Consider the following 72089-nt stretch of genomic DNA (forward strand, 5'->3'; position numbering starts at 1 on the left):
AGCGCGTGTCTAGTTTCTATGGCAACCAGTGAGGGACAAACCGCGCTTTACATTTTCTCCCATTTTTATACTAATATAAATAAACCGTTTAATCTTAAAGTTTTAGTGGTCAGATTCAGACTCGACGCAGAGCAGAGAGCACAGAGATGATAGCGTAAGCGGCCATGGCACTGAAGAAGCGTTCGTTATTATAGTTCAAAAGGGCAAACAGTCGAAGTTATTATGCGAGTTAACTCGAGTCAGAATGTACATGTGCACAGTTGCATTTGTCATCCGTCACCGTGACATCAAGTGGAACTTTGAAGCTGAAATAATGAGTGGATTAAGCTTGGACTTGGAATAACGAGCGGAATAACATGGATAACTTTCTTGTCTGAGGATTATAATGCATCACAGGCAGTCAGGTACAAGGACGAGAGACTACGGCTCCTTAAATTAAGATATAGGTTTTTTTTCTCGCAAAATGTTTATTGACTTGTAATAGCAATTTAAAGTGGAATATGTGACGATCGGGTCCAGTCGGGTCTGTGTCTTCACGACGGGTTCGGGTCCAGCTTTCAAATAATATACGGGTCCGGGTCGGGTCCAGGTTGGCATTTCTCGGATCTACACGGGTCCGGGTCCAGCTTTTGAAATATTAGACGAGTCCGGGTCGGTGTAGTACATTACAGGTCTCTTTCGGGTTCGGGCACGAATTTTTGGACCCGTGAAGACCTCTACCTCACTGTTTAAACCACGGACTCGAATGACATATTCAATTTCATCAATAAACTCATCTACAGTTTGGTTATCTTTACAACAGTCACCTCTGAAAGGAACAATTTGACGCTCACGTGGAATGTATACATAAGATCTGGTGTTAGCATTACTCATGTTGGCAAGAGCAGACAGTACTTGGTCATGTTTTTGACCCAGCTCCAAAATCTGTGACTGGAGCTGTGCCACCGGGTTACCTGCATCACCATAGTCCACAGACTCTGCCCTATCCACATTGTGGCTAGGTCCAGCTTGAGCGTTGAGCACACTTTGGTCCTCGTCCTGGTCCATGTTCCGATGCAGTCTCTGACTCAGATCGCACCACTGTCACACACAACAGTAAAAGTTTGCACACAGGTTCACTTGAAGTTATCTGCCTTGCGTCGACCTCTTCACCCTCTATGACAGCGTGAGCGCCCTCCTGCCTCAGAACACCAATGCCTTGCTCCTTCAACGTCTCTCCAGACACGCCACGCCACTCATTGTAGACACTCTTGGTGATGGCTCTGAACTACTCTTCACCACTACCGTTGTATATAAGTATGCCACAAACCCAAATAAAACCCCAAATGCTAACAAGGAGACCCCAGTCCTGGTACCAAAAAGTGTTGCCAGCTGACCGCTTACTTTCAAAGGAATGAAAGCTCCAAAACTCAGGCAAACTTAAATTTAGGGGTCTTTTATTTCCGACTGTGACCATAGGGACACAGCATTAACAATAGCTTTGGCTTTTTAGAGTTGAAAATGTTTTAGAAACCAGAGCAGGACAAAAATAAATGTAAAAGAAAAAAGAAAACGTCTCTAGGTTACGTATGTAACCCTAGTTCCTCGAGGGAACGAGACGCTGCGTCGAAAGCGCTTTGGGGAACACGTTCAGCGTACGCGACTCTGAATATCGTGTGTAATCAGTCCAATGGAAGGGCGTGACGTGACATCGAGATGTCGTTCTCGCACATATGGGGGAGCTGGGTTTGAGACTGAACGCCAAGAAGAGTGTACTTTCTCCGGTTCAGAGAACCACCTATCTAGGCGTAGTATGGGATTCGACTGCGATGCAGGCACGGTTGTCCCCTGCTCGTATCGAGTCGATCCTCATCTCAGTCAAGAGAGTCAGAGAAGGCCAGTCACTCACTGTCAAACAATTTCAGAGATTGTTGGGTCTGATGGCAGCTGCGTCCAACGTGATACCTCTTGGCCTGCTGTACATGAGACCCCTACAGTGGTGGCTCAAGACCAAGGGATTTTCCCCGAGGGGCAATCCGCTTCGCACTATCAAGGTCACGCGGCGCTGCCTCCGTGCCTTAGACATGTGGAAGAAACCTTGGTTCTTGAATCAGGGCCCGGTGCTGGGAGCTCCTTGTCGCCGTGTGACACTAGCGACGGACGCGTCCCTCACCGGCTGGGGTGCGGTCATGAGTGGCCACCCTGCCTGTGGTCTGTGGAGCGATCGCCATCTAACATGGCATATCAATTGTCTAGAAATGATAGCAGTTTATCGTGCACTGAAGCACTTCCTCCCAGACCTGAGAGGTCACCATGTGTTGGTGCGCACCGACAACACATCAGTGGTCTCTTACATCAACCACCAGGGAGGTCTGCGTTCGCGCCCTTTGTACAAGCTGGCGCACCAGATCCTGGTGTGGTCCCAGAGCAAACTCCTCTCATTAAGAGCAGTATATATTCCTGGGAAGTTAAATATGGGAGCAGACATACTGTCGAGGCAGGGGCCGAGGCCCGGGGAATGGAGACTTCACCCACGGGTGGTAGATCAGATATGGAGAGTGTTTGGCAGGGCTCAAGTAGACCTTTTTGCGACTCAGGAGTCGTCACAATGTCCCCTCTGGTTCTCTCTAGTTCATCCAGCTCCTCTGGGACTGGACGCTATGGTACAGACCTGGCCGAGGCTTCGTCTGTACTCTTTTCCCCCTATCGCTCTGCTCCCGGGAGTTCTGGCGAGAGTACGCCGGGACGGGGCCCGTCTGTTATTAGTAGCCCCGTTCTGGCCGGGCCGAGTATGGTTCTCAGATCTAGTCTCGCTCCTCGACGGCTCTCCTTGGGAGATACCGATCAGGACAGACTTACTCTCACAGGCGCAGGGCACGATAGTTCACCCTCGCCCGGAGCTGTGGAAGCTGTGGGTGTGGCCCCTGAGGGGGCACAACTGTTAGCAGCCGGTCTCTCAACTGAGGTTGTTGAGACCCTTCTCCAATCCAGAGCTCCCTCTACGAGAAAACTGTACGCCCTGAAGTGGAAGCTCTTCACTTCATGGTGCAGAGACCGCCAGCTAGACCCAGCTAACTGCCCAGTTGGTACAGTTCTGGAGTTTCTACAGGCTAGGCTCTCTGCAGGTTTGACCCACTCTACTCTGAAGGTCTACGTGGCGGCCATTGCGGCCTACCACGCCCTTCTCGACGGTCAGTCTCTGGGAAGACACCCCCTAGTTACACGTTTCCTCCGCGGTGCACTGAGGCTGAGACCTCCAGTACGGTCCCGTATTCCCCCGTGGGACTTGGTTGTGGTGTTAGAGGCAATGTGCAAACCCCCGTTTGAACCTATTCAAGATTTCTCACACGGACATCTCACACTTAAAACCTCTTTTCTGTTGGCTATTACCTCTCTGCGGAGAGTAGGAGATCTTCAGGCCCTCTCTGTGGCCCCTTCTTATCTTGAGTTTGCACCAGGCATGACTAAAGCGTTCATATACCCTCGAGCGGGATATGTTCCCAAGGTTCCCTCTGTTACACCACGACCTGTAGTGCTGCAGGCCTTCTGTCCTCCTCCCTTCCGGGAGCCCGACCAGGCGAAGCTAAATTGTATGTGTCCGGTTCGAGCACTGGACGCATACGTCCACAGAGCTGCTGCGTCGAAAGCGCTTTGGGGAACGCGTTCAGCGTACGCGACTCTGAATATCGTGTGTAATCAGTCCAATGGAAGGGCGTGACGTCACCGACGTGGTGACGTAAGCGACCAGGAAGCTATAAAAGCACGTGCCACGCAGCTGGCGTCAGCTTCGAGTACCAGCAAGCGCCGGCAGGGGTGCCGGGGGTATGGCTCCGAGACGCAGCGTCTCGTTCCCTCGAGGAACTTGGGTTACATACGTAACCTAGAGACGTTCCTCTTCAGGAACTCGAGCTGCGTCGAAAGCGCTTTGGGGAACGAGTCCTAACGCCGCCAGACTACCAAACCCCTGCCTGGTGTGTATCCGAAGAGCACAGCTCAGGACAGGAGGACAGAAGCGCCTGGAGTGACTGGCATATCTAGGCCATAGAACCTAACAAATGTAGAGGGCGTGGAACACCCCGCAGCGTTGCAGATGTCCAGCATGGATACACCTGCTAAGAAGGCCTTAGAGGCCGCCATACCCCGAGTAGAGTGAGCCTTGGCTCCCGACAGCGGGGGACGACCAGAGGACTCGTAGGTAACGTTGATAGCCTCGACTATCCAATGACTAATAGTCTGCTTAGAAGCAGGAGAACCCCTCTTGGGGGGACCGTAGCACACAAGCAATTGGTCAGTTTTTCTCCAGAGGGCAGCTCTGTGGACGTATGCGTCCAGTGCTCGAACCGGACACATACAATTTAGCTTCGCCTGGTCGGGCTCCCGAAAGGGAGGAGGACAGAAGGCCTGCAGCACTACAGGTCGTGGTGTAACAGAGGTAACCTTGGGAACATATCCCGCTCGAGGGTATAGGAACGCTTTAGTCATGCCTGGTGCAAACTCAAGATAAGAAGGGGCCACAGAGAGGGCCTGAAGATCTCCTACTCTCCGCAGAGAGGTAATAGCCAACAGAAAAGAGGTTTTAAGTGTGAGATGTCTGTCTGAGATATCTTGAATAGGTTCAAACGGGGGTTTTCACATTGCCTCTAACACCACAACCAAGTCCCACGGGGGAATACGGGACCGTACTGGAGGTCTCAGCCTCAGTGCACAGCGGAGGAAATGTGTAACTAGGAGGTGTCTTCCCAGAGACTGACCGTCGAGAAGGGCGGGGTAGGCTGCAATGGCCGCCACGTAGACCTTCAGAGTAGAGTGGGTCAACCCTGCAGAGAGCCTAGCCTGTAGAAACTCCAGAAATGTACCAACTGGGCAGTTAGCTAGGTCTAGCTGGCGGTCTCTGCACCATGAAGTGAAGAGCTTCCACTTCAGGGCGTACAGTTTCCTCGTCAATGTCTATGTCAATGTCACCTTTATTTATATAGCGCTTTAAACAAAATACATTGATTCAAAGCAACTGAACAACATTCATTAGGAAAACAGTGTCAATAATGCAAAAATGATAGTTAAAGGCAGTTCATCATTGGATTCAGTTATGTCATCTCTGTTCAGTTAAATAGTGTCTGTGCATTTATTTGCAATCAAGTCAACGATATCGCTGTAGATGAAGTGTCCCCAACTAAGCAATACAAAGGCGACAGCGGCAAGGAACCGAAACTCCATCGGTGACAGAATGGAGAAAAAAACCTTGGGAGAAACCAAGCTCAGTTGGGGGGCCAGTTCTCCTCTGACCAGACGAAACCAGTAGTTCAATTCCAGGCTGCAGCAAAGTCAGATTGTGCAGAAGAATCATCTGTTTCCTGTGGTCTTGTCCTGGTGCTCCTCTGAGACAAGGTCTTTACAGGGGATCTGTATCTGGGGCTCTAGTTGTCCTGGTCTCCACTGTCTTTCAGGGATGTAGAGGTCCTTTCTAGGTGCTGATCCAGCATCTGGTCTGGATACGTACTGGATCCGGGTGACTGCAGTGACCCTCTGATCTGGACACAGACTGGATCTGGTGGCCACGTTGACCTCGGAACAAGAGAGAAACAGACAAATATTAGCGTAGATGCCATTCTTCTAATGATGTAGCAAGTACATAGGGTGTTATGGGAAGTGTTTCCGGTTCCGGTTTACCTAATTAATGCAGCCTAAAAATCCTTTAACGGATTTGGATAATAAAAGCATATTAGTATGTTATGTGTATGCCAGGTTAAAGAGATGGGTCTTTAATCTAGATTTAAACTGCAAGAGTGTGTCTGCCTCCCGAACAATGTTAGGTAGGTTATTCCAGAGTTTTGGCGCCAAATAGGAAAAGGATCTGCCGCCTGCAGTTGATTTTGATATTCTAGGTATTATCAAATTGCCTGAGTTTTGAGAACGTAGCGGACGTAGAGGATTATAATGTAAAAGGAGCTTATTCAAATACTGAGGTGCTAAACCATTCAGGGCTTTATAAGTAATAAGCAATATTTTAAAATCTATGCGATGCTTGATAGGGAGCCAGTGCAGTGTTGACAGGACCGGGCTAATTTGGTCATACTTCCTGGTTCTAGTAAGAACTCTTGCTGCTGCATTTTGGACTAGCTGTAGTTTGTTTACTAAGCGTGCAGAACAACCACCCAATAAAGCATTACAATAATCTAACCTTGAGGTCATAAATGCATGGATTAACATTTCTGCATTTGACATTGAGAGCATAGGCCGTAATTTAGATATATTTTTGAGATGGAAAAATGCAGTTTTACAAATGCTAGAAACGTGGCTTTCTAAGGAAAGATTGCGATCAAATAGCACACCTAGGTTCCTAACTGACGAAGAATTGACAGAGCAAAGGGAGGGAGCTCTGGATTGGAGAAGGGTCTCAACAACCTCAGTTGAGAGACCGGCTGCTAACAGTTGTGCCCCCTCAGGGGCCACACCCACAGCTTCCACAGCTCCGGGCGAGGGTGAACTATCGTGCCCTGCGCCTGTGAGAGTAAGTCTGTCCTGATCGGTATCTCCCACGGAGAGCCGTCGAGGAGCGAGACTAAATCTGAGAACCATACTCGGCCCGGCCAGAACGGGGCTACTAATAGCAGACGGGCCCCGTCCCGGCGTACTCTCGCCAGAACTCCCGGGAGCAGAGCGATAGGGGGAAAAGCGTACAGACGAAGCCTCGGCCAGGTCTGTACCATAGCGTCCAGTCCCAGAGGAGCTGGATGAACTATAGAGAACCAGAGGGGACATTGTGATGTCTCCTGAGTCGCAAAAAGGTCTACTTGAGCCCTGCCAAACACTCTCCATATCTGATCTACCACCCGTGGGTGAAGTCTCCATTACCCGGGCCTCGGCCCCTGCCTCGACAGTATGTCTGCTCCCATATTTAACTTCCCAGGAATATATACTGCTCTTAATGAGAGGAGTTTGCTCTGGGACCACACCAGGATCTGGTGCGCCAGCTTGTACAAAGGGCGTGAACGCAGACCTCCCTGGTGGTTGATGTAAGAGACCACTGATTTGTTGTCGGTGCGCACCAACACATGGTGACCTCTCAGGTCTGGGAGGAAGTGCTTCAGTGCACGATAAACTGCTAGCATTTCTAGACAATTGATATGCCATGTTAGATGGCGATCGCTCCACAGACGACGGGCAGGGTGGCCACTCATGACCGCACCCCAGCCGGTGAGGGACGCGCCCGTCGCTAGTGTCACACGGCGACAAGGAGCTCCCAGCACCGGGCCCTGATTCAAGAACCAAGGTTTCTTCCACATGTCTAAGGCACGGAGGCAGCGCCGCGTGACCTTGATAGTGCGAAGCGGATTGCCCCTCGGGGAAAATCCCTTGGTCTTGAGCCACCACTGTAGGGGTCTCATGTACAGCAGGCCAAGAGGTATCACGTTGAACGCAGCTGCCATCAGACCCAACAATCTCTGAAATTGTTTGACAGTGAGTGACTGGCCTTCTCTGACTCTCTTGACTGAGATGAGGATCGACTCGATACGAGCAGGGGACAACCGTGCCTGCATCGCGGTCGAATCCCATACTACGCCTAGATAGGTGGTTCTCTGAACCGGAGAAAGTACACTCTTTTTGGCGTTCAGTCTCAAACCCAGCTCCCCCATATGTGCGAGAACGACATCTCGATGTCGAACCGCAATCTGCTCTGACTGAGCTAAGATCAACCAATCGTCGATATAATTGAGAATGCGGATGCCCTGCATGCGCAGGGGGGCCAGAGCCGCATCTACACACTTTGTGAACGTGCGGGGTGAGAGTGCGAGGCCAAAGGGAAGTACTCGATATTGGTAGGCTTCGCCCCCGAAAGTGAACCTCAGAAACTTCCTGTGTTGTGGAAGGATGGAGATATGAAAATATGCGTCTTTGAGATCTATCGTGACAAACCAGTCCTCGGACCTGATCTGAGCTACAACATGCTTGATTGTGAGCATTCTGAAATTCAGTCTCATAACTGAACGATTTAAGACCCTCAAGTCTATAATCGGACGCAGCCCCCCATCCTTCTTTGGAACTATGAAATACCGGCTGTAAAATCCGGACTCCCTGTCCTGAGGAGGGACCACCTCGATGGCCCCCTTCTCTAATAGGGTTTTCACTTCCTGTTCCATAACCAGACCCTGCCTGGGGCCCACTATCATGTGAACGACCCCGTTGAATATAGGCGGCACGGAGCCGAACTGAATGCGGTAGCCTTTTTCTACTATATGCAGGACCCAACGAGATACATTTGGCATTAGTTTCCACGCTGCTAAATAATCTACTAAGGGAATCAGTCTCTCGAGACTGACCTCTGGTGTAAGAGACCCCCGCAGGGGCGGCGAGCATCCCAGCCCCGCTACACGCACGGGCAGAGGATACTGAGAGCGATGCTCGCCTGGGGCCGCTGCGCCCTGGAGCACTGGCAGGGTTGGCAGGACGACCCCCAGAGAGCACTGAGGTGGGACGGGCACCGTGGACTGCGGTGTGTGCCGTTCTACCCCAGCGGAGGCTGCCCTCTGAATCCCCGGGCCCTTGGCGTCAGGGTTTCTTGGCCAAGGACTTAGCTTCGATAACTGCCCTTAGATCTAATTTGGGCTTAGAAGACCTCGGCCTGGAGCGTCGCTGAAACTCTCGTTCCCGACGCGGAGGAGCACGAGAGGCGACGCTCTGTTTCTGGGCCTCGCGTGGTGAGGAGCTAGGGTGCGGCTGGGGCATCTCCTTCCCAGATGCCCCAAGGGAGCGACGAGGGAGGAACTTATGGAACGCCGCCGCCTGTTTGCGGGCCTCCTGGAACCTGTCAACGACAGAATTAACTGCGTCGCCGAACAGGCCAGTCGGCTGGATCGGGGCGTCTATGAGGCAGACCCTGTCCCGCTCTTTCATATCGGACAGGGTCAACCATAAGTGCTACTCCACGGCCACCATAGCTGCCATGGACCGCCCAATTGCTCGGGCGGTCTCCTTGGTGGCGCGGAGGGAGAGATCAGCGGTCCTTCTTAACTATATCATGGGACTTGATCTCCTCTCCCTCGTCTAGCTCCTTAAGCAGGTCGGCTTGGTACGCCTGTAACACCGCCATGGTGTGCAGACACGCACCAGCCTGACCTGCAGCCGCATACCCTTTGCCCACCAAAGCCGAAGTTGTTCTTAGTGGCTTTGAGGGCAATGCCGGGGCCTTTAGAGACGATGCCGCGCCAGGGGACAGATAGCTCGCGAGCGTCTGTTCCACCCGGGGCATCGCTCTATAACCGTGCTCTCCCATCCCCACTACATTTCCGTAATCAGACGAGGGGATGTAGAGGCGGGCCGAGAATGGACGTTTCCACGACCTGGCGATCTCATCATGCAGGTCGGGAAAGAATGGAAGGCCCCGGCTGGGAGGTGGCTGACTCGCGCGCTGGAAGCGTTCATCCAGCTTGCTTCTCTGCGGTTCAGTTGACTTTTCGGCGGGCCAATCGATGCTTAATTTGGCCACCGTGCGAGTAACCACCTCTAAGAGCTCCTCATACTGTAGTGAGTGGGGTGGCGAATCCCTATCGAGCGACTCCACATCGACCTCCTCGGAGGAAGAGAGGCGGAACGTCGATCCCTCACCCTGAGTGGAAGGAACCGCTGTGCGTGCTTCCGACTCTAGGGATTGGGTGCTGGATCTGGCAGAAGTGGAAGGAGATAGGGACTGGCCCGTCTCCATTCCCTCCACCAGATCGACTTGTGAACCCCACGAGTGCAGCCGCCGTTCTGCCTCGGCAGAAGCGGGACCAGCACCGCGAGGAACGCTGGCGAAGGCCCCCTTCTCGAAGAGGGCCCTCCGGGAACGCAGCAGCCGCACCGACATCCGCTCGCAGTGCGGGCAGTCGGCCCCCTCGAGAGCCGACTCAGCGTGCTTCGAACCCAGGCAAACCACGCACAGGTTGTGTGTATCCCCACCCGTTATATATCTCGGGCAGGGAGGAACACACAGCCTATAACGCGATTTGGAATCGCCATCAGAGTGCTTAACTTTTGCCTTGCTTTTTGGCATGTCTAGGAGCTCTTTTAACTGGACAGACAACAGTAAATAAGACTCACAAGACGGACAAATGACATTCACACACAGAGCGCTTGCTGAAAGACGCGAAGCTGACGCCAGCTGCGTGGCACGTGCTTTTATAGCTTCCTGGTCGCTTACGTCACCACGTCGGTGACGTCACGCCCTTCCATTGGACTAATTACACACGATATTCAGAGTCGCGTACGCTGAACGCGTTCCCCAAAGCGCTTTCGACGCAGCTCGAGTTCCTGAAGAGGAACTGGAATTAGCTTCCACTGTTAAATCTATGAATTTTGCAATAGCACAAAAACAAAGCAAAAAACATAAATGTGGCTTTTTTAGGATAATAAAAAAACAACGGTAGTGGACTTTAGACTCTCTGAAAATACAAACGATACACAATTCAACATGCATGTCAAAGTTACATATTTCACAATACTTGCATGAAATGTAAAGAAAACTTCCATATCAAAGAAATAATAAACTCACTCTGTACTGATGAACACAATTTGGACCTCACAGAGGGCCTATAAAGCACTTTTTCTCCCCTCTGTATTTAACAAGAAATATATCACTTAACTGTTACACAATAAACAATTAGACACATATTACTCATTACAGAACAGGTAAGTAAATAAAACAAACTTACGTTTTATGATTAGTCAGCAAATCGTGTTTTTGACACGAGGAGAAACACTTCACATGGATCACGATCAGTTGTCATCAATCGTCATACATCACAACTCAATCACATCGAAGCACTTCTCACCAAGTCAATATTGGGCTAATACAACTGAATATTTTCCACCCTTTTGGTGTTTTATCCAAATATTAGTTGTATATTTCCAAAGCACAGATGATGCAATACACACTCTGTTAACCGCACTACTTCAGCTCTAACTCTCGCGAGACTGACTCCCAGACGAGATCTTACCTACCGAAATCTTAAAGGGCCAGCGTCATAATTTAACAGAATTTAACAGGTATCTGTATACATCATTTACACATTACTAGTACTGTATGACATTGATCCCAATTACACATTTAGATGTAAGATATTTTCCTTCCCCTGGTGTGTGTGTGTGTACAATGTACTTATTTTGTTAATACTGTAATGCAAAACACATTTTCTGCTTCTGAGATGGAATACGGGTAAATGTAAGAACTAGGGTTGGTGGTATGGGTAGGATTAAGGGTGGGTTAAGGTGTAGGGGATAGCTCAACAGTGTTATTGTGTAAGTAAAAAAATTAATTTATTACATATGTAATTACATGCAGGTATTTTTTTTTTCATATATTAGTACAATGTAAAAACATGTATGTAAACAATAATTCCATTGTAAGTAGTAGTTAAGGCCACCTAATATAATATAAAGTTGGACCAAATCCTCTAATTCATTTTTGGTATCATAGAGTAAAAAATAATAACAGGACATTCCTGCTATCAGAACAAGCTTTAGAAGATGAACTTGCATTGAACATGTAGAGTACAATTATGGACATTTTGTCCCAAATTATTATTAGCTACAGATTGAGAATAAAAGGGGTCCCAGCACTGAACCTTGGGGAATGCAAATCTTGCTTAATTTGCAACAAACCCTTATTAAACTATTCAAAAATGGAATTACCAAAATCAGTCAGTCAAACTGCACTTAGCATGTTATTACAAATGTAATAAAATATATCCTCTTCTTGTGGCACTCAGACTTGTTTAATAAAGAATATGTTCATTCGATGATTTGTCACTGACAGTCTTCTTTTACTCCGTTATTCAAGGTAACCAAGTAGACCTCACAGGTTCTGTATAGGTTAAAGAGTGCCTAAAGACTGTGCTGTTCTCTGGAGTTCTGCCAGTGAGACGCCTCTGGCTGCTAGTCAGTCGCCGGAGCTGACGATAATGTTGATGGTCAATGGGTGGTGTAACTGCAAAAAAAGAAGCTTCCTCACAGAGGCAGTGACCTAAAATGATTGCACAAGGATTATGTGGACACTTCTAGCCAACATCTACATCTACAGAACTCTTATTGTCATTTCCAGGGTATTGCATAAGAAAATTAATGCATAATTAATTTCAAAAGCTTATGTTAATGTGTATTAACCTCTGAGCTCTAATCTAGGCATTTTGTTGGACTCTATAAAATCTAATGAACCTATTTGAGCAGCTGCAGTGGAGGCCATCCACAGGAGGCCACATATATTACATACTCTGAAGATGAGTGGTTTGTTACCTAGCAACCCATCCACAAAAAATTCAAATGTAGTGTCTACTTTTCTGTGGCTGTTTGTTAGCTAGTTTATACTCTTTATCGGTATTAAATAAGAATGCATAAAGTTAAATCATTATAAGACAATGTTTTGGATTGAAAAAATACAACTAATCTGTGTGGCATAATATAATATAATATAATATAATATAATATAATATAATATAATATAATATAATATAATATAATATAATATAATATAATATAATAAATATAATATAATATACAAATGTTTAAAAAATATCAGGAAAGAGCAACATTTTTCCCGGCTGCTGTGCTTGTTTCCCTTCATCAAGCTGTAAGGTGGTGGATGTGGGGCAGATCTGGAAAAGTCATTAACTCCTGATATTCGCCTTGACTGGTGAATTTATTTCTGCCCACTTCCATTACCCCGAAAAGAGCAACCAGATAAGACTCACCTAAGGGAAGCTCTGTGTCAACCAATCTAACGTGCAGATGCATTCTGGAAAAAAACAAAAAAAAACAACAACAACAAATACAGCATAGCAGACAGACGTTTTATGTTTTACAAAACATCAGTGGCATGATATTTAAATGCATATATTTGAAAGTAAATACAGCTGGATGCAATGTGAACCATTGGATCAGTAGGCTTATAAAGTATACTTGTACTAACATCACCTTAAAAATGAAGAATAAATCAAGATTTCTTTCTGAAGGAAGCAGTTGTATTAGAAATGCTCACTTCTCAAATTGCTCAGAATAGTACAGGTTAGACAAGAAGGGCAGAGATTATCATTACACTGTATTACAACCCGAATTCCGGAAAAGTTGGGACGTTTTTTAAATTTTAATAAAATGAAAACTAAAAGACTTTCAAATCACATGAGCCAATATTTTATTCACAATAGAACATAGATAACATAGCAAATGTTTAAACTGAGAAAGTTTACAATTTTATGCACAAAATGAGCTCATTTCAATTTAGATTTCTGCTACAGGTCTCAAAATAGTTGGGACGGGGCATGTTTACCATGGTGTAGCATCTCCTTTTCTTTTCAAAACAGTTTGGAGACGTCTGGGCATTGAGGCTATGAGTTGCTGGAGTTTTGCTGTTGGAATTTGGTCCCATTCTTGCCTTATATAGATTTCCAGCTGCTGAAGAGTTCGTGGTCGTCTTTGACGTATTTTTCGTTTAATGATGCGCCAAATGTTCTCTATAGGTGAAAGATCTGGACTGCAGGCAGGCCAGGTTAGCACCCGGACTCTTCTACGACGAAGCCATGCTGTTGTTATAGCTGCAGTATGTGGTTTTGCATTGTCCTGCTGAAATAAACAAGGCCTTCCCTGAAATAGACGTTGTTTGGAGGGAAGCATATGTTGCTCTAAAACCTTTATATACCTTTCAGCATTCACAGAGCCTTCCAAAACATGCAAGCTGCCCATACCGTATGCACTTATGCACCCCCATACCATCAGAGATGCTGGCTTTTGAACTGAACGCTAATAACATGCTGGAAGGTCTCCCTCCTCTTTAGCCCGGAGGACACGGCGTCCGTGATTTCCAACAAGAATGTCAAATTTGGACTCGTCTGACCATAAAACACTATTCCACTTTGAAATAGTCCATTTTAAATGAGCCTTGGCCCACAGGACACGACGGCGCTTCTGGACCATGTTCACATATGGCTTCCTTTTTGCATGATAGAGCTTTAGTTGGCATCTGCTGATGGCACGGCGGATTGTGTTTACCGACAGTGGTTTCTGAAAGTATTCCTGGGCCCATTTAGTAATGTCATTGACACAATCATGCCGATGAGTGATGCAGTGTGGTCTAAGAGCCCGAAGACCACGGGCATCCAATAAAGGTCTCCGGCCTTGTCCCTTACGCACAGAGATTTCTCCAGTTTCTCTGAATCTTTTGATGATGTTATGCACTGTAGATGATGAGATTTGCAAAGCCTTTGCAATTTGACGTTGAGGAACATTGTTTTTAAAGTTTTCCACAATTTTTTTACGCAGTCTTTCACAGATTGGAGAGCCTCTGCCCATCTTTACTTCTGAGAGACTCTGCTTCTCTAAGACAAAGCTTTTATAGCTAATCATGTTACAGACCTGATATCAATTAACTTAATTAATCACTAGATGTTCTCCCAGCTGAATCTTTTCAAAACTGCTTGCTTTTTTAGCCATTTGTTGCCCCCGTGCCAACTTTTTTGAGACCTGTAGCAGGCATTAAATTTTAAATGAGCTAATTAAGTGGATAAAAGTGTAAAATTTCTCAGTTTAAACATTTGCTACGTTATCTATGTTCTATTGTGAATAAAATATTGGCTCATGTGATTTGAAATTTCTTTAGTTTTCATTTTATTAAAATTAAAAAAACGTCCCAACTTTTCCGGAATTCGGGTTGTATGAAAAAATATTCAGTATATTTACAGATGTCAAATGTTCATGGAAGAAAGGATGTTCAGCAGAAGTGGTAAGATCATTGCAGTAGTGAGAAACAGTACAATGAAAGTTAAGGACAATCCTTGTATGTTTAATTATACAGAGCCCATAAAGGGACATGCCTAAAATGCCTAATGTAAAACATTAGAGACCAAATTCAGTACACACCTATCTAATAAATCATACAGACAAGCCCAGAATATGAATGTAACCTGCTACATTACATGTTAAGTGTTCTATCCCGCATATAAGAAAACACTTAATTAATGAACTAAGAAAGTGGTATAAAAAGGCCAAATATGGTGTACAGTTTATTAATAAATTATACATATAGGAAAGCAGATAAGACCAGAATATGAACTGAAAACATTGCTTTCTGAAGACAAAATAGGCTATAAAAATGATTGAAAATATTCTGTGTACATGCAAGCAGTTGAGCCGAGAATATGAGCTGAATTCCATGACAAGGATTTTTTTCCACAGAAAACTGCACTTAGCATGGATTAATATAAGAAAATAGTTATATAAAAAGCACAAATTTTATATTTTATTAAAAATATACACTATGTACAAGCAAGCAATTAAGATTTTATAATGATTTTCTACGGGGGAGAAAACACGTGACACTTGCCTGTTCCATTCATATTCTGGGCTCATCTGCTTTATTGTGCATAGTACTGTATATTTTATTAATAAACTGTGTACCAGATTTGGTCTTTTTATATTATCATCTTCATCTATTTGCCTACCTTAAGTGTTGTTTATAATGGCTTTCAATCTGAGAGAAAAAGCTTAATGTGCATTAGCATTTTGGTTCATGGGTATTTTGCTTTATTGATAGTAATATTGGTTATTAATATTTAAATTGTTATAAGTATTAAAAGTAGTAATTAATACTGAATTTGGGCCTCGAGTGTCACTGTTTTAGTAAATTAAGCCACATCATTTTAGAATGTCCTAAAACCATGCCTTGAATGAAGCACTGACTGTATTTCATAGTTCATAATAAAACTATATGAAATGCTACATTGTGAATGCATGGAGCTGCATGAACCACTGCAAGCTGTAAAGTAAATAAGAAGAGTTATTCCAAACTTAACTGGTTTTGCAAGGGAACACAAAGTTTCTCAAGGAAATGCTAAAGTTTTGCGAGAGAACTCCAAAAAATTGAAAAATATTTTTTCGTCCCAATCTAATTTTTTTCCACCACCGTGTCCTTTAGGGGCACCATATGATTGTACCAGCAGGCATTTGTTCCTGGCTAAATATATAGGTTGTATTGCATTGGTGGAAGCAATCTTTGGTAGACTGAGTTGAAGATAGTGTTCTTTCACTAAGATCTGTGTAGCTACTGTGAGAAAACATCATTGGTGCTTGAAAAGTTTGTGTGCATTCATTTGGCCTGTATGAAGGCCAGACCTAATAAACACTTATTGAGGAATCTGGAACAATCAGCATATTCTGTTTAGCAGATTACGGATCATACAACGGCTGAATTACAGTTAGTAATGTTTATAGATTAACTATTATCCCAATAAATCTTTGCAAAACTTAAACTAAACTTGAAGTTACACATTCAAAAAATAAATAAAAAACAACACCCTGCATGCCACTTTTGCAGTGGTGATAATGTCAAAAGAAACTCCTCTTTTAAACAAATTTACCATCGCGCTCATATTCCCTTTACTGCATTGTGGGAAGAGGTTTCTGTTTGTTTTGTGCCCATTCCCAGATTTCCTTCTCTCTCTCTCTCTCTATTGAACAGGCCCCTGACCACCTTGTTGATCACCCAGCAACAGACACGCCAGTCTGTCCCTAGTCTTTCAGCCAGAGCGGAAACCCAGCACTGAGCCTCTTCTGCAGGACTCCATGCAGCCTACCTGACTGCCCTACCAATGAAGAGAGCCCACATTCTGGGGCCTGGGTCACGCATAAAGAGATGTGACATCTCAAGCCTTGTTTTCTCTGCCTGAATGGGTGAAAGAAGTAATGCTTTCTGGATCTAGTCCAATTGCAAACTCCCCAAATTGTGTATGACCAGATGGAAACAGAAAAAGGGCAAATTTAATGTATCATTGTTCCCTCAATGGTTCATTTTCTGATTCCTTTTATCAGTTGGCCTAAACCATCTTGCCAGACTTCTTTCTGTGGATTACAGACTTGTCTTGCAGGCAAATTAATAAAATCAAATTGTAGAAACACTTCCATTATTGTGATGTTATGCATCTCGCATCTGTTTTATAAGAACATGAGAACAGTCTGAATGAATCTGTCTTTTCTTACTGAGAATCTCAGATCATGCACAGCACACAGAAATTAAAGTATTTTTTGTGGTTTTGAAGTTTTTAGGACCTTAATGTCTCATCAAATCTTCTTTTCTAATGTTCCCATGTCTAACTCTGGGTTACTGAGCCAGTGAACCCGTAAACAGATCAAGCATTTGATAACAGATAACATAATTACAGGGGGCTAATTGCTGAACCTAACTGTATACAGTAGAAAGCATGAAGCATTTACTGATATAGAATGAATTGGTCCACAATGTAGAGGGATAGATATCCTGGACCAGAAGGTGGAAATTACTGCCACCCTTTGCTGTTATGAGATTCATTGCACAGTTGAGTAACCATGTGTGCCACCAACAATTGCCAGACTCTCTGATTCTCACTACAGGTCCAAAAAAGTGTGGCTATGTCTGAGCTCTCCATCCCCAGAGGGTGAATAAAGCAGATGGGTTCTAAATGCAAAATTTCATTTTGTATCATTAGTAGGTTAGTTCACCCCTCATTGGCTCACCATCTGCCATCAGCTCAGGCTTTTCAACCCTCCACAACGCTGCAGTTGAGTATGAAAAGCAGAAGTTTGATCTTTGATGCCTCTCAAAGACACCACCGGTTTTTGCAACAGTATTGCTGCATGCTTATTGCATTGATATGGCGTTCTACTAGAAATAACTGGTGAACAGTTTACACGTTCATTGTTAATCATAAATTACATTTACAATAGCTACATCTTTTTCTTTTTTTTTCATCTCATTTGGACTGGCCCCTGTGGTATGTAGGAAATTGAATTCATGAATTAGCATAATTCTGAACATTTCTTCAGTACCAATGTTAATAGTTTTGTTGCCTGAATAGACTGGCGTGATTTTTTCCAACCTTTCTGATTAGTATATCTTGACTTTATTATTAAATAATTTGTATAAATGTATTTGACTAGCACCAGGTGGATAAAACAATGTGTATGTCTATTTTATCTCATTCTTGTCCTGGGCTGTGTTTCCTAAAAGCATTGTAACCAATGACACAAATGATCTCAACCACCTTTGTAGGCTTACAATGTTTTTGGGAAATGCACCCTAGGTCGGTGTCGAGCTTCACTATCTGACTCTAAGGACCGGGATCTAAACTCCTCTACATGACATGAAGTTACATGGATTGAAGATCAGTTTTGGCTAATTGTTAATTCATCAGACTAATTTCTGTGTTGCATTACCAAACAAAACTACAAAAATGATCGTTTTCAAACATGCTTCCTGAAAATGAAGGCTATTCTGATCATTCAAGATCATTCTGAAAGTGACATTCATATTTTTTTGTCATTATCGTTATAGCTGTAGTGTGGACTTCCCTAATTCACAGAATTAAATTAATGATTAAAACTCTATAATTCACGTTTACAGTTATCATCCTTTGGGCTTTTAGACCTCTCTGCAGAATCAATCTGTAGTCTTATAAAGAGTCATGTCAGTACAATGCACCTTGATAATGTAATTCTTTTTAAGCAGACTATAAAGTCAGAAGCTCTAGACAGATGTTTCTTACTACCACCATTCTGATTTGATTTCATACACTATGAAGCATCAAAGATGGATGACGTGAACATCAGCAGTGCTGGAGATGACAGCTCCTGTTGCAGTTGGACCTACTTCTGAATATTTTCATTGTCATTCTTAATCAATGATAATCATCTTGTCTGAAGACTTCTTGATCTGTGAGTGCTTTAACATCTAATTACAGACTACTAAATTATCGTTGTATAGGAGCTAACTTCTGTGCAGAGCGTTTCTTTAGGTTTCCCCGCAAGGGTATTTTATTTTGGGAGACAGTCGGCTAAGAAGATTATAAGACCAGTTTTCAATTTATCTCCCACCCCCAGACTCTACTCATTGACTGACTTCCTTATCACTGTTTACCAGAATCCAGAGAATGACTGGCATCGTCATCCCAATCTGACACTTTGGAAACCGCTGTTTTTTTTTCTGAGAGTAAATTAGTTCAGGCCTTTTTCAACCCAAAACACGTTTGCTGTTGTGCATTGTTTTAGCATAGTTCTATCCAGTTCTGAAAAATAAAAATGTTTGAAGAGAAGTCATTCCTGGTGAGCGATGTTTTGTGGGCAAAATTACTCTTAGATATTCACATGCTTATAAAAACTTATTACTGGTGTGCATAATTACATCATTAAATGATGATCACACACACACACACACACACACACACACACACACACACATTTTTGCACAATTAAAACAGATAAATGATTTGTGAAAAGTAATACAAGTGAGAGTGTCAGTCATCTGATGAAACACATGATCCCTCACACACATGCAAAATAAAAATAAAAAGAATAATAAAAAATGGATGAGCGTTATATAAATGCTACTGATGTCATTTTGTTGTATTTATTTATTTATTTATTCAGTCACCCTAATATCCAGATAGCAGAGTGTCCAGTGACTGATTGAATGTCAGTATCTCATAATTAAATGAAAGCAAATGTGCTGAGATTTCTGCAAACGTTGCTAAAAAAAATAATTTTACACCATAGTAACTCTTTAAAAACAAAAATTAAAAGCAAACAATTATAAAATTCAATTAAAAACAAAAATCCTGTCTATGCATTGGTAAGTGCTGATGATCTAAAAATGCATCAACCTGGCCAATAGATCAGCCTAATGTGAAAAGCACAGAGTTATTTTATCCAGCAAATTCATTTAATATCAAGAGACTGTGCTTTAAAATTGTAACATCCTGCAACATACTGCAAGGTAAACCTACTTGTATTTTGGTGTACTTTGGTCTGCAATTCCACATTTACAGACTTATTAAAACAAAATAGATTACAAATAAAATAGATGAATGAATAAATGATTTGCAAAAAGTAATTAAAGTGAGTGAGCAGTGTCAGTCATCTGATAAAACACATGATCTGTGTCACGCAAAGACCAATTGAATGAAAAAAAAAAAAACACATATACAAAGCATATAAAAAGCGTGGAGAAGAGAAGGTGCCCAGTGTCTTGGATCTCAGTGGTGGAGATGTTGTGTTCGGGGAGGGTCGACTTTGAGCTGACATTGAGAGTGACGGTCTGTGCTTCTTGTAACATCTCTGGACGCTCATGGTAGACGGAGCTGCTCGTGTCTCTGGCTCTTTCCCCCTGTCCTTCAGCACCACTGAATTGGACAGCACCAGGCAACCAGACCCTCATTCACTTTACCCCTCAGGATAGCTGTTTGCGTCACTTGACTTTATGGAAACATTTTGCATGGGTTTGGACGAGTAAAAGTCTGATTTGGAGAGGAACCAACGGATACGCGCCGCCACAACCAAACTGGCAGGAAAACTGTTCCAGTGTAAGTAGATCACATTTGACTGATATAAAACAAAAATGCGTTTGTGTTCGTAGTTTTAATATGCAAAGCTGTTTGAAAGTTAAACATATAAAACGAACTGTTTTAACGCTGCATTTCATTGAAACGCGATGTTTGTGCGCGCTTATCAGACTTTATTTGTTTTGCGTTTTTATCGATATGTTAGTCTCGCACTCGTCAAGCATTCATTTATCCTGCTCAAAAGCCTTGTAATAAAATGCTAGTTGACAGTTTCGCACGACTTTTTGATCACACATTTCTCACTGACGGCGCGCGCAAAGGCTTCGAGCGCGCGGATCTTTGCTTATTTTACCTGTATGTAAACAATAAGTAATAACCTGAGGAGATTATTCGAACTGCATGACATATCCACAATGAGATCTATTATTTGGATTCGAGAGAAAATTATCAAAACTTTAGCCGTTAAATAATTTAAACAGAGTATGAAATGCAAATGATTTGCCATGCAGCAAACTATTCTGCAATAAACAACAGGCAAAGTTAAAGTTTTAGATAACAGAAATGTACAAAATCGGTTCTTTCAGCCATTTCAAATAAAGAGATGTGGACAGACGCGTTTTGTCTGAGCTTTTTATGCCGCGCGCCCGTCAGACGTGCGCCAGTTGGTATTTTATTTTGTTGGATATTTGTATCTTGCTTTGTTTAATCCTTTTTGTCACGTTATTATTGTGTTGACGAATTGACATTGAATGCATTTCGACGAACACCAAGCACTGGTGAAATAATGTGTGTATCTAAACTCGCTGTGTCTCAATGGTTTTCAGGTCAGTGTCAAGCTTCTTTAGCGTTTTTTGACTCTAGTCGTGGGTTAACCGAACCGCGAAGCTGCTGTCTACGTGGACCGGTGCTGAACTCTTCCGTCCGACTGCCAGGACCAAACCCAGAGACATGGCCACGAACGGCACGAAAGCATCCGATGGACACGTTTTAACAGAGCTGAACGAAGCGCCCACCGCCAACGACAAACCAAAAACTCTGGTGGTGAAAGTTCAGAAGAAAAAGGAACTTCCCGACAGAGAAACATGGCAGGGAAAATTTGACTTTCTTCTGTCTTGTGTTGGCTATGCCATTGGACTTGGCAATGTCTGGAGATTTCCCTATCTATGTGGAAAAAACGGAGGAGGTAAAGAAAAATCCTGGTTGTTTTTACCATGCATTTCCGCCCTCTTAACAAAAGGACTAAACACATAAATAAATGAATAATACCTAAATAAATGGGATTTCTTAATGAACGAAAATCACTCAAATAAGCTACAAAGTAGGCTACGCTTTTTGTCCAGCATATACGCGCAATCATTGGAAGCGCAGTGGATGCGTGGATTTAAAAATCGGATGCATATTTGAATTTGTCTCATTATGTTACTCTTTCTTTCTGTATAGGGGCGTTCTTGATTCCTTACTTTTTGACCCTCATATTTGCTGGGGTCCCGTTGTTTCTTCTGGAAACTTCCCTCGGTCAGTTCACGTCCATTGGTGGTCTTGGAGTGTGGAAACTGGCCCCTATGTTCAAAGGTAATCAAGAACCACAAATAACTCTCAGATTAATTACTCCATGCTTTTTTTAGAAGCGAGTAAATGATGGTGCCACTGCACTATAGCGCAGTCGTACTGTGTCCTTGCCAAAAATGATCTGAAATACACAATTATTTGAGAGCACATGTCTCCGTAGGTGTTGGCCTGGCAGCAGCAGTCCTGTCGTTCTGGCTCAACATTTACTACATAGTCATAATCGCTTGGGCAATTTACTACCTGTATAACTCATTCACCACAGTAAGTACATGTTTTCCACTTAAGTTATCAAATGTGAAAATGGCAGTGACTGTTGTCTTGAAGTGCTGTCTCAGGGATTTTCCTGTTTGAAATTGAAATGTCCTTTTTCAGGATCTCCCCTGGAAATCGTGTGACAACCCTTGGAATACAGAAAAATGCTTCTCAAACTACAGCATGGCAAACACTGCCAATATGACGAGCGCCGTCGTGGAGTTCTGGGAGTAAGGGCTGATTGTTTTTTGTTTTTCTGGAATTTCGTATTCTAGCAACATACAAACACTTTCCTTTTGTCCTCAGCTGTGCAAACGAACCACTGTTGTTTTACAAAAATGTGGCTATTGTGCTATTTCTGGCAAACATCCCTAGCTGAATGTTTTGCATCGGCAATTAGACAGGCTCTATTTCAAACTGTTAGTGAGTTAAATGGGCTGACAGATATAAATTCTACATCTACGTTCTCTAATAATGTTTGTTCCCCTTTCTCGCTCAGACGTAACATGCATCAACTGACTGATGGTTTGGAAAAGCCGGGAGAGATAAGACTGCCACTAGCAATAACACTGGCCATTGCCTGGGTTCTGGTCTATTTTTGTATCTGGAAGGGAGTAGGCTGGACTGGAAAGGTAAGAATGCCCTTACACATCACAATATGACATTCGACCATGCTGTTTGTTTTTAACAAATTCAGAAATTAAATATAGCTTTGAATATTCAAAATCAAGGATTTGGGATCAGAATCTCCGAAATAATGAAAGTCTGTCATGCTTTCAAAGAGCTTCCCAATTGTCGTTTTCCGTCTGATAGAATCACGGCGCAGCGTCGCATAATATCAAAGCAGACATGCTTTTTTTTTCTTTTCTTAAGGCTGTTGATATGTCTTTCAGGTGGTATATTTTTCAGCAACATACCCATACTTCATGCTGTTTATTCTGTTCATCCGTGGAGTGACGCTGCCTGGAGCGAAAGAAGGCATTTTGTTCTATATCACGCCTGAGTTCAGCAAGCTGAAAGAATCCGAGGTAGAGCGCTTTGTAATTATCATACGGTAATAGACGTGTGTTCACAGGCGTATATAATTTGGTGAATTTCGACCATGTCTCGTCTTTTGTCTTAGGTGTGGCTCGATGCAGCCACTCAGATCTTCTTCTCTTACGGTCTGGGCCTGGGCTCTCTGATCGCCCTTGGGAGCTACAACCCTTTCAACAATAATGTTTACAAGTATGCAGCAACTGTAAGATTTATTAAAGGGCGTTTAAATGTTATCCTTAAAATGCATCTTTAATCAGTCACACGTATGACAATTTTGTATTTCAAAACAGCCAAGCGTTTTTGCCTACAAAAAAAAAAGGCTTCCTCGTTACTCCCAATACAACACATTGATAATAGGATGAATTATTATTTAGGATTACTAAACAATTACATGCTCTCGTCTGCTTCTCAGAGATTCTATCATCGTCTGCTGCATCAATTCCTTCACCAGTATGTTCGCTGGATTCGTCATTTTCTCTATCGTAGGTTTCATGGCCCACATCACAAAGCGGCCCATAGCAGACGTGGCTGCATCAGGTAATTATGATGGAATTCATTAGGATCATACTATACTATACTTTATGCGATCTCTTAAATTTGTGACACAGAGAGGTGGCTACATCAAACATCAAAGCTGCTACCACAGCAATTATTAAAAAAAATCATACAAAATATTATTTACCTACATACAGGTATACATCTTGCTTATTTTAACAGGGTTGCTAATATTACAAATCCCGGATAACATAAATTGTAATCAAAACAACTATATCATGATATTTGATTTACAATTTGTGCTATGCATAGAAGTGACCAAAACTGACATTGGAGGTGTATTGTTCAAACAGCATATAACATGTATTTGTGTCTATGCCATAATACAGATACTCTAAAGCTAAGTAAACCTGTTCTGATCTCAGGGCCAGGGCTGGCGTTCTTAGCCTACCCAGAGGCGGTCACACAGCTGCCCGTCTCACCGCTCTGGGCAATCCTATTTTTCTCCATGTTGCTTATGCTTGGCATTGACAGTCAGGTAAAGAGCATGTTTCAAACGTGCATGCATGTGTCTTCTGGCATCCATATCTGTGTAGTAATTGTACGTCAAATCAGGTATGAAATATTGACTGAATTCAGAATAGCTTATACAGTGGCATGCTATTCCAAATTCAGCCAGTATTTCTGACTTGAATACAACAAGGTCATTTAGATATCCTTTCAGTGTTTTTCTTTTAATTATCATATATATATATATATATATATCTTTTGGAATAAATGCTTTTTATGCTGTGTAGTTCTGTACGGTGGAGGGATTCATCACTGCTCTCATTGATGAGTTCCCCCGCTCTCTACGAGGAAGACGAGAGATCTTTATCGCTGTTGTCTGCTTCGTGTCTTATTTGATTGGCCTGTCAAACATCACACAGGTAAATGCACACATACTCCTCATCTTTCTATGGATTTTACATCACCTTATGAAAAGAGATGGAGGCTGATCACGATTTTATTCTAAAGCTTTGTATGTAATGGAATATATGGTAAAGATACATACAGAGAGTGGAATAAGAGCTCTTGAAGTTGCATAAAGTAGGATCACCTCAGAGGACAGAAACGTTTGAGTGGTTTTACTGGGATATGTAATGACTATGAAGTGTTCAACCACTATAGAACCTCACAGTGTTATATAAATGCTAGAGAAGACTGCAGGAGAACAAATAACAGATAATACACTAAAGAAATAAAAATAAAAATATATAGACTAGATTACACACAGAAAATTGATGGAATGAGATGTTTCGGTGTGTCTTGGGTGAGACCGTGTATATGGTATGATTGTATACCATTCATTAGTGCATCTTACAGTCACTTGACCCTTTTCATGAACCAATTAATTTGTATTTGATTTTTTTTTCTTTCTGTGCAAGCAGTTTACCTTAGAAATATTTCACATTACAGAAGTAAAACATCTTTTCATCTTGACCTTAATAAAGAGCACGAGCGCTTGTGTTAATACAGCAAATCACGGAGATGCTCACAAACATTTGAGCCATTGGATGTGCAATTATGTATAATCCTAACCCAAATACTCTATACTTTTCAGGGCAATCTTGTGACTCACAGCAGGGAAGAGAAAGCTAGTTTTGTTAATGCTCATTGCTGCTACCATGCCTTTAAACCCAAACACAGATAACGATATGAAAGAGCTGGTTTTCGAAACCCATATAAATGAACCACATCTCTCGCTAATCATGGCAATTCATTTCTCAACAGGGTGGCCTGTATGTGTTCAAACTTTTCGACTATTATTCTGCCAGTGGAATGTGTCTGCTGTTCCTGGTGTTCTTCGAATGCATCTCCATATCCTGGTTCTATGGTAAATATTCAACTTTGTCTAATAATTCAGTAAATTTGTGCCGTGACATTTAGCATGCCTTTCAAACTAAATAAATCTATATATATAAATGCATGCCATATTTATATTAATTAAATGAATACATGGAACATTTTTGTTTTGTTTTGTATTAATTCATCTGCTTTTATTCTTCACATCCAGACATAACGCATAACGCATGCTAATTATTATCAAAGATCTTTATAATTCATGCTAATCTCACTGCCAGACTCATTTTCACACTCAGTTGATCTGAATGAATATGTACCTGTGGAATTTTAATTGTTGTGCACGGCAGGCTTGATTATGCAAACTACTGCATGATTTTCTATTTGCATTTATGAAGGGGGCGCACATATAGCAGGCTTCCACCCGGCAATAATCCTCAGCAAACCGCTCGTGCGTTGTTTTGCAGTAACGTATGACCATCCACGTGATTTTTATTCTGTGCCTACTGCAGGTGTCAATAAATTCTACGGCAACATTGAGGAGATGATTGGATACAAGCCCTGCATTTGGTGGAAGCTGTGCTGGGTCGCATTCACCCCTCTGATTGTGGCGGTAGGTGGTTTTATGCTGTCTTTATGTACTAGAAGCACTCCTAAGGTGGAAACACAGGCTGACTGTTTGTTCCTTCTGTCGTAGGGTGTGTTCCTCTTCAGTGCCGTTCAGATGGTCCCGCTTACAATGAACAATTATGTGTTCCCAAAGTGGGGGCAAGGTGTAGGCTGGTGCATGGCTCTGTCATCCATGATTCTTATCCCAGGATACATGGGCTACTTGTTCCTCACCCTGAAGGGCTCATATAAAGAGGTAACGCTTGCATTTTCCTCACAGCCACAGGTGCATCTGTCAGGGAACATGAAAGTATCTCAGCTGACGACAGAGTAATTGATTTAGATTGCATGCATTATTAATGTAGATGTTTTAGCATGGGGTGAAGCATGCACTGTTTCTATTTCGTGGCCATTGGATTCATTCTAATTGCATCAATTAATCTTCAGTTCTTGCCATTTGAGCATGCAATCGGTGACTTGGACTGACTGAAACGAATTAGACATGAGTTTTGTTTTGTCTTTTTTCACAAGAGTGTTTTTCGCCGCATGAAGCGTACCTCTCTATCTCTGAATCATGTTTCTGAGACTAGTCATTAGGAACAAAGAGCCCCAGTCCCAAGTCAGCATGAGTATCATGGATGAAGCTTGTAATAATCCCTGACACACTTGAATCTCAGGTTCCCACCAGGGATGTAAAAGTTTGGATTTGGCTTTGATTGCATCTTGATTTCCTAATTGTACCAATCAAGGGCAGTGATTTGTGCTTTTATAGTTTCTTTGCTCAGCAGGAATAGTTTGTGTGACCTGGAATGGCAGCTGATGATTTTCCTTCCCTTTTGCAGCGCCTTCGGATCATGACTCAGCCCACGGTGGTGGTTCGGACTCAAGAGAATGGACCAGAACAGCAACCTGAAAACCCCACTCCAGCCAATGACGAGGCCTACATCTAGACCGCCCTCCCCCCGCTTCACCACCAATTATCAAAGGTCAACGTTCAGAGAGAGAATAAAAGAGTAATCATGGTTGATCACAACCAAGGACTTCCATGTCTAGAGTATATTCACCTACCTCCGAGGGAAAACCAACCTGATTACAGTTTGAATTGTTTTGCTACATATATACAGTACATAGGGTCCAAAATATCTGTCCAGCGATGTTCTAGGGTTAATCTATATTTCATATGCAAGATATTAGTCTTTCTAAAAAAGAAAAAGAAGAAAGGGTCACAGTGTAACCAGAGGATTTAATTTAAGTGATAATTCAAGATTTGGCATCCCAATGTAATTTCAACACCACCGTGTTAATTTGATATTACATGTAATTAATGTATTAAAAATACAGTTGTAGGTTAGAATTGAATTGTATCTGATTGTATCTGAAAAAAAAAAATATATATATATATATATATATATATATATACACATTTATATATCTAGAATAAAGCAGGGAGCGAGAATATGGGAGCGTGCAACGGGGCAAGATGAACCTTGGATGTCAAGGTTGCGTAGCCAGACGACACTTTTCAAGACGCTACAGTTTCAAATAGCCCTTCTCCCGTTTAGCCCTCGGGCAAACCCTGAAAGCACAAGACCAGTATGGATTTGGTTTACAAACGTCCCAGGCAGTGATGAATTACCAGCTGCAGGGGCCAATTGACATCAAAAAAGACTGTTACTATTTTTTTTTCCTTTTTTTATTTTCTAAGACAAAATAACTTTGTATGTGTTTTTTAGGATCATTTTAGTACGTTTTCTATGTAAGAGTAAGAAGGACCAAATTCATGTTTATGCTACTGACAGATCTGAAAAACTGTTTTACGTCGCACCGTATCACTACACAGGGTCCGAAAATTCATTTTTGGGGGCAGACGTACCCCGTGAAACCACTGTTAATCCTGCTCACCACATTTGCATGCCACTCCTCAGGAAAAATGGCGAAAGTGACCAAAATTTGCTTTCCTGGATCAAAAACGATTATAGCTGTGAGGAGCCTTCAGCAAATAATCACTTCTGAGCAAAAGCTATAGTCTGTTGCCATGGTTTCTAGGGTCATTTTGTCAGACATCATTGACAAACCAGCACTCTGTGTCAAAAACTGACAGAGCCGTTGTTCCAATGAAAATATGTCAAGGAGAAATTATGATGTTTTCTTTTTAAATCTACAGACTAGATGGGCAATAAATAATCTACATGAAATCATATAAAGGGATATACAGTATATGTGTGTGTGTGTGTGTGTGTGTGTGTGTGTGAGAGAGAGAGAAAGAGAGAGACCGAGAAAAATGACTGTTTTATTTCCACTGTTTTATTTTTTAAAACGCCACTGGTGAAAAGCACAGAGCTTTAAGTTGACAAGCCACAAAGGTATCCGAAAAAGAGCACTGTTAGTTTGCTTCGATGGCAGCTACACGTGACAGAGATCTGGATTAATTAGTCGATTTATTCTCTGCAAGATGTCTGATGAAAAAAAAAAAGTGCAATCAATAAGAGTTTTTCGTGAAATTGTATAAATTTACCATTCATCAGATTTCTCTCTGAAACAATGTTGTAAAACTGTACCGTGTAAAAGTAACTGTGAATGTCCGTTTTGAGGTTTTTGTCTTGTTGATGAACCTTATATTATTTGCTGTTTACTGCAATAATGCATCGATCTCAGAAACTATATAAAGCACATATCTTTCTGAAATGTAAAAAAAGATTAGTAATAATAACAAATGAATAACAATTATGGAAGATTATAAGAAAATAGATAATATGTCTAGTCAAAGAAAATATTGTTTTGTATATTTCTAACTGTTTGGGCCTAATGTAAAATATTGATATGTAAAAAAAAAAGAAAAAAAATTCTATATATATATAATAAATGTCTTTAGATGGTGTTATATAAAAGCATGATTGCCATGTGTTATCTGATTAAAATAAAATAAAAATTAAGTACTATAGATTATAATGTGTGCCTATTTGTGTCCATAATTATTTGGTGCTTGTCCAAACGATATTACATTTTGGCATAATAAAGGTGCGCTTAAACCTCAGACTGTGCGTTTAAATACAGACATATTACTAGATTAAAAATAAATAACTAAAAAAAAAACCCCACTCTGATAGACATTTAAGTGTGGGGAGGGGGGTATTATTAAAATTCAGCTGTTTATTATTATTATTATTATTATTATTATGTAATGTAGTATAACATTGCTCACATTTCACAGTCTGGGAGATTATGCACATGAGACAGGACGCTTTCCTAATGCTTTCCTTTGACCTAATCTTGGATTAATAGATGCCCTGATGGATTCTGTCCAAAGTGGATAATTAATCTCCTTCAGCATTACAGTCCCAATGGAGCGCCATCATTAAACTAGTTCTGATTGTCAAATCGAACAAATAAACACATGATTAATTTACCGTCTCTGATGATGCAACTAAATTATTAAAAGCACGCTTATAGAAAAAAATAATAATAATAATAATTCTACATAACCTTTTTTTATCATTCATTTATTTTTTTTATAGCAATCACAAATGTAATTTAATTGGAAAGCTGTTCCTCAATTATTTGATATCTAACTGATATCCATATGATCAAGCCCAGAGGTTACATTGCAGAATTCCATATTCTGACGTTCCCTGTGGCCCAAATGTACCACCGCTGTGAGATAATAGCTTGTGCTCGTGGATCCAATCGGCATGTTAAAACTAGTCTGGGTGGGGGGTTGATCAGGGACGAGACATTTGGAGGAGGATTCATGTCAGAGTCTCTCCCTGGAGTCTTCAGTCCTGAACCAATGACAGATGTGTTGGAAATAATTTACTTCAGGCAGCATGCAAACTATAATTGTAAATCTGTTTTTCACAAAGAGCCAACTCTAAAAGCCGAAAAGCAAAGGCTCAAAATTCAACACTGACACTTTTAAAAAATCATAATCCTTATTATTATTATTATTATTATTGAAGCTCTTTATCACAAAATGTATAGTTATAGTTATGTATGTGTCTACAATATATTTGTCAAATCTGTATCACATTTTAAGCAGCAATACTGTCAGCCATTGCCGTCATCAGTCCTTAATGCTGTGTAGATAATGAACTGGGTCTGTCCAAACACACACACACACACACACACTGGATGTATGCTCTTATCAGTGTTTTGCACATGGTAGGCCAGGATATTCACTGTTAGCTAAGGCATTAATTCAAATTATTTCAATTGTATCTTGATGTTACACACATGCCACATAAAACTGTAAAACTGACAGCTGCCGAATGTCTAATCTTTACTCTGTTGGTTTCGCTGATGTACAGACTGCTTCATGATGGCACTACAGAGGACAAATGAGGGATAAAAGGATGATAATTTAGTATCAATACTGCCAGAGAGTGTTTTTTTTTTTGCCATGTCACATTTCTGCAAGTACCCTTTTCATTAATTAGTAATTTTAAATGGGTCTTTCTCTTTATTCTGCCCTCGTAAAAGAGTTCCCCTTCTTCAACTAGACAGATAGATGACTCCTTCCACAAGACAGTTGAACTGAAGCATGGATTTATTGACACCACCACTTCAAATGCAAGTGGAACAGAGTAAAACTGAAATACAGAAAAAAGGAAAAAGTAGTTTTCCAAAGACTGTACATTAATAATTGTAACAGTTCGCTTAAGGTATAACTGAACATAATATATAACGTTACAATAATAATCTAGATGCATGTAACATCGTACTGAAAAGTCTCTATTAATATCAGTTTCATCCTTAAATTACTGGCACTAATTCCAACAAAAGATGAAAAAACAAGCTTCTAATAAACACATTAATACTTACAGACAAAGCTTCTATAAATGTTTGCAAGGATGATGAAGAGATTGAGCTGCTTTAACCGTGTGATTATCAGAATCAACTGAGTAAAACAAGATGACTGCAATTAAGGTCAGAGGTTACTCTCTCTGACAACATCAATAAACATAAATGGACTAGCACCATCTAGTGGCTCTAAAAATAAACTACACTAAGAACAGTACACTCCCCGTCTGGTATCTGTAAGATGCCATCATTAAACATAATTAAGCTTGTCTATTCAGTCTCAGGAGACAACAGTAAGACAACATCTGATATAGGTCGCAGAAACACCTTAGATGATCCCTCTTTGACCACCTTGACCTCAACTTTCCTCACTCGCCCATCTCTCCCAGGAAATGTCTTCAATACCATTCCCATGGGCCAGTCATTCCTTTTGGCTTGACTGTTTTTCAATAGCACAACGTCTCCCACTTGAAGATTGCCGCTCTCATTCTGCCATTTTCTTCGGCCTTGTAAGGTTGCAAGATATTCCTTTCTCCAGCGATGCCAGAATGTAGTGGCCAAGCCTTGGACTTGCCTCCACTGACGACTGAAGAGGTCCTTTTCTCCAAATTCACCTGATGGAGAAGGTACTACAGAAGTCTTTTGAGTGAGTAGAGTTGCTGGGGACAGAATAAATGGAGCGTCTGGATCTGTGGATACAGGTACCAGGGGACGAGCATTTACTATGGCTGTGACTTCAGCCATGAAGGTTGTCAAAACCTCATGGGACAACTTTGATGGTCCAAGACCTTGTAGTATGGATTCAAGGATCCGCCTTGAGACTCCGATCATACGTTCCCAACTTCCACCCATGTGAGATGAGTGGGGAGGGTTGAACACCCAAGTACATCCAATGTCACTCAGATACTCTTGTACCCTTCTGTCTTCTGTGACTGACTCCATCTTCAACTCCTTGCATGCTCCAACAAAGTTGGTGCCACAGTCCGACCGCAACTGCTTTGCTGGACCTCGAACAGCGAAGAATCTGCGGAGAGCATTTATAAAGCTGGAGCTATCCATCGACTCTATGACTTCGATATGTATGGCCCTAGTGCTCATACATGTAAACAGCACTGCCCAGCGTTTGGAGTTCGCTTGTCCTCCTCTAGTTCGACGTGAGGTGACCATCCAAGGCCCGAAAACATCCAACCCTACAAAGGAGAATGGAGGGTCCATACTGAGCCGTTCAGGAGGTAGGTCAGACATCTTCTGAATCAAAATCTTTCCCCGCAGTCTGCGACACTGAACACATTGAAAGATCATACTACTGATGCGTCTCTTACCACCTATGATCCAGAAACCAGCCTCTCTCACTGCACCCTCAGTGAAGACGCGTCCCTGATGTTCGACCTGTTTATGATAATGTTGAATGAGCAGTGATGTGATGTGACAACGACCAGGGAGAATTAGAGGACACACTTCATCTCTTCTAAGGTTTGCTTCTGAAAGGCGTCCGCCAACCCTGAGTACGCCAAAACTGTCAATGTAGGGGGATAGTTTAAAGAGAGGGCTTTGATTGGAAATCGCTGTGCCTGTTTGAAGGCATTTCAATTCCTCAGAGAAGGCTTCTGTTTGCACGCTGTGGATGATAACAGACTTGGCCTTTTCTAGATCTTGAACTGAGCAGGGTTTGTCACATATATGCCAGCCCCTGCAAGTACTCTTGTTACTATCCTGCTTGAAGGAGTGAGTTATGTGCACAAGTCTTGCTATTGCATGAGTCAGTGATCGCCAGCTTGAGAATCTTTCGAACCGTTTGGGGTTTAACTCCTTTCTTGAAGTATGTGTAGCGCAAGAAGTGACTTGAGGACGTACTTCAATGTCTACTTCTGGGTCGATCATACTGAAGAGACCCATGTGAGTTTCAGGCTGTGTTGATTTAGTCAAGAATGTTGGACCAGTCAGCCACATGCTACGGGGAAGGTCAGCTGCCTTAACTGATCTTGTGGCATGGTCGGCAGGGTTTTGATCGGTAGGTACGTATTTCCACTGTTCAGGTCGTGTAGATTTCCGTATCCTTTGCACTCTATTGTTGACATACACATAGAATTTCCTGGATTCATTACAAATGTAGCCTAAGACGACCTTACTGTCAGAATAGAATGTTACAGCATCCAGCTTGGTGTCAATCTCATCTTCAATGGTTTCAGCTATTTCCACAGCTAGAACAGCTGCACACAGCTCAAGTCTGGGGACAGAGATCTCAAGTAGGGGAGCTAGTTTAGCCTTACCAAAGATGAAGCCAACTTCTACATTTCCGCTCATATCGGTAACCCTGATGTAAGCAACAGCTGCAATAGCATTTGTGGATGCATCACAGAAGACGCACATCTCTTTGCCTTGTGTTTGACTGAGAGAGATAGTGGCATATGTGCGGGGAATTTTGACACACTCAAGCTCCTTTAATGAATCTCTCCAAACCTTCCATTCCTTATATTTCTCATCAGGCAGAGGTGCATCCCAGTCACAAGACCCTGTGGTAAGCGCTCTGAGCAGGAGTCTTCCCTGAAGGACGACAGGTGCAGCAAACCCAAGTGGGTCAAACAAACTGTTAATCGTAGACAGAACCCCACGTCTGGTGTAAGGTTTCACCTGGTCTGCAACCTGGAAAATGAACATATCCTCAGACAAATTCCAGCTCACCCCCAAACTTCTGTGAACTGGAGGGAGGCCAGTGCTCAGATCCAGATTCTTAATCTCCTTTGCAAGGTCCTCTGCAGGAAATGCTTTCATGACCTCCACTTTGTTGGAGGCAATCTTGTGAAGATGAAGATTAGACAGAGCCAGCATTTCCTGGGTGGCTTTGAGCAGCTTGATGGCTTTCTCTTCTGTGGGGAGGGAAGTAAGTCCATCATCCACATAAAAGTTCCTTTCCACAAAGTGTCTTGCCTCTGGTCCATAGTCTTTTTCACCTGAGAGGGCAGCTCTCCTGAGCCCATATATGGCAACTGCTGGTGACGGGCTATTACCAAAAACATGAACTCGCATCTGGTACTCCAATACCTTGTTGTTTAAGTCATTGTTGTCATACCAAAGGAAGCGTAGAAAGTTCCGATGCTCTTTTGTGACCACAAAGGAATGGAACATTTGCTGGATATCAGCCATCACTGCCACACGTTCCTTCCTGAACCGCAGTAGAACTCCCAAAAGACTATTGTTTACATTAGGGCCAGTAAGGAGGACATCATTTAATGATACACCTTCATGTCGAGCACTAGAGTCGAACACTACTCTTATCTGGCCAGGCTTCTTTGGATGGTACACCCCGAACATTGGCAGATACCAGCACTCTTCATCATTCTGTAATCGTGGTGCCAACTCTGCATGCCCATTCTCAAGTATCTTTTGCATAAAATCAACAAAGTGCTCCTTTACCTCAGGGTGTTTTTCAAGCTTACGAGTCAGAAAAGTGAGCCGTTTGCTGGCCTGAATCTTGTTATTAGGGAGGTGTTGCCGTGGGCTACGGAACGGAAGTGGGGCAACCCAGCTATTTGACTCATCCTGATGGAACTCTCTTTCCATAATGTTCAGGAAGGCAAGGTCATCCATAGAGGGAGCTGGTTTGTCGTCATTCTTAGTGTTGCAGAAAACTGATTCGCCTATGGGACATTCATCATGTATGGGCAAGCTTCTCTGTTTAAGGTTCAGGGCAGAGGATATCTGAGGCTCATTATGACGGTTGAAATGGTCTTTCACATGCATACTGTTTGGACATGGACTCATGTAGCTGGGACGCCCATTTCCTAGTATATGAGTTTTGAAAACATCCACTGACGAAGGCTTGTGAGCTCCATTGAGGCATACATCTCCAACTATCACCCACCCAAGGGCCAACCTCTGAGCGAAGGGAGCATGTTGTGGTCCGTTGCATTGTTCCAGCACCTTGTGCGCCTGAATGAGGTCTCTTCCGAGAAGAAGCAGAATTTTGGCCTTGGGATCTAGACATGGAATTTTGGAGGCTACTGATCTTAGGTGGTTGTGGTATTGTGCTGCGTCTGGAGTAGGAATCTCTGCTCTGTTATTTGGGATGAGGTTGCATTCAATGAGGGATGGAAGAGCAAGGCATGTCTTTCCATCAAAGGACTCCACCATAAATCCTTCCGCTCTACGCCCTTCAGCCTCCGTGACACCGGCACACGTCCTGAGTGTGTAAGGTGATGCATTGTCTGCAACATTAAACATCTCAAAGAAGGCAGATCTCGCCAGGGATCGATTACTCTGATCATCTATGATTGCATAAACCCTTTGTTTGTTCTGAGGCTCACCTTCCAGGTACACATTTACCAGGCAGATCTTTGAGCAGGACTTTCCACTGTTGTGATCTCCACACACTTCTGTGCAGGTGGATGTAGCGATTGGGGAGGGAGGCAACTCTTCTTGCTCCCCGCCATAGCTTGTAGAGGGGCTGTTATCTTCCTTTTTTGACCAGGGGGCTGGGCCATAGTGAAGTGCAGCTATATGCTTGTCGCTATTGCATTCAGAGCACTGGATTAACACTGTACAGTCCTTTGCCTGGTGTGTAGTTGAGGAGCAGCATCTAAAGCATATGGAATTCTCTCGGAGGTAAGCTTTCCGTTCCTGCAAGGTCTTTTCCCTAAAACCTCTACACTTTCTGAGGGGATGTGGCTTTTTATGTATAGGACATTGTCTGTTGAGGTTGTCACTTGTCTTGTTAAATTCGTCCTTTTGTGTGGCATTGTCTATTTCTGTCTTGTGAACTGTAACAGGAGCTCTGATTGTCTTTGAGAAGAATCTCTCACCTTTAGATGGTGCAACAGTGTGCATACTCATGTTAAAGCTATGATCATTCCTCATGCGGGCCTCACAATGAATAAAATCGCAGAAGAATGAAAAAGGGGGAAAGCTGACACCATTCTCTTGTTTATAACGAGTTCCCTGCAACATCCATTTCTCTTGTAGGCTATATGGGAGTTTTTCTAATATGGAGCTGAGGCCACGTGCCGTATCCAGGAAGGTCAAGCCATGTAGATAACCTTCTGCTTTTGCTGCCTGCAGCTCAAGAAGTAGGTCCCCTAACTCTCTGAGACGTTGAGGGTCCTTGGTAGACAGCTTTGGGAAATGCTCAAGTTTGTTAAAGAGCGCTGCCTCCATGGCTTCGGCAGAGCCGTAACATTCCTCTAGCCGTTTCCAGACCATGCTGAGGCCAACGTCTGGATAATTGATGTGAACCGACCTGATGCGTCTTGCATGCTCAGTAGAATCAGGGCCAAGCCACTTTATGAGCAGGTCGAGTTCTTCACTAGGCTTAAGATCGAGCCCTTCAATAGCATTGCAAAAGCTAGACTTCCATGCCCAATAGTTCTCAGGCTTATCATTAAACCTTGAGAGTCCACCTGTCAAAAGATCACGGCGAGCCAGGAACTTTGCGAGTTCAAATACATTTGAGTGAGCAGTATGGGACTCATTGTGATTTGAGGGTGAGTGGCTTGTCAATTTAATGTTGTGTCTTGGAGCTGAAGCATCATGCAATGTGGATTTAAACTGTGATGTGATCTCGCCTGCATGCTTGACTGATTCAGCTTGAGTATGCATGGGGTGGCAGCTGAGGAGTGTCTCAGAGTGAGTGAGAACACGAGCAGAACGTTGTCTCTCCGGCAAGTCCTGAAAAGGACTATTCTGATTGAAGGAAACAGTCTGTGGCTGATCAACACAGAATGGAGCTAGCGGCTTGTGTACAGTATTAGGAACAGAGTTCTCTGGAAGCCTTGGTATCTGCATCTCTTTATTATATCTATGCTGATCTTCTACATATTTCTTAGTCCTTTCCAATGACTCATGTGAAGAATGGGGCTCTTTGCTTTCAGATTGCTGTTCTATTTCCCCGGTATCTGCAGCTGCCTCAAACACTAATGCCTCAGCTGCAGCAGCTTCCGCTTCGCTTTCATGATGGAGAGCATTCAGTGTAGCATCTAAACGAGTCTCCTCTACTTTAAGCTGAGCTTGCACTTGAGCTTGCTTCACTCTCACTTCTATCTCCTTTTGTGCATATGTGGCTCTAGTCAGTGCTGCTTCTGCCTTTGCACGAGCCTCTAATGCAGCCACGCTTGCTGCTGACTTGCTTGAATGTCTTGATGATCGTGAAGTCACTGATCTGGTTTTCAGACTATGTTTCTCTTTCGATGACATTCTGATATGAAAGCAGGGCTTGAAATCTCAATCACTGATGCAGCAATCACCGTTAAGTGTCTTTTTACTATTCTGCCCTCGTAAAAGAGTTCCCCTTCTTCAACTAGACAGATAGATGACTCCTTCCACAAGACAGTTGAACTGAAGCATGGATTTATTGACACCACCACTTCAAATGCAAGTGGAACAGAGTAAAACTGAAATACAGAAAAAAGGAAAAAGTAGTTTTCCAAAGACTGTACATTAATAATTGTAACAGTTCGCTTAAGGTATAACTGAACATAATATATAACGTTACAATAATAATCTAGATGCATGTAACATCGTACTGAAAAGTCTCTATTAATATCAGTTTCATCCTTAAATTACTGGCACTAATTCCAACAAAAGATGAAAAAACAAGCTTCTAATAAACACATTAATACTTACAGACAAAGCTTCTATAAATGTTTGCAAGGATGATGAAGAGATTGAGCTGCTTTAACCGTGTGATTATCAGAATCAACTGAGTAAAACAAGATGACTGCAATTAAGGTCAGAGGTTACTCTCTCTGACAACATCAATAAACATAAATGGACTAGCACCATCTAGTGGCTCTAAAAATAAACTACACTAAGAACAGTACACTCTTTTATTTTTCCAGATAGTTTATTTGTTTCAGACACTATGGATTCCCTGTCATATTTTTTTTCCCTTTTATTTGACAAATCAATTTCCCTGCTTTTCACAGTCAGTGCTGTAAAAGCTAGGATGAAGTAATTTCCTTTACTGGGGGAGAAGATGGTACGGTCAAAAAACTGATATTTCTGGTTAGTTGCTCATGTGTTGTTCTGTTTTAACAGACAATTACCTCACATTATGACAGAGGCAATGACGGCCAACCAGAACCATCCCAATCTTTTGTTTATTATTAAAATCAAATGAACAAAGCACTTGAGGATATATCAAAAAATTGGGCATGAGAAGAGAACTATTTGTTGTGTGAACACTTAACAGAATTAACTTTACAAAAATATGTGCTGCACCATGGTGTGTTACATGACAAAACTATGGCTCATTTTTAAACTGCTAATTTAAAGTACATGTTAGCCAGATTTTAACTGAGCAATTAACTTGTGTGCAGTACTTGTGTGTCAATGTCAATGTCACCTTTATTTATATAGCGCTTTAAACAAAATACATTGCGTCAAAGCAACTGAACAACATTGATTAGGAAAACAGTGTCAATAATGCAAAAATGATAGTTAAAGGCAGTTCATCATTGGATTCAGTTATGTCATCTCTGTTCAGTTAAATAGTGTCTGTGCATTTATTTGCAATCAAGTCAACGATATCGCTGTAGATGAAGTGTCCCCAACTAAGCAAGCCAGAGGCGACAGCGGCAAGGAACCGAAACTCCATCGGTGACAGAATGGAGAAAAAAAACCTTGGGAGAAACCAGGCTCAGTTGGGGGGCCAGTTCTCCTCTGACCAGACGAAACCAGTAGTTCAGTTCCAGGCTGCAGCAAAGTCAGATTGTGCAGAAGAATCATCTGTTTCCTGTGGTCTTGTCCTGGTGCTCCTCTGAGACAAGGTCTTTACAGGGGATCTGTATCTGGGGCTCTAGTTGTCCTGGTCTCCACTGTCTTTCAGGGATGTAGAGGTCCTTTCTAGGTGCTGATCCACCATCTGGTCTGGATACGTACTGGATCCGGGTGACTGCAGTGACCCTCTGATCTGGACACAGACTGGATCTGGTGGCCACGGTGACCTCGGAACAAGAGAGAAACAGACAAATATTAGCGTAGATGCCATTCTTCTAATGATGTAGCAAGTACATAGGTTGTTATGGGAAGTGTTTCCGGTTCCGGTTTACCTAATTAATGCAGCCTAAAAATCCTTTAACGGATTTGGATAATAAAAGCATATTAGTATGTTATGTGTATGCCAGGTTAAAGAGATGGGTCTTTAATCTAGATTTAAACTGCAAGAGTGTGTCTGCCTCCCGAACAATGTTAGGTAGGTTATTCCAGAGTTTAGGCGCCAAATAGGAAAAGGATCTGCCGCCTGCAGTTGATTTTGATATTCTAGGTATTATCAAATTGCCTGAGTTTTGAGAACGTAGCGGACGTAGAGGATTATAATGTAAAAGGAGCTCATTCAAATACTGAGGTGCTAAACCATTTAGGGCTTTATAAGTAATAAGCAATATTTTAAAATCTATGCGATGCTTGATAGGGAGCCAGTGCAGTGTTGACAGGACCGGGCTAATATGGTCATACTTCCTGGTTCTAGTAAGAACTCTTGCTGCTGCATTTTGGACTAGCTGTAGTTTGTTTACTAAGCGTGCAGAACAACCACCCAATAAAGCATTACAATAATCTAACCTTGAGGTCATAAATGCATGGATTAACATTTCTGCATTTGACATTGAGAGCATAGGCCGTAATTTAGATATATTTTTGAGATGGAAAAATGCAGTTTTACAAATGCTAGAAACGTGGCTTTCTAAGGAAAGATTGCGATCAAGTAGCACACCTAGGTTCCTAACTGATGATGAAGAATTGACAGAGCAACCATCAAGTCTTAGACAGTGTTCCAGGTTATTACAAGCAGAGTTTTTAGGTCCTATAATTAACACCTCTGATTTTTCAGAATTTAGCAGTAAGAAATTACTCGTCATCCAGTTTTTTATATCGACTATGCAATCCATTAGTTTTTCAAATTGGTGTGTTTCACCGGGCTGCGAAGAAATATAGAGCTGAGTATCATCACCATAACAGTGAAAGCTAACACCATGTTTCCTGATGATATCTCCCAAGGGTAACATATAAAGCGTGAAGAGTAGCGGCCCTAGTACTGAGCCTTGAGGTACTCCATACTGCACTTGTGATCGATAGGATACATCTTCATTCACTGCTACGAACTGATGGCGGTCATATAAGTACGATTTAAACCATGCTAATGCACTTCCACTGATGCCAACAAAGTATTCAAGTCTATGCAAAAGAATGTTGTGGTCAATTGTGTCAAACGCAGCACTAAGATCCAATAAAACTAATAGAGAGATACACCCACGATCAGATGATAAGAGCAGATCATTTGTAACTCTAAGAAGAGCAGTCTCAGTACTATGATACGGTCTAAATCCTGACTGGAAATCCTCACATATACCATTTTTCTCTAAGAAGGAATATAATTGTGTGGATACCACCTTTTCTAGTATCTTGGACAGAAAAGGAAGATTCGAGATTGGTCTATAATTAACTAGTTCTTTGTGGTCAAGTTGTGGTTTTTTGATGAGAGGCTTAATAACAGCCAGTTTGAAGGTTTTGGGGACATGTCCTAATGACAATGAAGAATTAATAATAGTCAGAAGAGGATCTATGACTTCTGGAAGCACCTCTTTCAGGAGCTTAGATGGTATAGGGTCTAACATACATGTTGTTGGTTTAGATGATTTAACAAGTTTATACAATTCTTCCTCTCCTATAGTAGAGAATGAGTGGAACTGTTCCTCAGGGGATCTATAGTGCACTGTCTGATGTGATACTGTAGCTGACGGCTGAATGGTTGCAATTTTATCTCTAATAGTATTGATTTTAGAAGTCATTACTGCTGTGGTGTTGGGAAATGTCAACACTTGTTGAGGCTTTATTTTTTGTTAATTTAGCCACTGTATTGAATAAATACCTGGGGTTATGTTTGTTTTCTTCTAAAAGAGAAGAAAAGTAATCGGATCTAGCAGTTTTTAATGCTTTTCTGTAGGATATGTTACTTTCCCGCCAAGCAATACGAAATACCTCTAGTTTTGTTTTCCTCCAGCTGCGCTCCATTTTTCGGGCTGCTTTCTTTAGGGTGCGAGTATGCTCATTATACCATGGTGTCAAACTGTTTTCCTTAACCTTCCTTAAGCGTAAAGGAGCAACTTTATTTAAAGTGCTAGAAAAGAGAGAGTCCATAGTTTCTGTTACATCATCAAGTTGTTCTGAGGTTTTGGATATGCTAAGGAATTTGGATACATCAGGAAGATAACTTAAAAAGCAGTCTTTTGTGTTAGAAGTGATGGTTCTTCCATACTTGTAACAAGAAGTAGAATTTACAATTTTGGCTATATGAATTTTGCAAAGAACTAAATAATGATCTGAGATATCATCACTTGGCTGAATAATTTCAACACCATCAACATCAATTCCATGTGACAGTATTAAATCTAGAGTATGATTTCGACAATGAGTAGGTCCTGAAACGTGTTGTCTAACACCAATAGAGTTCAGAATGTCTAAAAATGCTGATCCCAATGCATCGTTTTCATTATCAACATGGATATTAAAATCACCAACTATTAAAACTTTATCTGCAGCAAGAACTAACTCGGATGTAAAATCACCAAACTCATTTTGGTGTGGTCATTTGGCACCCCAGGAGACACCAGCCCCCTCCAGCGATGTTATTCCACACTGTCGCTCGCTAGCATCAGAAGCACAAAATAGCAGTAACATGGCTTAAAAGAGAAATTAGTTACACTGGCCTAGTTAACTGATTTGGCTGTTCTTAAATTGCAAATTGATTATAAAGTAACTCAGATAAGGGTCAGGTAAACTGAATTAGCTTTTGCAGTTGCTTTATTTTTTTTATTTTTATTTTTTTTGGCGGGTTCCCTGCATGGGAATCTGGTGTTCTGGTTGGCCTGATTGTGGTGTGTTGGTAAAAAAAAAAACACAGAAAGTGCAACCAGTGTACCAGTGCAGTTTCTAAATTTACTTTAAATCATAGTTTCACTGGACTTATTGTTTTTTTTTTATATAACAGTTACCACACAATATATGTATTAAAGGCAAAATATATGCATTACAGTTTTTTTCAATTGCTTAAGAGCAATTTTGAAAATGGCCCGGTTTTTCAAACCCCTTCACACAATTAGCACAACACAACACCAAAGTAGCACAACACCTCAGATCATTTGCAAAATGAAACACTTTTGTCAAAACTTTACAATGTCTTATAAAACCCTTATTTTGTTGTCATAACATAAACCCAACCATCATATGGTCTGACTCTGTTTGAATCAGTTAAACACTCCTGTGCTCAACCTAAAACACTTTTAGCATTTACACAGAAAGCAGACTGACACCAGTTGTGCAGACTGATGAAAATATTAATTTATTTTCATCTACTCAAGTCAGTCAATACTGAAGATTTCAACAAAACATTCATAAAACATTTTCCAGTTTTCATATATTACAGTATTACTGAACGTACCATTGTACTCTAAGCTTGCAGTAATACTGTAACATAAATTACATATCCAGTTCAGTACCGAATAAAAAAAAAAAAAACGAAACATCTCTCCGCCTAGCTGGATCTGGCCACAGGGCCTCGTCTATATTTTCATTTGCAAGGCAACGTGGGAAGAATCTTTTCGAGTGAGGAATCCACCCTTGTATAGATGCTGGTTCAGTTTGATCACATGCTTCCTCCATAGCTTGAATGAGGGGCATCTGGACATAGGGCCGGAGATCATAAACCTTCCACCGCCATGTTGAGAAGAACTCCTCGATGGGGTTCAGGAAGGGGGAGTATGGCGGTAGGTATTGAACTGTAAATTGTGGGTGTTGTTGAAACAAGTTTTGGACCAGAGCAGAACGATGGAAAACTACATTGTCCCAGACGACGATGTATTGCATCTGGTCCCTTTGGTTTGCTGCTGTGATGATATTGTTTAATCTGTATAAAAATGTAAGAATGAGTTCAGTGTTGTAAGGACCCAGGTTGGCATGGCGGTGGAGGACCCCATTCTGTGTAATGGCAGCACAAAGGGTAATGTTACCCCCACGTTGCCCTGGGACATTGACAATAGCCCTGTGGCCGGTGATGTTTCTTCCCCTTCTTCGTACTGTTGTCAGGTTAAATCCAGCCTCATCAATGTAAATACAGTTTTTTTCAATTGTATACATGCAATTTTGAAAACAGAGTTCTTTTTGTCAAAATAATCACAATTATCCAAACACCACAATCAATTAGCAAAATTCCTAGATTGTTTGCAAAATGACACACTTCAGTCAAAACATATACACATATTTGTGAAAATGCTATTTGTTTTCATTTAACCAACACCGTCATCAATGATCATACACTATTGCAGCCAGTTTCACACTGCTGTGATAAATAAAAAACACATTTGTAAAAAAAAAAAAAAAAAAATAGATTTTTGGTCAGACATTCTTACTGTATGTAAGAGATAATTTAGGTGACAAAAATAGTGAGAAACTCACAACATTATTCATGATTTGTTTTGAGATATAAGGAAAATGTAGACAAATACTGTAGGCCTACTATAACCTTACCAAGCACTGCACAACACTTGATGCTGCAGACTGAATATTTCAAGTATTTATTTCAATACTTACAGTATTTACCATAATCAGTTACAGTAATCAACCAACAATGATATCAATTACTGTAAACAAATAAAATCTATAGACAAATAAAAATTACTGCATGAATTACAGTACATACACTTTGACTCTGAAGAGAAGTAAAGTAAAAGTAAACAGAAATGAAAGAAAACTACTGTAAAAGCAACAAGAATACTGTAACTATCCGTCTCTCCGTCTGGCTGGATCAGGCCATAAGATTTCATCCACATCACAGGCTATGTCTTCATTGGCAAGGCACCGTTGGAAGAATCGCCTTGTGTGACGAATCCACCCCTGCACTGAAGCTGCTTCAATAAGATCACATGCCTGTTCCATGGCCTGAATGAGGGGCAAACGCTCATAAGGCCGCAGGTCATATACCTTCCACCACCACGCTGAAAAATAATTATTCTATAGGATTCAGGAAGGGGGAGTATGGGGGAAGGTATAAAACTTCAAAATCAGGGTGATCATGGAACCAGTTCTGGACCAGAGCAGCCCGATGAAATGAGACATTGTCCCAAACGACAATGTACCGCATCTGGTCCACTTGGTGTAATGCTGTGACAATCTCATGCAATCGGTCAAGAAATGCAAGTATCAGATTTGCATTATAGGGTCCCAGATTTGCATGGTGGTGGAGGACCCCATTTTGTGTGATAGCAGTGCAAAGGGTGATGTTACCCCCTCGCTGCCCTGGCACATTGGTGATTGCCCTGTGCCCAATTACATTTCTCCCTCTTCTTGTTTTTGCAAGGTTAAATCCAGCCTCATCCACATATATAAATTCATGTTGAATTTCAGCAGCATCCATTTGCAAGACTCTCTGAAACACATTAAAGAAAATAGGATGCTATTCAATATCTATAGCACAGTATTTGTTTTGTGACCGAACATTATGAGCAGTGCATGATACCACACCATAGTCAGATGAACAATGCATACCTCCACATACTCATTGCGCAGATGTTTCACTATCTCTGAATTTCTGTCAAATGGTACCCAATACAGTTGCTTCATGTATATTTGATTTTTCTTTAGGATTCGACCTAATGTTGACAGAGAGACTCGTTGGATGTTATTGAAAATATTGTCATCATTGATGATATTGGCTTGGATTTCTCGTAGCCTGATACAATTATTGGCCAAAAAAAAAGATATATATATATATATATATATATATATATATATATATGCAGCCTACTGTCAAATGTCACAGTAAACAATATTGATTATACAAGCTTCAGTTTCAATGTATACTGTGTGGTTAGCTTACATGTTTTCTCGATGAAATGTCCGAATTACTGACGCAACAGTGTCAGTCCATGGTTGATAACATGGCACGGATTTCTCGAGTCAAATTTGGTCCTCGTCTTCTTTGTTCAGGTTCTATCACCTCTTCAAGTCCTTCTCTACCTCTTCCTCTACCTAAGTGTCTTCCTCTACCTCCTTCTCCTCTTCCTCTACCTTCTTCTCTTCTACCTACGCCTCTTCCTCTACCTCCTTCTCCTCTTCCTCTAACTCTACCGCCTTCATCTCCTCTTTGAGCTCCCCCTCTCATTCTCACTCTTCTTCTTCTTCTAACTCCTTCCATTTTTGTTGAAGACAGGTGAACTCACCTGCTGCCTTTTATAGCACACCTGAGTGCTGCGTTTTCAAATTAACACATGTGTGCTTCCACACCTGGTAGATGTGTTTATCCAATTCATTCATTAGTGTGGTAATTGGCAATCCGGTGCTTTGTAATTACAAGGAAGTAACCTCACCATCCTTATCTGTGTCTAAGGTGTGAAAATGTGTGTAGAGTTTTACAAATCACTGTGTGTAATGTTTTGCAAAAAGGGTGAAGCAGACATTGTGTGTAATGTTGTGCAAATCTGTGGAGGTGTTTTGCTCATTGGAGTAAAATTTTGCTAATTGTGTGGAAATTTTAATTTTAGTGTGTAAACAATCGTAAAAAACTGTGAACTCATTCGGGACTTCCTCCGCATCCATTTGCAAAACTCTCTGAAATACAGCAGAAGATCACATTGTTTAGATCAGTATACTGTAGGTCTGCTATACAGTAAAATTACATGTACAGTAAAAAGGTAATGTGTGCAGTACACAATACTACAGTCAGTGAACAAAACGTACCACCACATATTCACGCCGCAGGACTTTCACCCTGTCTGAATTTCTTTCAAATGGCACTTTATACAGTTGTTCATCAGAACTTGATGTTTTTTAAGGATATGGGCTATTGTTGACAGAGACCTGTTGGACATTATTGAAAATTAGGTGATCATTGACAATATGGGCTTGAATTTCTCGAAGTCTGATTGCATTATTGGCCAAATCGAGGTTTATGATCTCTCTCTCTTGCTCAAGTGGGGCCCCTCCCTCCTTGGTGTTCACGACGTTCAATCCTATGTTGGCCAAACAAAATACACAGCTTACTGTAAAATGATACATACAGGAATATATACAGTACCAAAATATAGAGTACATATACAGTACTGTTGATATAGTACATGCAGTAAGCAATGGATTTTCTGTTGACTGAAGAGAAGTTTCTCACCTGTGCTCTTGACGAAATGTCCGAACTATTGATGCCACCGTGTACCTGCTTAGGTTAGGCTGTACTCTCAATCCAGCCTCCCTCAGTGTTAGTCCATGTTTTTTTACATGGTCCACAATTGTAGCACGAATTTCGTTACACAGATTTGGTTGTCTTCTTCTTTGTGCATGTCCTACCCCTCCTCCAGGTCTTCCTCTCCCTCTTCCTCTTCCTCCACCTGGTACTCTCTGGATTCCCCCTCTCATCCGCACTCTCCCTCTTCCTCTGACACCATCCATTTTTGTTGAAGACAGGTGAACTTACCTGTTGCCTTTTTATAGTGCTTTAACCTGATTGGTGTGTCTACAATTAAGCACCAGTGTGTGTGCACACCTGGTGCCTGTGTTTAACCATTTGGTTCATGGGTGTGCTCATTTGAAAGCCTTTGCTTTGAAATTGCAAGGAAATTACATCATGATAAATTTCTGTGTCAAATGCATACAAGTGTGTTTAGTGTTTTGCAAATCACTGTGTGTAATGTTTTGCAAAAAGTGTGAAGCTGACAATGTGCTTACAGTTGTGCAAATCTAGGCCGGTGTTTTGCTCCTTGAGTGTAAGGTTTTGCTAATTGTGGGAAAGTTCTAATTTTAATGTGTAAGCAATTGAAAAAAAACTGTAATATGTTACTTGGTTTAAAAGTGAAATCGTTTAATGCTGTCCTTCTAGATAAATGTGAGATTCTGCAGTGACAATATCATTTACTTAGGTGTAATAGAACAAACAGAGACTGAAACCCATACATCTGCTCAGCAGAGCAGACCCAAATCAAACCCATTCAAAGTGCCATTAAACCGTACAATTCATCGAACATATGGCACTGTACCTGAAACAGAAATGTTCTTGAATAATATTCCCTCTGCACTTCCGAAGCTGTGGGTTTCCACACACACAAGCTTATATCAACGTTTCTCCTGCTTGAGAAGAGTTTCTCTGACGGAGGAAGGGTGTGGTCTCAAAATTAAAGGAGTAGTTCATTGCAGAAAACAAATATTCCTGATAATTTACTCAACCCCATGTAATCCAAGATGTCTTTCTTTCTTCAGTCCCAAATTAAATAAGGTATTTGAGGAAAATAGAATTCAGGATTTCCATATAGAGGACCTCAATAGCAGCCAATGGGTTGAAGGTCCAAAACTATATATATACTAGCTCTGCAATGCATATGCTTTCCACATTACCTGATTATGTTGGAAATGTCATGTGTGGTTAGTTCTTCTGTGTACCAGTGACAAGCAGTGACTTTTTTAACTGGGTGTACTGAGTGATAAGGTTAAAACTCCCACCCAGGTGACACTACTTTAAAAACAGGCCATGCAAAATCCCCAAAATAATAATATCTTATATACAATATTATATTATAATAACCCTTGTTAGAAAAAGTTACACATAGGTTCAAAGAGGACATAATTAATTGTCATAATAATTTGAAGCTTTGGAGAACAGACTTAACTTCGGTCTCATTTTAAAGAGGACCCTTGATAGATTATTGTTGAAGCTAGAAAAGTTGTAAAATTATTTATGAGCAATTTTATTATATAAATATATATTTTATAAAACACATTGAACTCAAAAATTGCTAGAAGATATACCATAAATCTAAACAAGTTTGAGGTAAATGTCTTAAAAAATGAGCTTTTTGTAAGATTTTGCTTTGGGTGCAGAACCAAAATATTCCCATCAGATTCCAGCAAAGCTCCGCTGGCAAACACAGTGGTGGGATTTTTTGGATTTGCAGTACAGTATAATTTCTCTCTATGAAACATTACAGCTGCACACACAAACACACAGGTGTTTTTTTTTTTAGGATACAGACAGACCACACTCTGACGTTCATACCAACACACCCACATCATTATAGCTGCATAATTTATCCAACTGACTATAATACAGCAAAAGCAGAAAACAGGAATAATGTGAGTATTTGCTTTATAGACCAAACCTGAGAAAATGACACCATCTGGTATTTATTTATGCATTTATTTATTTATTATTATTCTTTTTTTTTTTTTTTTTTTAAGCCTTGCCAACAGAATGAAAGCATATTAACAAAGATCACATCATTTTATAGTTAAGGTCCTGGGAGAAAAAAAAGATAACTGTACGTAGTGTAAAATAGATTTATTAAAGCAAATGAGGGTAAATGTTAAAATTCCAATAAAAAAAATACACACCTGTGCCAAAATATGTATTCAGTTGGCATTAGCACAGGCAAAATGATCAGAAAGCAAAACAAAAATGAAAAGAACAAAAATGTCCATAAGGTCACTCAAGGGTTAAAATATTGGCAAATAATGCAATATTTCAAACAACAATAAAATCAGAGAAGAACTTTAACTGTAAGTGACACAAGCATACGGAAAACAAAGGTAAAAATAAAATCTTCAGAATGTGCAAAATGTTCTGAGGATTTTATTGTTTAATTATTTTCCTCATATTTGTTTTTATAAACCTTTTTTATTATTATTTACAACTTAGGCATATTGACAATAACATACATTTTGTGTCTATGACCAAAAATGTAAGAAGATATGTTTTCAGTGCACTTTTAAAATTTGCTTTGCTTGGTGCAACGAAAATACACAGTTACAGCCGTTTTTTTTTTTTTTTTTGATTTAGTCTAATTAATTTTACATCAAACACAATGGGATTTTCGGCAATCGAGATCTTACAGCAACAGCATATTTTTCCACTTGGGCGAGCTCTTCGCAGACAGCTTACCTCGTGTGTGAAACAAAGACCTTTTCAACATGACTATGTAATGCGTGAGGTTGAGCTGGTGCAAGACAAGCATTTGTGCTTAAAAAGTGTATAATATTTATTGTTTTAAGAAAATGGCTGATCATTTCACAAGACAAGTCCATTATATAGAGAAAAATCCAGGAATGTTTTCCTCAAAAACCTTGATTTTTTTTCAGACTGAAGAAAGAAAGGCATGAACATCTTGGATGGCATAGGGGTGAGTAAATTATCAGGAATTTTTAATCTGGAAGAGAGCTAATCATTTAAAAGTAAAGCAGACACAATGTCAGGAGGGATCAGTCAACATACTCCATTAAATCAAAAATAAACAGTTGGTTTTGCTGAAATACGTAATACATTGGACTGCAACACAGATGCAGTTGCGCAGTAATACTTTTGTAATAAGTTCACTGGTGTACAGTATGTTTGTAGAGCAATTTACAGTGGCTTTCATTTTGGCTCATCCAACTAAACTATCAGTTTAGCTCCAACATACTTGTCTTTTAGTTTCTAGTGAGTCTGAAAACCTTGATTACTTGGTTCAGGTGTGTTTAATTAGGGTTGAAGCTCCAGGAGCAGGTTTGGACACCCCTGCTATACCTTCTGGGTAGCACCTTATTTAATTAATCTTTGTTTGTATTTTTTTTTTTTTCTTTTACTTAAAATATAGCTGAATTATGTAAATTAAATACAGTTTTGCACAAGTCATTGAATCGTTTAACTTATTCAACATTTTGTTAAAAAGTAAGTCATCCCAGCACTTTCAATGAAATTAAAGCATAATTGAGCAGTTTTTCCTCTGATTTCATTTAAGATTTGTTTATATGACTACTTGTTCTAAAACACTGACTCCTTTAAGGGGTCATATGATGTTGCTAAAAAGAACATTATTTTATGTATTGATGAAATGAAATGCGTACACTGCTCAAAACTCACATTTGAATCATAGTGACAAATTCTTTAAATATGAAAACGTACTTACAGTCTGTGAGTCAGAATAGCTGACATTGTAGTCTTCTCTCCCAGGATCAAGAAACAGTCCTCCGTTAAATGCACTGCACACATCTGAATATTTGATTTGAACTGTTCTGCAACAGTGTTGTAAATACGACTTAACCACTGATTTTTAGTTGTGTTCTCTTTTGGAAGGCCAAACAAAGTATTTTCGCTTTCACAATGAAACACACAGCAGCTCCACAACATGGTGCCGGTAGCAACAGTGACAATCAAAGTTACACCTTCTTTCTTTGCGTGAACATTCGGGTGGCATTACGCAAATCTTGCGTACAGAAACATATAATTTCTTTCTTAGAAATTTTAAAACATTAACATTTCAAAAGGTGAAAAACATATAGATATAGCACTGATTCTTGAGACATGGGACAAAACATGTCAAGCAAACTTAACTGCTATTAGGTTTAAAAATTAAAATATTTTCAGTTGTGACTGTTATAAATGGGAGATTACTAATAGAATGTATTTAAATTAAATTAAATTTATGCATTTAGCAGACGCTTTTATCCAAAGCAACTTACAGTGCATTCAGGCTATCAATTTTTACCTATCATGTGTTCCCGGGGAATCAAACCCCGAACCTTGCGCTTGATAGTGCAGTGCTCTACCAATTGAGCTACAGGAACACTATATTCAACTGTATTTAACACAATTATCATCTTTAGTTGAATTTTAACTTTAGTCTTCTAACTAGAACTAAAACTGGGTGCACTGAGTAGGGTTCAATCATTCACAAGCTGTGAAATTGATCAACATGTTTTTTTTAACAAAAGCAAAAGCATGCTTGTTTTATCAAAAGCAATTCTTAATATCTCATATCAAAGCAAATTTGTTTTTCAGTGACACGTATGTTTCATAAGATTTCAAAGTTGTTTCTCCACTTTTTGTCAGCACCTTCAGACATTCATTAAAATGAATTAAAATGAATGTTGCATCAAAACATAGCTCAGTAGCTTAGAACACATAAGATACATAAATGTAGTTTATTCTTACAAGTACAAGGTTTTATTTAATTTAATTTTTACATCAATTCTGCACCTTGTTTAGTCCCACTTCTCAAGAATCAGTGATAGCATGATTAAATTCTTAATATTAGCCACTCTTGACAAGTTTGGAACCTCACTTTGCTTGTTTTGAAGACCAGAGGGGTCAAAACTTCTCACCCTGGACACAAACTTATTGATGCACTTCCCTCTGGCAGAAGACTGCTGTCCATCAGAACCAGGACCTCACACCACAAAAACAGTTCCTTTTCAGGAACTCGAGCTGCGTCGAAACGCTTTTGGGGAACGTCCCTGACGAGACCGACTCTGAATATCGTGTTCAATCAGTCCATCGGAAAGGCGTGACGTCACGGGCGGGGTGACGTAGCGACCAGGAAGCTATAAAAGCACGTGCCGTGCAGCTGGCTTCAGCTTCGAATCTGTCAGCAAGCGCTCTGTGTGTGCATGTCAAAGTCTGTCCTGTTGGTCCTATTTATTGTTGTCTGTCCCTTAGCCATTAAAAGATCGCTAAAACAGCTCAATATGCCAAAACAAAAGCAAAAGACCTAACATATGAAGGGCGATTCCAAGCCACGTTATAGATTGTGTGTTCCTCCCTGCCCTCGCTACATTACGAGTGGGGATACACACAGTTTGTGCGTGGCTTGCCTGGGATCGAAGCACGCTGAGTCGGCTCTCGAGGGGGCCGACTGCCCGCATTGTGAACGAATGCCAATGCGGACGCTTCGATCCCGCAGGGCTCTCTTCAAGAAGTGAGCCTTCACAAGCGTTCCTCGCGATGCCGGTTCCGCTTTCGCCGAGGCGAAGCCGCGCCGGCATTCGTTGGGTTCGCAGATCGATCTGCTGGAAGGTATGGAGACGGGCACGTCCTTATCTCAGATCTGCCTGATTCCGGGGTTTGATGCCCGAGCTTCGGCTCCTCCCCCCGAGCGTCGGGCTTGACGCTCTGCCTTTCTTTCTCCGAGGAGATTGACACGGAGGGCGTCGGCGAGCTTGTAGTTGCACAAACAAAGTTGCATAAGCACAGTATAAAACAAACAGTGTCATTATACGGGCAGCGTTAGTGAGCAGCTATTAAATCTCCGAGGGGATTAATATTGTTTTTGTGACTAAGCTATTTGCGCGCTGTCGAGGCAATGCGTGTATTACATCATTTTCAGTTTTGATGTGAATTTTTCCATACCCGACCGCGTGTCTGGTTATTTTAACTCCATTTAATAAGCAGGAGTTGGTTCTATCACTTCAATGTGTACTTTATCACAATCTAGACCGTGTTTACTTGTCTGATTGTTTGATTATTTTTAAATTCTGAGGAATATGACTCTGAGAAGTCAATATATCACTATATGTGTACTTTATCACAATCTAGACCGTGTTTACTTGTCTGATTGTTTGATTTCACAAAATTCTGAGGAATTTGGATTGCATTAGATTCTGAGGAATCTAATGACTGTTATCTAACTTCGACAAGTTCAATATATCACTTCAATGTGTATTGTATCACAATCCAGACCGTATTTACTTGTCTGATTGTTTGATTTCATTAAATTCTGAGGAATATAATGACAGTTATTTGACTCATGAAGTTAGATGTACTGGAGGGACTGCTGGGCGGGAGCAGCCCCCCCCGCGTACGAACAGTCACGACTACAGAGGGCAGCACCTACTGGGGTAGAGCGGTGTCCACCTCATTACACGGTGCCCGTCTCACCTCAGTGCCCTCGGGAGGTGGGTCTGCCAACCCTGCCGGAGTTTCAGGGTGCAGCGGCCTCCAGCGAGCACTACTCAGTTATTTCCGCCCGTGAGCGTAGCGGAGCTGGGATGCTCGTCTCCCCTTCGGGGGCCACTTACTCCAGAGATCAGTCTCGAGGGACTGATTCCCTTAGTACATTAGCTAGCAGCGTGGAAACTACTGCCAATGTATCTCAATGGGTCCTGCGCACAGTGGAAAGACAATAGTCGGCCTCCTGCAGGCTCTGGTTATGGAACAAAAAGTGAATACCCTTTTTAGGAAGGAGGCCATCGAGGTGGTCCCTCCTCTAGTCAGGGAGTCCGGGTTTTATAGCCGGTATTTCATAGTTCCAAAGAAGGATGGGGAGTTGCGTTCGATCTTAGACTTATGTCATCTAAACCTCTCAGTAATGTCACTGAAGTTCAAAATGCTCACTGTCAAACAGATTGTAGCTCAAATCAGATCCGAGGACTGGTTTGTCACAATAGATCTCAAAGACGCATACTTCCATATCCATCCTTCCACAACACAGGAAGTTTCTGAGGTTCGCTTTCGAGGGCAAAGCTTATCAATATCGAGTACTTCCCTTTGGCCTCGCACTCTCACCCTGTACGTTCACGAAATGTATGGATGCGGCTCTGGTATCCCTCCGTATGCAGGGCATCCGCATTTTAAATTATATCGACGATTGGTTGATCCTAGCTCAATCAGAGCAGATGGCGGCTCGACATCGAGATGTCGTTCTCGCACACATGGGGGAGCTGGGTTTGAGACTAAACGCCAAGAAGAGTGTACTTTCTCCAGTTCAGAGAACCAACTATCTAGGCGTAGTGTGGAATTCGACCACGATGCAGGCACGCTTGTCTCCTGCTCGGATCGAGTCGATCCTCACATCAGTCGAGAGAGTCAAAGAAGGCCAGTCACTCACTGTCAAACAATTCCAGAGATTGTTAGGGCTGATGGCAGCTGCGTCCAACGTGATACCTTTTGGCCTGCTGTACATGAGACCCCTACAGTGGTGGCTCAAGTCCAAGGGCTTTTCCCCGAAGGGAAATCCACTTCGAGTTATCAAGGTCACGCGGCGGTGCCTTCGTGCCTTAGACATGTGGAAGAAACCTTGGTTCTTGAATCAGGGCCCGGTGCTGGGAGTTCCTTGTCGCCGTGTAACGCTAGCCACAGATGCGTCTCTCACCGGTTGGGGTGCGGTCATGAGTGGCCACCCTGCCCGCGGTCTGTGGAGTGGTCGCCATCTGACATGGCACATCAATTGCCTAGAGATACTAGCAGTCTATCGAGCATTGAAATATTTCCTCCCAGACCTGAGAGGTCACCATGTGTTGGAGCGCACCGACAACACATCAGTGGTCTCTTATATCAATTACCAGGGGGGTCTGCGTTCGCGCCCCTTGTACAAGCTGGCACACCAGATCCTTCTGTGGTCCCAGGGCAAACTCCTCTCGATCAGAGCAGTGTATATTCCTGGGAGATTGAATGTGGGAGCAGACATACTGTCGAGACAGGGGCCGAGGCCCGGGGAATGGATGCTTCACCCCGAGGTGGTGAAGCAGATATGGAGAGTATTTGGCACAGCCCAGGTGGACCTCTTTGCGACTCAGGAGACATCGCAATGTCCCCTCTGGTTCTCTCTAGTTCATCCAGCTCCTCTGGGACTGGACGCTATGGTACAGACCTGGCCGAGGCTTTTCCCCCTATTGCTCTGCTCCCGGGAGTTCTGGCGAGAGTACGCCGGGACAGGGCCCGTCTACTACTAGTAGCCCCGTTCTGGCCGGGCCGAGTATGGTTCTCAGATCTAGTCTCGCTCCTCTGCGGCTCTCCGTGGGAGATACCGATCAGGACAGACCTACTCTCACAGGCGCAGGGCACAATAATTCACCCTCGCCCGGAGTTGTGGAAGCTGTGGGTGTGGCCCCTGAGGGGGCACAGTTGTTAGCAGCTGGTCTCTCAACCGAGGTTGTTGAGACCCTACTCCAATCCAGAGCTCCCTCTACGAGGAAACTGTACGCCCTGAAGTGGAAGCTCTTCACTTCATGGTGCAGAGACCACCAGCTTGACCCAGCAGACTGCCCAGTTGGTACAGTTCTGGAGTTTTTACAAGCCAGGCTCTCTGCGGGGTTATCCCACTCCACCTTGAAGGTTTACGTGGCGGCCATAGCTGCTTTCCATGTCCCTTTCAATGATCAGTCAGTAGGTAGACACCCCCTAGTTACACGTTTCCTCCGCGGTGCGCTGAGGCTGAGACCTCCAGTACGATCCCGTGTTCCCCCCTGGGATTTGGTTGTGGTTTTAGAGGCTCTTTGTAAAGCTCCATTCGAGCCAATACAAGATATCTCAGATAGACATCTGACACTTAAAACTGCCCTGTTACTGGCAAGCACCTCACTAAAGAGAGTTGGAGATCTTCAGGCCCTTTCGGTGGCCCCTACTTATTTAGACTTTGCCCCTGGTATGGCCAAAGCATTCTTATACCCTCGAGTGGGTTATGTTCCGAAGGTTCCCTCTGTTACACCACAACCTATCGTACTGCAGGCCTTCTGTCCTCCTCCCTTTCGGGAGCCAGACCAAGAGAAGCTAAACTGTATGTGTCCAGTGCGAGCACTGGACACATACAGCGCAGAGCTGCCCTGTGGAGAAAATCAGACCAATTGCTTGTTTGCTACGGTCCTTCTAACAAGGGTTCTCCTGCCACCAAGCAGACCCTTAGTCGTTGGATAGTCGAGGCTATCAACGTCTCCTATGAGTCCTCTGGTCTTCCCCCTCCTTTGGGGGCCAAGGCTCACTCTACTCTGGGTATGGCGGCCTCCAAGGCCTTCTCAGCAGGTGTGTCCCTCTTGGACATCTGCAACGCTGCGGGGTGGTCCACGCCCTCCACATTTGTCCGATTTTACGATCTTGACATGCGAGCCACGCCGGGCTCTTCTGTTCTCTCGTCTTAGCTGTGCTCTTTGACTACACACTAGGCAGGGATTTGGAAGTCTGGCAGCGTGGGCACATCGTTCCCCAAAAGCGTTTCGACGCAGCTCGAGTTCCTGATGAGGAACGTCCCAAGGTTACGTATTTAACCCTAGTTCCTTGAAGGAACGAGACGCTGCGTCGCAGAGCCATACTCCCGGCACCCCTGCCGGCGCTTGCTTCCCTACTCGAAGCTGAAGCCAGCTGCACGGCACGTGCTTTTATAGCTTCCTGGTCGCTACGTCACCCCGCCCGTGACGTCACGCCTTTCCGATGGACTGATTGCACACGATATTCAGAGTCGGTCTCGTCAGGGACATTCCCCAAAAGCGTTTCGACGCAGCGTCTCGTTCCTTCAAGGAACTAGGGTAACATACGTACCTTGGGACGTTTCTTTCCATCCACAACCATCCTTATCAACAATACCCATGACCCATCAGGGCTTCTTACATACAACTCCGGTTGCTATATTCTCATATTCTCACATAGCAGACTGTAAGCTTTACACTGGCTCCTCGCTGCACATTTTGCACAATAGTCAGTAATGTACAATTTAATTTTCAACTGTAAACATTTGCACTCCCTCACTTTACATATCCTGCACAAATGTAGGGTTAATGTTCATGGTCATTTTATATTTTTATCTTGCTGATTTTATATATTTTTTTCTCTCTCGGCTCTTATTGTATAGCTTTCAAACTGCTTATCTCATTATTCTATTATTTATTCTTGTTTTTCTTTGTCAATCACCAGTTTACCAAGACAAATTCCTGGTACATGTATACATACAGTACTTGGCAATAAACGTGATTCTGATTCCGTTAGAAAAGTTATCAAGATTGCAAAACAAATAACTACAATTTCTCAAGAGTATGGAGTCACCCATATCATAATAGCACATCTTGCAAGAAACCTGGCTCTCTAAATTAGATTTATAAAGTTTAAAAACTACAATTAGGATCTCCATGATTTAATTGAGATAATGCACACTTCATAAACCCACGGTCAATGTCAGTGTCAGACATCACTGGGGCATCATACTTAGAAGAATTTGTTTTTATTTAATTTTTTTATAATGCTTTGCATAGATCAAATGTATAGCTTATACACTTCAGATAGCAGTTTTTACCAAAGTTGATCCAAACTCAATTTTGACAGATTCCATTGATCTTTTGTGCCTAAGAATACACAAATGTCATAAAACCAAATCTCAACCAATCAGGCTTCCTAAAATAACTCATCTGATTTTGAATCTACAGTAATCAAATTTCACATGACGTTAAACTTTTTAATATTATTTATTTTATACATTATTTTATTTTACATTATTTATTTATTTACTTACTGTGGGCATATCATATTGAATTTATAACACTAGGTGTTCATAATGAGCCAATCATTTTTACTCTTACACTTCTGATTGGTCAAAAAGACTAAAACATTCCCCCTAAGGGCGAGGGAAAACAGCTGGGAGCAAACCACAGTCTTTGCCTGTCTAATCACTTGTGAGATTGAGTGATGGCAACTCCATTTGCCTCCTACTATTTAGTTCTAGTGCTGCACACGCACTCTGAGAGCCTTCGACATACTACATTAGTCACCTAATATATAAGGAGCTCAAAGAAAATGCAACTTTCACAATCATCATAAATTCTTATCTTGAAGCAGAATGAAAACACAAAAAATATAAATGAATACAAAAATAAAATATTATTTTATGAATTCCTCAAATAAACCCTTAATGTCAACATTGTGTGTGTGTTTTGTCTTTCTCTATTCATACAAGTAAGGCCTTATGCCACTAAAAGCATCTGGCCAAACCATCCTGCCTTAAATGTTCAAGAATTATTTCAATAAAAATATTTTCAGCTAAAAATGAAATTAATGGGAAAGCAGCTATAACTTTTTTTACTGCTGATGTGGACACTGAAGTGAAATGTGTAAGCATGAAATACTGTCAGAGTGAAGTTTTCTGCTGTCATCAACTAAACCAGCAGGGAATGATGACTGATGGACACCACTAGCTTACTGAAAGGGGATCAATTAAAGTGTAAAAAGAAAGATAACTGAAGTTGTTCACAGTATTTAAAGAGCTGTACGAAACTAACGATACAAGGTACATTACAAAGTAAGTTTTCATTTAATTGTATCTTTTCTAAGTGATTAAATGTAAACCTTATTGCAAAAAGTGAAGACAGTGATGTTTAGAAAGAGCAGAAAGAGAAGAGCAGGTGTTGCAACTGAAATCACTGGTGGAAACGTGGTTGGAAACATGTTGTTTTTTAAAAATAACTTTATATTTTAAATACCTAAAACACTGCTGGTAAGCTAAATAAAATCTGAGTGATTTAGTGGAATCCAGTTGGACCCATTACATGTAGCATTCCATAACAACAGAATTTGAATGTTTCCCATAAAACAGCTGTGCTTGCTTTGCCCTGGAGGTCACAAGTGAAACTGCTAAAAACTTTGTAGTTGTGCAAAGTCAAAATTATTTATGTAGCAATCCACATTTTTTTCACAAATGCTGTTATTAGAACTTCACTTAAACCCAGAATATTGTTAGACAGAGGATTAGTAAAGGCAGATAATCAACATTCTTTTCAGTTAAAAAAAACACACCTATTCTCTATCTAATATAGAAATATTATAGATTGCATATTTGTGTCATTGCCTGACATGCATAATTTTTATAATAAATCAATTCAAAGCAGACATCTAGATTATTATTATTATTAATAATAATAATAAATACAATTAAAGTCCTACATGACTTTGGCTTTTGCAATCCTTGCCAAAAAGAAATCAACACAAAGGTGTGGCCACAGTCACTATTACACCTATAGACTGCTCTCTAAATAGTGACCAGATAAATGTTAAAACACATCAGTCAGACTGAAAGCCAGGCTCGGAAAGGGAAAGACATGTCAGGTCAGAGCACAGGCTTGGGTGCGAACATGAAGAGCTGGCGGCTCACTGTAATTAATGCTGCCAATCAGTGAGCTGCTGTGCAGAGACAGTGCACTGATCGCAGGTGAAAGCTCAGCTGATGGAGCAGACTGCTGTATCCACAGCATGGGACATTTGAGCAAGAACCAGGGGATGCAGTCAGTGATGTCATGCCTGTTAGAGCCTGTCTGTCAGGAGCCGTCTCTCATCAGTAGACTGACAGACGGTGCATTGAGTTTATTCTAATTACAGTCTGACAGCAGCATTAATGAACTACCAGCTAGCCACTCTATTACCACAATATCAGGAAAATGATTGAGCAAACTGAAACATCTGGGAAAAGAGGAAGCTGAAAAGCAGGTTCGTTAGTATGATTCATAGTTCCCTTTCATAATGGTCCCTTAAAAACTGAATCACTTAGTGATGCTATGGGAACACTGGTCAAGTGATACCCAGAGCTCATGACAATTCATCAATGCATTAAGCACAGCCTCTTAAGAAACAGCTTCACTTTGACTTATAAACATGTGCTCCTATTATCTCCAAACACTTCTTTTCTCAAGGGCAATATTCTTTATCAGAGGTTTTCAAACTGTTCTCAAAATCCTCCCAAGCTCTATACATTTATTGGATACATCTGACTCAGATTGTGGAGAACAGAATCTGCGAATGTGCTGCACTGTGTTGCTGATACTTTTAGGGCACTGTGTCTACTCCATAAGGAGGCCATTTTGGTGCTGTCTGAATATTTGCATTATGCAAGATGATGAAGGTATTGTGGTCCAAGTTGGAATTATTATTCTTTTTTTTTCTCAAATACTTATCTGAGTAAAGAGCTGTTCCATCATACACAGTCTAATTTGTCAATATAAAAAGTCAGAGCCTGTCTGCAGATTTGGGAAGGGAGGGAAACGTTGCGGCAGTATCTGCAAACATAATGAAGGTGTAGTAGAGGGCTTTTATATTCCTCATGTTGAGTTAATTGTAATATGACGTGGCATCAAGTCTTCCTAGTAGAACTTGTGCTGATGCTTCCATTTCTACCAGAAATAGTCAGGAGGTGAAGATAGAACTCAAAAGTATTTATTCACAAAACCAATTTTGGCATAGGCCCCATCCGTAGCTTGAATCAGATGTTGTAGATTCCAGCTATTCCTGCTGAAGACGAAGGCAGGGCGGAGCCTACCCCAAAAGAAAGAAGAAAATTAAATACCCACCAGACGAAGAACTTCTTACAAGATTCTACAACATATGGACAAAAAAAAAAATCCATTAGTCATTATTAAAAAGTGATTATAAAAGCATTTAAGAATGTATCAGATTATAGCTTAAAGTATTAGTTTATAGAGTAGAGGAAATGGGCCACGACACGGTGGATAGTGAGAGAGGCCAAGGAATGCCGGATATGCAATAAAGAGCCACAATAGGCCGGATAGAGGTCACGATAGCAAGCCATGATAGGCCAGATAGTGGTAGAGGCCGGATAAGCCATACTCAGAGTTAGGCCATGATAGACCACAGAAGAAAAGCCCCCAGACAGGCCACAGAAAATGGAAAGACCCCTGTGGACCACAGAAAATGGAATGGTCCCAGCGGGCCACCGTGGGAATGGCCCCGATAGGCCTTAACCCTCTGGAGTCGACCAACGCGGATACGCATTTTGTGGCATCCTCTCCGGATTACCCCGAAAAGAACTTTAATTACACTTTCAGTTTTGATCGTACAGATAAAAGCAATACATCAATCGAATCTGTAAAGGGTCTACTTTTAGTTGCATACACATAATAACAACAAATCTTTGTCCATTTACAAAATAAAGAAAACAAACAGGGTTCGCTGTCTGCTGCCTTAGTCTGCGTGATCTTCATTTAGAAAAGCGTCATTAAAATGAAGCGTAACTCAGCAAATAAAAAACAAAGAGACATGAGAGATATATCTATAGAAAGCTTGACATGTCTACTTTTAAACTAAGTTTTATCAAAAACAAATATTCTGTGATAAAGTAATCCATATGAAAACAACACAATGTCCAGTCTTCCACGTCATTATATCTAATGTGACCATGCCCACACACTGAGCGCGTTATTGATATTACATTAGACAACGTGAAGCTCAAGGCGTGTAAATGGCCATACCACAGCAAACAAAGCAGCGAGACTGTTCTTCAAGTTTTTTTTATTTTACTGTTTGCTTCGCGCTGAGAGGAATAATACATAATTCACCCCAAGAAGACGCGCTGAGAGGAATAAGCTTTGGATTACATCAGAAAAAAAGAATAAAGAAGCTTGATCCAGAAGAGATCATAAACATGAGTAAGTTTTCATTTTTTATCTACTTGTATTAGTTTTCACATAACTTGTACACATTTTACTAGTTAGACTTTTTCCAAACTATAATTCCTGACTAAATGTATAATCAAGTGAAACATTATGAAGTTTCATTCACATCATCTCAATGTTTCACAATGCCAGGAGGTATATTTTTTATTTTATTTTATTTTATTTTTTATGTTCTGTTCATTTATATATTTCATAGCTATTATATTCTTAGCTTTTTAACAGTAAGATTTTTCATGTTTTTGTAAAGAATTGAACTTCTGCTCACCAAGCCTGCATTTATTTGATTCAAAATCAGATCAACCAGTTAGGTCAACCAGGGATGACCTAAAACGATGGGTGCAACAGGGGAGTCCATAAGGAGTAAGGATATGGTTTCAGTGTGGTTGCCTGAGGTGAGCGGAGTTATGGGTTCAGTGGTGTGGGTAACGTGTGGCAGTTCCTGGCCATTAAGTGCGCTGACGTGGATCTGACGAGACAAGGGAAGGACAGGAAGGTTCAGGTGACATGCAAGGACAGTGAAATTACCTTCGGCTCCAGAATCCAGAAGGGTGTGACAGGTGTGAGTGTTGTTGTCCCACCGCAGTTTCACCGGAAGGAGAGTTGATGTGGTTGAGGACTTCCCGGCGGAGATCTCATCCAATAGTAGCCTCAAACTTACTACCAGGCTGGCTCTTTTACCGGACACGTGTGAAGGATATGTCCCAAGCCACTGCAGTATACGCAAAGTCCTCGGGACCTCCGCCTCTCTCTCTCCTCCCGGGATAGTTGAGCTCTATCCACCTGCATGGGTTCGTGATCAATGACGGGACCGACCGACCGACCGACCATGTTCTCTTGACTCGAGTTACCACTCTCTGGAGAGTTGAGAAGGCGTGTGTGACTGGCCTGCGCTCCCAGGCGGTTAATCCGAGCATCCACACAGAGCGCCAAGTCGATGAGGCCATTGAGACTGGTAGGTAACTCGAGGAGGTAGATCTCCTCGTGAACACGGTCGGCCAACCTATGCAGGAATCGATCCCACTGCGCCTCCTCGTTCCACTTGGACGCGGCCGCCAAGGTGCGGAACTTGGAGTAATCCGCAACGGAAAGATGCTCTTGTCTGAGATCCGCGAGCTGTCGAGCGGCTTCCTTGCCGGCTGCGGCCTGGTCGAAAACTCTCCTCATCTCCTCAGAGAGGGCGTGGAACGAGGTGCAGCATGGATGGTGGTTCTCCCACACCGCCGTCCCCCATAAAGCGGCCCTGCCGGAGAGTAAAGTGAGAGCAAAAGCTACCTCGGACTCCTCCATCACAAAGGTGCGAGGCTGTAGGGAAAAGTGCATGGAACACTTGGTTAGGAATGTTCTGCAGAAATCTGGCTCACCAGAATAACTCTCCGGCGCCGGAAGATGAGGTTCGGGCCGGAAGTGGTCCTCGGAGAGGTCCCAGGGGTGGGCGGTACGGGTGGCGCAGCGGGAGAGGTCAGCTTGTGGATTTGCTGGGTAAGCTCAGACACCTGTGTCACCAGCGCTTGGACAGCGCGTCCGGTGTTGACAATACTCTTCTGCTGCTGATCCATAGTGGTGACGCTGTGATGGATGTCGGTGAGAGAAGTGGTGCTCGCTGCTTCCATAGTGGGTCAGAGCGTTCTGTAACGATTCGTCAAATGAGTGGAAGGAAGCAAGTGCGAGTTAATTAATTTTTAATAATAGAAAACGAACAATGAACATGAAGACAGGTGATACTGGTAGTCTTGACAGGAATGCAAAGTCCAGGAAGAGGCAGAGCTCACAGATGATCCGGGGTGCGATGGTATGTTGGCAGCAGGAGAGTGTGACAGAGGAACTGCGGGGTAAGAGCCGTGAAGGTATGTGGTGTAATCCAGTAATGAGGTGGAGTGGACAGGGTTCCGGGAAGACAGGACAATCCAACGACGAGAAACAAACACAAGGAAGGCAGAACATGAGACACGGAATGACTAAGAACGCTCTGACAAACACAAGACGCTAGACAGGGCAATATATAGGGAAGGGTAATGAGTGGCAGCTGGTGCTGATGAACAATTAGCGGAGACGCCCACATGAAACAATCAGTGCTGACGCAAAATATACATACTCCACCCGCATAGTGCAAAACCTGAGATCACGGTTTACCAACCGTGACAGAAAGTCAGCTTTGATTGCTCCTAATAAACTGTATAAATGCACTTGCAAGTGAATCTCAAATTATATTGTGGGTTAATTAAATATATTCCAAATAAACTACAAACATAAAAATAAATACATTTATTTTGTCCTCACATTCTTTCTTTTAACTCTTCCCTCTCAGTCAGACACCTGACTGAAAGCCTCATTAGGCAGCTCATTATGCGGGCCTTTGTTTTCTCAGGTGTAAATCACACTAATAGTCATGATCAATCATGCCTACTCGCATATGCCCTTTCGAAACAAAAAAGTTTCTTAGAAATTTTTAACCAATATATTGTTTTCTGTGACTGAGTAAATAAGATGATTTTCACAACATTTTGAAGCAAAAAGATCCAGGTTCGACAGTTTTGTGACCAAATGTTCTGTGTGTGTTTTATGATATTTTTTCAGTCATTAAACTAACCACATATAAACATTTTCTCAAAAACACAAGCATGTACATACCCGCTAGCCCAGATGGACTGAATACAGTGTTTTTAGACTTTTTCCGTTTTCAGACTTTTAAACATTTATGTATATGTTTATACGTAACTGAAAAAAGCACAAAAGTCTAGACATGTCAAAACTTCTCCATGACCCAAAAAAACCCTTAGATCTCAGAGGGTTAAAGAAAAGCCACAAAGGCCATAGAGAAAAGGCCTAGATAGACCAAAGAGGAAAGATGCTTAGATGAGCCATAGTGAGAAAGCCAAGAGGCCGTAGTATGAAATGCCTCAGAAGGCACAGAAAGGAAGGCCATGTAAATAGATCATGGGGGGTAAATACGACAAGATATGTAACAGAGGGGAAGGCAACGAAAGACAGGCTACAGAAAGAAAGAAATGCTAAATTAAGCTGCAGTAAACCATAGATGTTGTTGGGAGTAATATGAATAGGTATTATTGAGCCACCACTAGTAATTGCATATAGATTATCTTAAGGACAGCTTGATATTATTTGCTGAAACTTTGAGATGGTTTGTGGTTCAGGTCATTTATGATTCAAATACGGAGGATGACCATCTACCCAGTATCTTGATGGCTGATGTTTGAACTCCACATTCTACAGCAGTAGTGCCCTTTGTATTGAGGTGGTGAAAGACCATAATAGGTGACTAGATGGAGCTGAACCAGCCACAGAGAGAAAGGCCCCGATAGGCCATGAGAGAAAGGATACAAAAGGCTGTAGATTTAGCTTAAACATACAGCATTACAGTTTTCACAAAATACGTTAATATTTGCAAACTGTATGAGCCATCTTATGCCATTTATCCCGAAGACAATGTAGTTCATGTATTGACAAAAGCCATTCAGGCCAGTTTTGTAAAAGACAATGATATGTAAACAAAAATATTCACACTTACCTGATGGTCACAATAGGCCAAATTAAACAAAGGCTGCTTTAGGGGAATTATAGGGTGATTACTATAGAGTAAAGTGAAGCCTCGATAGGCCATGTAAAGTAAAGGCCCGACGGGCTGCAATTACAATGATAGCCTGTTTGAGTTATGCAAAGTGCCATAATAGTCAGTGTAATGTGAAGGCCAAAACAGCAGAATAAGACTGAAGTCAATAGGTATGAGAAAATGGAATGAACCACCACCAGTAGATGCAAAATTAAACAAGCCTTGTTTATAGCTTAAAGATGCCTGCTGCGGATTGAGCCAACTATAACTAGAACGGGAGATGACCATGTATACATCAGCTTAATCGAGCCAGCGTTCATAATTGTACCAGTCCAAAAGAGTGACTTGTGAAAAGATGAGGTGAGAGTAGGGCTGGGATAAACGATTATTTTTTAAACGATTAATCTAGCGATTAATTTTTCAATGCATCGATTAATCTAACGATTAATTTTTCAGACCGATTTGATTTCGATTATCTCCCCTTTAATTGACTACTAACAATTTATACATGTTGATTTACATATCTGAATGAAAAAAACATCAATTCCTTAACATTGCAATATATGTTTATTGCTCTTAAAATTACAAAATAAAAGACTGACTAAGAATGCATTACTTTGCACTTGTATAGAGATAGCATTCAATAAAACCTTGAAGCCTTGAAAACACATAGCTTACTGAAACAAGCTTACTGAACACATAGGGCCTAGCTTACTGAAAAAAAGTTCTTCTTTCAGATGAAAATAACAACAACTTGATGTCTAGCATTCAATAAAAAAGTTCACCCAAAATACTTGTTTAGAGCAATTGAAAGAATACAGTATGTAAATGTAAACCTGAGGGCTTTAAGCTAATACAGAGAGTGCTTTTACAAAAAAAAAAAAAAAAAAACATTCACAGTGGGAGCCAGCAGCCTGTCATGGAGAAAAAAAATCTCTGAATGCTCCAAGTGAAACTTTGGCGTTCCGCCCTTTTTTCTATCGTGTCTAATGATTTTGGTTAATATGCACAAGTTAGGGAGAGAGCAAGAAGCGCTTGTGTAGTTTGAAGACTGTGAGTGCGCGAGCGCGCGTGAAACTTTGGTGTTTCGCCCTTTTTCTATCGTGTTTAATGATTTTGATTAATATGCACAAGGGAGGGAGAGAGCAAGAAGCGCACGTGTAGTTTGAAGACTGTGAGTGCGCGCGCAGCCGGGGCTCTTGTACGCGCCCTGTCCCTGTCACTCACCGATCAAATAAGGCTTTGACAGCCGCCAAAAAAAAGATCAATGCAGAAAAATCCCTGGATTGGTTATATAACGTTGGACAGAATGTTGATCCGGCCATCGCGTATATTCAGCGCACATAAGGTAAACATTTTGCAAACGTTTTTTAGAGAAATAAAAACAGGTCGACGAATCGATGCGCATATTTAGCGTCGACGTATTTTTTGCATCGACGTCATCGATGACCTCGACGCGTTGTCCCAGCCCTAAGTGAGAGCCACAGTTCTATGCAACTGCAGCCGTGGGATCTAAATGATTGCATTGTAATGGAATGCCAATATTAGTAAAATTAATGTATGTAGTAGTTAAGTTATGCAGAAAACACATAAAGATTTTTTTAAACCAAGAATTTAGCTTTTTATACATATATATATACACACACACACAAACATAGGCCTTAAATTTTTTAAATTAAATTAAATTAAATTTATGCATTTAGCAGACGCTTTTATCCAAAACGACTTACAGTGCATTCAGGCTATCAATTTTTACCTATTATTAATTCAATGTTTAATAACAATAGCATGCATAAGATCCTTTGTGTAAAGGTCTTCTTTTAATTTTTGTGAAGATTGTAGCCTAAGATTATCCTACATTGAAATGAACTCACTGTAAAAAAAAAAAATGTCTTTTAAAGATATTACAATGTTATATCATTAATTTATTGTTCTTTTACTTCCTTCTCTTATCTCATTTTACAATTACATTCAGTTCGCTATCCGTACCTTTGCGCTACCTGGCTTGCAGTTAACGCCGTGGCCCACAGCGGCGGTACGACCCATTTAGGTTGTCCACCTACTGTAGCGTAAACACCGGAACTGAAAACAACTATTCTCAGACTTAACTCCCACAAAACCTTGATAGCACCTTATCTCAGATGGCCACAGGAACAAGACCGCAGGAACCAGTTTTGTCCTCTGCACAATGTGAATTTGCTGCAGCCTGTTATTGAACTGCTGGTTTCGTCTAGCCAGAGGAGAACTGGCCCCGGTTTCTCCCAAGGTTTTTCCTCTGTTCTGTGAGCCTTTCCTTGCTGCTGTTGCCTCTGCATGCTTAGCTGGGGACACTTCATTTTATAGCAACATGGTAGACTTGATTGCACAGATACTATTTAAATTGAACTGAGCTAGATAATGATGTCACAGAATTCAGTGATGAACTGACTTTAACTGGAACATTTGTGTTTACTATTGAAATTTAGCATTACTGACACGATTTTCCAAACTAATGCTGTACAATTGTTTTGACCCAATCTGTATTGTTAAGTGCTATATAAATAAAGGTGACTTGACTTGATGGACTGCTAACAAGACTCCATTTAACCAAAAGAACCCGACGAATTAACCTTCAAAAGAAACCAGATTGCATGAAATACAAGTTAAAGGAATATTAGGAATCTACGGAACTAGGAAAACTATAGAAATATAAATCTTGATACAAAACTCAAACTCAGGCAATTTGATAATACCTAGAATATCAAAATCAACTGCGGGCGGCAGATCCTTTTCCTATTTGGCGCTTAAAATCTGGAATAACCTACCTAACATTGTTCGCGAGGCAGACACACTCTTGCAGTTTAAATCTAGATTAAAGACCCATCTCTTTAACCTGGCTTACACATAACATACTAATATGCTTTTAATATCCAAATCCGTTAAAGGATTTTTAGGTTGCATTAATTAGGTAAACTGAAACCGGGAACACTTCCCATAACACCCAGTGTACTTGCTACATCATTAGAGGAATGGCATCTATGCTAATATTAGTTTGTTTCTCTCTTATTCTGAGGTCACCGTTGCCACCAGATCCAGTCTGTGTCCAGATCAGAGGGTCACTGCAGTCACCTGGATCCAGTACGTATCCAGACCAGATGATGGATCAGTACCTAGAAAGGACCTCTACATCCCTGAAAGACAGCGGACACCAGGACAACTAGATCCCCAGATACAGATCCCCTGGAAAGACCTTGTCTCAGATGACCACCAGGACAAGACCACAGGAAACAGATGATTCTTCTGCACAATCTGACTTTGCTGCAGCCTGGAATTGAACTGTTGGTTTCGTCTGGCCAGAGGAGAACTGGCCCCCCAACTGAGCCTGGTTTTGCTCAAGGTTTTTTTCTCCTTTCTGTCACCGATGGAGTTTCGGTTCCTTGCCTCTGTCACCTCTGGCTTGCTTAGTTGGGGTCACTTCATCTACAGCAATATCTTTGACTTGATTGCAAATAAATGCACAGACACTATTTAAACTGAAAAGAGATGACATCACTGAATTCAATGATGAACTGCCTTTAACTGTCATTTTGCATTATTGACACACTGTTTCCTAATGAATGTTGTTCAGTTGCTTTGACACAATGTATTTTGTTTAAAGCACAATATAAATAAAGATGACTTGACTTGACTTGACATGGGAGGCATGACAACAGAGTTGAGAATCCAAATGCAGCTTTTATTTAACAAGAGCGTGGTCGAAACAGGCAAGTTCAAACACCAGCAAACAGGTATAATCCAGGGCTAGACAAAAGAGTAATCTGATAAACAGTCCAAGGTCAAAAAACAAGAAGGCAAGGCAAGGCAAGGAAACACGGAGACAAGGAAAATGGATACAGACTAAACAATATTATGTGTGTGTGGATGTGTGCAACCTTTATAATGTCCCTGATAGGAAACAGGTGTGGTGCAATAATGAGTTCCCAGACAGGGGTTAATGGGAAATGGAGTCTGGAGAAAACAAAGATAAAGTTGACAGAGGATTGTATTCCTGTGGCAAAGGCAGCGAATGACCGAGGTGGAGCCTGAGGAACGAGGAAGCCTGTCGGAGCCAGTGGGCTGATGGACCACAATCGAGATGAGGTAGCTTTGAGCCAAGGTGACACCAAAGGGTCGACGGACCAAAGTGGAGTCTAGTTCTCGAAGGTTGGAGACGAAGATCTGGGATCCTCCAAGCTTGGTGAAGCTGGAGGCTGGCTGTCCCAAGGCGAATCTTGACCATTCACCACCCTTAAAGGATGACCTGAGGGACAGACAGACAAAAGCAGAGAGAGAACAAACAGAATGACAGGTAGAGGAGGAGGAGGGAGAGGGAGGTTGGGTGGGACAACAATTTCAACATAGTGACTATTCAGCGTTGTAGAGCAGGCAAAAAGTTCAAAGACAGCCTCCTTGGCTGTGACTGGACAATCAGTTGCGGTGGACACCATGTTCTCCGGGAGCACAGCAGCAGACACCGCTACCTCGGAAGTTTCTGCAGTGTAAGCCGCTACCTCTGATGATGTTGTAGCCATTGCTGCCACCGCTATGACATCGGTGGTGGTGTGCGCAGCCCAGATACACCATAAAGCAACCCACAATACGGGAAGTGCTGCAGACAGGGGAATTAGTTCATTAGCAGGACGGCTAGAGTGATTTGGTTTGGGTTTACCAGCTGTGCGTGCTGACACCAGCAGTGGATCCTCCACGTTAGACAACAGTCGGGAGTAACACTGAACTGACCTGATTTCTGGTTGCAGCAGACAGGAAGTAACCAGACTTTGGATGATCAGCTGTGATGTGATGTGACTCTGGATGATCAGCGGTGATGTGACAAGGCTCTGGCAGATCGGCTGTGATGTGATGAGGCTCTGGCCAATCAGCTGAGATGTGACAAGGCTCTGGCAGATCGGCTGTGTCTTAACTCTGAGATGACAGCTTTGACATGACAAGACTTTTGAATGGTGGCCATGATGGGACGAGACTCTGGAATGGCAGCCATTTTGTTGAAAGTCTCTGATGTGGCAGCCATTTTTGTGAACATTCTCTGGACTAGCTGCCATCTTGGGAAAAGAATCTGGATTGGAAGATACTGCAGGAGTGCTGTGTTCCTATATTCTAGGTATTATCAAATTGCCAGAGTTTTGAGAAGGCAGCGGACGTGGAGGATTATATTGTAACAAGAGCTTATTCAAATACTGAGGTGCTAAACCATTAAGGGCTTTATAAGAAATAAGCAAGATTTTAAAATCTATACGATGTTAACTGGGTAGCCGGTGCAGTGTTGACAGAACCGGGCTAATGTGGTCATACTTCCTGGTTCTAGTAAGAACTCTAGCTGCTGCATTTTGAACAAGCTGGAGTTTGTTTATTAAGTGTGCACAACAACCACCCAATAAAGCATTATTATAATCTAACCATGAGGTCATAAACTCATGGATTAACATGTCTGTATTTGACATTGAGAGCATAGGTCGTATTTTAGATATATTTTTGAGACGGAAAAATGCAGTTTTACAAATGCTAGAAATGTGGCTTCCTAAGGAAAGATTGCTATCAAATAGCACATCTAGGTTCCTAACTGATGACGATGAATTGACAGAGCAGACATCAAGTCTTAGACAGTGTTCTAGGTTATTACATGCAGAGTTTTTAGGTCCTATAATCAGTGTTGGGGAGTAACTAGTTACATGTAACGGCGTTACGTAATTTAATTACAAAATTATAGTAACTGTAATTAGTTACAGTTACTAAGAAAAAATGAGTAATTAAATTACAGTTACTTATGAATTTTTTTACGATTACAAAGGGGATTACATTTGAATATTTACACACATCCACATACAGATTTAACTGATTTCTTTCCCAAATTGCACTGACTATTCTGAGACATACCGCCCTAATAATTTCCGGGATGCGGAAATAAAGTCTGGTTCGTAGAATCCAGTCATAAAATCGGAATGCCTAACGCGGATGGAATATGCCACATTTTGGATGACTAAATCAAAAGTAGGTCAGTAGCTACACTTGAATCAAAACATGACATGGACTAGTGTCTGTGAATATAAAGCCCCAGAAATGCAATATATGACTTGCACATTCTGCGTGTCTGTGGAAATCAGGCGCGGACTGGACACCGGGAGAACCGGGACAATTTCGGTGGCCTGGCAGCCGATTTTGCCCTCTATTTAATATCATTATTGTATAATTGCATGCCGAATGTACTAAAGCGATCATTTGCGAATCCGCCATTTGATAATTAAATCTCTAATAAGTCATGAAGTGTTAGTCATGACTCGTGCGCTCTCCGCGCCTCCGCCAAACGGTTTGGATCAACTCAGATTAATCAATGCGAGAGAGAGAGAGAGAGAGAGAGAGAGAGAGAGAGAGAGAGAGAGAGACTATGGAAGCGCGCTGGAGCAGAGAAGCAGAACTTTTAGGTCAGGGTTTTAGGTCAGTTTCATCTGTAAAGATGCTTTTTTGTCTTTGTTTTTTTATTTATTTAATCAAGCAGCAGCACGTTGCTCATCAGTCATCACTCAAAAAACTATATAAAGGACATCATTATTATCAGTTGTAATGTTACAGTAGGAATTTATCTGAAAAAAAAAATCCGATTTTTTTTATAGGTTTAGGGGGAGCTACGACAGACAACAACACAACCCTTACGAAAATTAACATTTTAATATTTAACTATAAATCCAGAGAAAATGGTTACTATTGTTTAACTGTGATCACCAAAAATGTACAATTATTTTACAAATGTATTTATTTAAAAATAAATACAAATCCATTTGCAAAAAAAACAAACAAAACAAGGTTATTTTACTTTTATATAGGCTAATAAAAGCATGGTAATTTTTTTGTAAGGGAAAAACATGACTCGTGTACAGTATTAGGATTTTTCTATAAAGATATTGTAGTATTGTAGAGTATTGTATTGTAAAGTATAGTTTTGTTCAATCTTGAGTATTAAAGTCACAAGAGAGATGGATAACAGGGCAAAATAAAGAGACTGAAGAGAAAAATGGAAGTGAAGGTACAGTTCAGGAGAGAACTTATAATTATTTTGCATGTCCCCAAATTAAAGATTTAAACCTTTTTTATGTCAGGTCCATACAAAAAATAGTATTGTCCATGAATTTTTTTGTATGAGTTTGAATTTTCCAGTCTGAATTTTTTTCCCAGTCCGCCCCTCCTGTCAATGAATGGCAAAGACACGGTTTTATTTACTACACATATATAGGCCTACTGAAGCTCGCACTGTTTTCAACCTCTGCTGCCTCAGTATAGGAGTACACAAGCACATAAACATAATTTCTAGAACTGCTCCGTGTCACTTCATGTGCATTTTACTTATTTTGAGAAAACTATCATCATATACAAAGAGACAGCAGTTTCAAAAAAACACCAATGTTTCAGGAGTTTATTACACAGAATACGTCACATGCTTATTAGATAAATGTATTTAAGTTGATGTATATGCTTTTATTTATTATTCTTTAAATTTCACAAATTTAGAAAAGTAATCAAAAAGTACTCAAAAGTAATTAGTTACATTACTTTAATAAAGTAATTGAAAAAGTTACACTACTATTACATTTTAAACAGGGTAACCTGTAATCTGTAACCTATTACATTTCCAAAGTAACCTTCCCAACACT

The 72089-nt window shown here is 41.5% G+C and overlaps 1 protein-coding gene across 1 annotated transcript; it reads left to right on the forward strand.

Moving 5' to 3' along the window:
- Nucleotides 1-19986: 19986 nt before the first annotated feature.
- slc6a1b (solute carrier family 6 member 1b) lies at nt 19987-29063 on the forward strand. The gene is made up of 15 exons (XM_059538399.1): nt 19987-20330; nt 21134-21492; nt 21750-21881; nt 22039-22139; nt 22251-22360; nt 22630-22762; nt 23024-23158; nt 23254-23357; nt 23581-23705; nt 24089-24201; nt 24461-24592; nt 25437-25539; nt 26018-26118; nt 26203-26370; nt 26957-29063. Exons 2-15 carry the CDS (start codon nt 21258-21260, stop codon nt 27062-27064), a joined length of 1800 nt encoding a protein of 599 aa, XP_059394382.1. The 5' UTR covers nt 19987-20330; nt 21134-21257; the 3' UTR covers nt 27065-29063.
- Nucleotides 29064-72089: the final 43026 nt, after the last annotated feature.

This window comes from Carassius carassius, chromosome 44 (genome assembly GCF_963082965.1).
Source record: "Carassius carassius chromosome 44, fCarCar2.1, whole genome shotgun sequence".
Lineage (NCBI taxonomy): Eukaryota > Metazoa > Chordata > Actinopteri > Cypriniformes > Cyprinidae > Carassius > Carassius carassius.

Bases quoted from the DNA above. Each gene is read 5' to 3' on its own strand.
- slc6a1b (XM_059538399.1), top strand. From the start codon at position 21,258: ATGGCCACGAACGGCACGAAAGCATCCGATGGACACGTTTTAACAGAG. The intron at 24,593-25,436 runs GTAAATGCACAC...ATTTCTCAACAG, and splicing joins GCCTGTCAAACATCACACAG to GGTGGCCTGTATGTGTTCAA. The intron at 25,540-26,017 runs GTAAATATTCAA...TGCCTACTGCAG, and splicing joins CTCCATATCCTGGTTCTATG to GTGTCAATAAATTCTACGGC.